Here is a 54252-nt window from a genome sequence, read left to right on the forward strand (position 1 = left end):
GGGCTGGACTCAATGACCTTTGGTCCCTTCCAGGTCTAGGAGATAGGATGTCTCCATTTATTTATTTAAGCCATACAACATATACCTCCCCCGCCAAATGAGGGGAAGAGATCCTTTTCTCTCTAATTAAGGGAATGTTTTTTTCACAAGCACCACCTTTCTACTCCTCAATTTTCAGCCAAAAAAGTTTCAGTTGTGTCCTGTTCATGAGGTGAAGTTCTCCAGCCACAGGCCCCATAGGGCCAAGTTCAAGTTGAATCTATTTTTCTTGTCAACTAAGTTGTTTTAGTGCCATTCTTCCCACTGAAAAGGCATACAGTGGGATACCTAAAAGGCACAACATTCAACCTTTTTTAAAGGTTGAAGGAGACTTAAATAAGGAGCAAGATTGTCTTCAGTGACTCAGATTAGAGATCTACAGCATGAAGACTTTAAAGTATGTTAAGATGATTTGGAGTGAAGTAGGTGGAAGAAGAGACTACTTGAAATTTCACACTTTGCTATGTGTTCACTTAAATTAGAACTATGGCTTCTTTGTTGTTGATTAAGACTTTAGAACAACAATCCCTGACAAATCACTAGTAGCTATATGATGAATATTATAAATCTTGACATCTGATTTATGTCCATTTATTCTTTTGCATAGAGACATTCAAAAACCAGTCGGAGAACACTTTGACCTCCCTAGTCACTCACTTACAGACCTCAAAGTCGCAATACTCCAACCAAAAAAACCTTCAAAAACAGACTCCAAGCAGAAACTGCAGAATTGGAATTAATTTGCAAACTGGACACCATTAAATTAGGCTTGAATAAAGACTGGGAGTGGATGGGTCATTACACAAAGTAAAACCTATTTCCCCATGCTAATTTCTCTCCCATCCCCCCGTTACTCACACCTTCTTGTCAACCGTTGGAAATAGGCCAGCTTGGTCATCACTACAAATTTTTTTTTTTCCTCCTGCTGATAATAGCCCACCTTAACCGATTACTCTCGTTATAGTTAGTATGGCAACACCCATTTTTTCCATGTCCTCGGTATATATATATTTTCCTACGGTATTTTCCACTGCATGCATCCGATGAAGTGGGTTTTAGCCCATGAAAGCTTATGCTCAAATAAATGTGTTAGTCTCTAAAGTGCCACAAGTACTCCTGTTCTTTTTCTGACACAGACTAACACACTACCACTCTGAAATACAGAGAGAAAACTTTAAGTGACCAGAGTAGTTGATTACATCCCACTTAAAGGCCTATGCTAAGCAAATCTATGAAACTAGTTTCATAAAGACCCAGCTAGACAAGAACGGTACATTTTAATGCAACTGGGATTCACTAAGTTTTAACATAAGCATATTATGGTAATTCTACATTTATTATGCTTGGAGGAGTTCCTGTATGTGTACAGTCATCTCTGGCAATTTAACACTGATGTGTCCTTCACTGAGAATATGCCAAATGTATTTTTAGACAGGAAATTAATATGTAGTGCATCATAATAGAAGGTTGAAAAGTAAACTCTATATAGTAAAAAGCGGTAACTTTTAGTGGTTGCGATTCCATGTTCCTTCACTAACCAAACACCTGGCTAGTAGATAAACAACTTCATTTAAACTGGTCTTGTAAAAGAGCTCCATTTATTTTTGTAGTGTCTTGATGATAGTTATTCATTATGGTATAAATAGTGTTTAGAAACTGAATGTCAACACTGTGTACAAGATCCCTACGAAGTATTTTAGAGTTTTTAAACCACAGTAGGAAAATAAATAAGGGGGGGGGGGGAGAGGAGGAAGAGGGCTTTACAAAAAGTTTATCCAATTATAAAAACTGGAGAGTTTTCACATAAGAAGTTACCTTGTGCAGTAATGATGTTTCTTCAAGATGTGTCCCCCTATAAGTGCTCCACTGTTGGTGTGTCTGTGTCCCTGCGCTGCTGATTGGAGAAATTTGGTCAGTCTGTACTGACCATTAATGAACACACTGCTCCCACCTGTCATGAGGCTAGCCAGAACCCACAGGCAATCCCTCCTCAGTTCCTTCTCTACTGCAGAGTCAACTACTAGAATTCCAAAGTAGAGGGGTCCTGGAGCACCCATAGGGACACATCTCGAAGAACCATTGTCACTGCACAAGGTGAGTAACTTCTTTTTCTTCAAATAGTGTCCCTATGGGTGCATCCCTGTAGAGGACTCCTGAGCAGTCCCAACCACTGGAGGCTAGGGCTTCAGAGTCAAGTCTGTTATAGATGATAGCACCAACTCCAAATCTGGCATCTGCAGCCAAGTTCCTGAGGCAGATGACCAGATAGAAATCTGCAGATTTCTGATATAGGGATATCCTTGGAGAAGGCGATGGAAAGGAGACCAATCTCGTAGAGTGCATACATATTGAAGACAGGGGTGCTACATTATGCATCTGGTAACAGAGCTTGATACAGTTTGAGACCCATTTGGAGAACCTTTGAGCTGAAATTGCTATACCTTTTGATCTATCTGCAATGGAGAGAGAGAGAGAGAGAGAGTCTTGTGATTTTCTGAAAGCTCTTATTAGTCCAAATAGAAGGTCAAGGCTCTCCTCACACTGAGTGTATGGAGGATTGCTTCTCTGTTATCCTGATGAGATTTAGGATAAAAGGTTGGAAGTTGAACAAGTGTATTTATATGAAAAGCAGAAGTCACTTTGGGAGTGAACTTCAGACGTGGTCTAAAAAAGTGACATTGTTGGAGAAGAACACAGTGAAGGCAGAGGATGTGCCATGAGAGCTGCTCTCTCCCCTATGTTTCTTGCTGAGGTAATGGCGATCAGGAATGCTGTCTTTATTGAAAGATGAGTTAATGAACAAGTGGCCATAGGTGCAAATGGTGGTCTAGTCAGTCCTTTTAACACCAGGTTGAGATCCCACTGAGGAGTGTGATGTCTGGATTGGGGAAAGAGGTTCGCTAGGTCTTTAAGAAACCTCTTCATGGTCCAGGGCCGGCTCCAGGGTTTTAGCTGCCCCAAGCAGCCAAAAAAAAAAAAAAAAAAAGCCGCGATTGCGCTCTGCGGCGGCAATTCGGCCTGGGGTCCTTCGCTCCGAGGCAGAGTGAGGGACCATCTGCCGAATTACCGCCGAATACCTGGACGTGCTGCCCCTCTCCGGAGCGGCTGCCCCAAGCACCTGCTTGATGAGCTGGTGCCTGGAGCCGGCCCTGTCATGGTCAGATGACAAAAAAACTGAGTATCCTTCTACCTACTGGTGGAAAGTTGCAATTGCTGCTATGTGAACCTTTACTGAGCAACTCGATTTCTTTAGAGTCAACAGATAGTTCAGGAGCATCGGTAGGGTGGCTGCATTCGGGTCGATACCTTTGGGCTAACACCAGATTTGATCTCTTTTCCATTTCTGTAGGTAGGTACGATGAGTAGCTCCTTTCCTACTGTGTAACAACACCTCAGAGCACGATGTCTTTATGTGCTGGAACCATGAAAGAGCCAGATATCGGAGTAGCAGAATTTGCAGGTTGGAATGGAGAGTGCTCCCCTCGTTCTGTGATAGCAGGTACTGAGTGGTTGGGAGAGTTATCGTTGGACACAGTGTTAGCTGTGACAGGTAAGGGTACCATATCTGCCTGGGCCAGGTGGGAGCAAATCAGTATGATGTTTGCTTTCTCTCTTTTCACTTTCAACAGGACTTTCAGAATTAGAGGGAATGGGGGGATGAAGTGTAAAGAAGACCCTTGTCCCACGGGAAGAGGAGTGTGTCCCCCATGGAGTGTTGTCCAATCCCTGGTCTGGAGCAGCAGTACTGAGGACATTACTTGTTCTGATAAGTAGCAAAACAAGTCTACTGTCAGTGTCCCCACATTGCTAGAATATGTCACGTAGTAAAATCAAATTTATATCCCATTCATGGTTGAATGGTAACTTGGGGTTGAGATTGTCCGCTGTCTTGTTGCATACTCCCGGCAGGTAGGCTGCTGATATTAAGATATTGTGGGAAATGCACCAGTTCCATAACTTTAGTGCTTCCATGCACAGGAAATGTGATCTGGTGCCTCCCTGATTTATGTAATACATGCAGGCCAGGCCACATTGTCAGTCATGACTTTTCCGTGTGTGTGTGTGTGTGTGTGTGTGTGTGTGTGTGTGTCTGTCTGATCAGCGGGGGGGGGAAAGAGAGCTCACGCGTTTGACTGTTCTGAGTTTGAGCAGGTTGATATGAAGGCACAACTCAGATAGCAAACATTTATCTTCACTGTGAGACCATTGAGATGCACACTCCATCCTCTGAGAGATGCACTGTTGGCAAGAGTAACAATGGGGGGAGGATGAACAAATGGGATTTCCGTACATATGTTCACTGGATCTTTCCACCACCACTCCAAGGACTGATTGACCTTGGTGGGCATTAATAATAATTTGTTTATGCGGTCTCTGTTCGGCCTGCAAACAGAACAACCAGGCTTGGACACATCTCATGTGTAGTCTGACAAGCTATGACTGATGTGCCAGTGGCCATATGCCCCAAGAATTGGAGGCAGTGTCTGGCCAAAATTTGGGCGCTGATTGTACTATCTCTAACAGTGTGGAGAGGCTGAGGAACCTGTGATGTGGGAAGAGCACCTTTACCTGAATGGAGTCGAGGTTGGCTCCTATGAATTCTAGTCTTTGTACCAGTGTTAATGTCAATTTTTGTGCGTTGATTTGTAGGCCCAGATTCAGTGTAGCCTGGATGACTTGCTGGCTTCTGGTGAAAGAACATGCCCCAAGAAAGCAGTCATCCAGGTAAGGATAAATCATGATGCCCTGAGAGCATAAGTGGGCCGCCACTACTGAAAGGACCTTGGAGAATGCCCTGGTGGCTGATGAGAGGCCAAAAAGGGAGTACTCTGTACTGATAGTGGTCTTGATCTAGCGTGAATCTGAGGTAATGCATGTGACTCGGTATGATGGAAATTCGGAGGTTTTGGAGGTCGAGGGCCAAGAACCAATCTCCTTTCTCGAATGCTGGAATAATTATTGATAGGGTGACCATCTTGAACTTCTGTGCCTTGATATATCTGTTGAGTGCTCCGAGGTCCAGTATGGGTCTCCCTTTTTCTTTGGTATTAGAAAGTAGTGAGAGTAGAAGCATTAGTCTCTAAGATGGGCGGGCACAGGCTCTATGGCTCCTACGCTGAGCCTGTCCATGACTTCTACTATATACCCCAACTAAATCTTGGGGGGGGGGTGGCTCGGGAGTGCCCGGGGAGCGGCCCAGGGGAGCGCAGCCCAGTAGCCCTACTGATGTAGCAGACTCATGAGAAGGGTCCCTGAAAAGGAACAGGGAAGAGTGTTTGGGAGGAGGGAGGGAGGAGAAATGGATGATGTATCCATCCTGGATGATCTCCAGCACCCACTTGTCAGAGGTTATCCGTTCCCAGGTGCTGCAGAATTGGGTAAGACTATCTCCGAAGAGATGGGTGGGGTTTTCCAGCACGAGATGGCAAGGAGAATGTTCTACAGGCACCTCACCAACCCGTCAAAAACTACTGTTTCAAGGTGGAGAGGAAGTTGGCTGAGATCCTGACTGCTTTCATCTGGGGAACCTAGGCTTCTTCTTCTGTAGCTCATAAGATCTCTGTGACAAGTATGGAGATTTGCATTGTGATGTACTTTCTTTTGTAGGCAGGAGTATAGATCTTGAGGGATTGAATAGTTGCCCTACAATCCTTCAACGTGTGAAAGGATGCATCAGTCTTCTCAGCAAATAACTTCATCCCTTCAAAAGGAAGGTCTTCCGCTGTAATTTGGACCTCTTTAGGGAAGCTGGATAAATGAAGCCAAGAAGCCCATCTAATCATTATGGCCGTGGAAATCAAGCATGCCGCTGTGTCATCTGCATCTAATGTGGACTGACGGGACATTTTAGCCTCCAGTTGGCCCTTGTTGACTATGGCCTTGAATTGATCCTTGTGAAAAATCAGGAATTTGCTCAATAAAAGGTGCTGTCAGTACCGATAGACCCGAGGAACATTTTGGCTTGATCAGGGCTCACTACAGGGACTAACAGACCTTTTATTAGTGGCTTGTCTCCCTGGGCTCACCGCCCTTCAAAATAGAGGGTTGTGGTGAGAGTTCCTGCTGGGGCTCCGGCAATTGAAGGGCTGACTCTAGGAGTAGGATTTTGAGTCCTAGCGCTCTCTCTTTCCTGGATCTGGGCTTCAGTTGTTGATGCAAGGCACACTTTTGTGAAATATACTCTCCCAGACAGCGAACACTCTGCAAGTGTCCATCAGTCACTGGGATAGATTCCTTGCAACTGAAGCACTTTTTGAAGCTGAGCATACTCTTGTCCGGGGGGGGGGGGGAAAGGGGGGGGGGGGGAATCACCCCCAACAGGGTGGGTGGAAGACAAACCCTCTTTTTTTTCCCCAAGCACAGCCAAATAAAAATACAAATGAAGTAAAGAAAAAGCTTCAAGAGAAGCTAAAGTTAACTATTCTAAAAAGTTTACTCTATGGACAGCTATAACTCTGTCTCTAGCCAGGGGCGATTCAGAAGGAATTAAGGAGGGATTGTCTGCGTGCGCTGGCTAGTCTCGTGGCAGGTGGGGAGCAGCACATGTGCAGGCAGGACAGACTGCTACCAAACGTCTCTGATCAGCAGCACGGGGATGCAAACACACCTACAGTGGAGCATCCATAGGGACACTACTCAAAGAAGTCATCTTTTTTGGGACAGATGAGGCACTAAAGTGAAACTAATTTTACCCAAATAAAGATGAGAATTTACACAAATTTTAATAAAAGCACCATTTTCTTTAAATGAAGGGTAAAAGTTTCTATTGGAGATGGAGGGAAAAGACTAGAATAATTGAATACACACAAAATAAGATGCTGTTGTAGGGGGAAAATGAACAATTTATTATTATATCTCCAAGACTTGAGACAAAGGGCTCAATTAACAGAAGTGCTGAGCATCAAAAACCAGTTCAAATCAGGAGCTGCAAGTTATCAGCACATCTAAAAACCTGGCCCTAAGTCTGCAGTTCTCTAACCAGTCTTTAGGTGATTCACAAAAAGTAACAGTGTGAATGAGCAATGGGGACAAGAAAGTAGTGGTCCATGACTACTCTTATGAAGTAGTTCTCAGAATGAAGAGGTTGGATATCTTCTTGTGTTATGCTATGCCAAAGGACATATAGAAGGAAGATTTTAGCAACTGTTTAGGCACTAGTTGCATTCAATGGTAAAGATGTAGTAGTGATATGTATTAGCACTGTGTCCAAGTGAGAATCAAACTGGGAGGCAGGGTGGATAAAAATCAATGATAAAATGCTTTGAGGAACAAAACCTATCTAAAGATAAAGATACATTATAGCTAAAGATATCTCATCATGGAATAGGGATTATAAATTATAATTCTGTAGTATGAGACAATATATTCATGTAATATTTAAGAAAAGTTATGTAAATGATAGTTCTGATAGTTCATGGATTAGGGACCCAATCTTATGGGGTTCCAGAGGCTTCTGTATAATTATTTAGGTTAATCTTTGGGACTCAGTGCTCAGTCTAGAAGATACCATCAGAGATGCTTAATTTTGCAATTCTCAAATTGTGGATGTGTGTCTCCAGAGTAACATGCTTGTTAACAGCAAAAATGTTTTTAAATTTATTATATATATATATATATATATAGACATGAGAAATAACAGACCTCAACCGTATTGTCCCTCTGCAAATTTGTGTACTGAGTCAATCCTTTACCTCTCTCTAACAGTGCAAAGTTTCAAAAAGTTCAATGACTAGATTATTGTTTGGGGTGGAATAGAGCTGGACAAGGAGAAGAAGTCTGGAGATAAAGGTGAAAAGGGAGGGACAGGGAAATAGCTGTTTTGCTGCTGACACTGAGATTTGGAAGGAACTGAGTGAGATCTTAACAAGAGAAATATGCAATGACAGAGTTAAATTACAAGCATTAAAAAACGAATGGGACAAGCACTATCTCCGGCTCATTTTCTTGCAAATATTCTCAGTACTAGGTACCAGGTGTGACAGTCGGTGCCCCCCATAAGGCTTTATGGAAATATTCTTATGTGTATGTATATAACGTAACTAGAATGTGTTTTATGCTGCATATGCCACGTAACATCTCTGTAAAGGTTATGATCTACTGAACCTATTAATCCGATTTGTAGGCATGTATCATTTTTGTATTTAAAGTTATAAATATTGGCTGCATACTTGTTTGATTCTAAGTAGGCTGTAGTGAAGCAGTTGGTCGCTTCCTGAGAAAAGACTATTCTCAGTAAGTGCCCACTCAAGAAACACTTAAGCCAACAATGAACTTGGAGACACCAATCCACATCTAGGCTTTCCTAGGGATGTGGCTTGGCTGGTAAGGAACTCAGTCATGCATGGACATATGACTTGCCCAGGTGACTCCAACACTCCATTTTGTAGCTGGACTTTGCATAGGAGAGAGGAGGGGATCTCCACCCACAAGACAAAGTCTATTTAAGGCAGGGGAGACCCCTCCATTTGGTCTTCAGCTGGCTAAAGAGAGCCTCTCCACCCCCAAAGATACCTGAAAGAAACTGGAACAAAGGACAGTGACTGCAAGGGGTGACAGTGATTGCTGGACCCAGACTAACAGATTAGTCTGTAAAAGGAAGCATTCTGGAACTGGTGAAGATCTTATCTGTATTCAGTTTGATTAGACATAGATTTGCACATTTTATTTTATTTTGCTTGCTGACTTACTTTATTTGGTCTGTTACTACTTGAAACCACTTAAATCCTACTTTCTGTATTTAATAAAATTACTTTTTAACTTATTAACCCAGAGTATGTGTTAAATACCTGGGGGGGCAAACAGTTGTGCATATCTATCTATTAGTGTTATAGAGGGCGAACAATTTATGAGTTTACCCTGTACAAGCTTTATACAGGGTAAAACGGATTTATTTGTGTTTAGACCCCATTGGGAGTTCGGCATCTGAGTGTTAAAGTCAAGAACACTTCTGTTAGCTGCTTTCACGTAAGCCTACAGCTGTTAGGGGACGTGATTCAGACCTGGGTCTGGGTTTGCAGCAGGCTAGCAAATCTGGCTCAAACCAGGCAGGGCACTGAAGTCCTAAGCTGACAAAGCAGGAAAACCAGGGCAGAAGCAGTCTTGGCACATCAGGTGATGACTCCCAAGTCGGGGTTCTGTGATCTAACCCGTTACATCAGGGTCAAACCTTAACTGCTAAAGAAGAGGAGTTGGCTATGATATGGACATCCAGCAATCATCCCTCCATGATGCCAACTATAATAAACTTCTGAGATAAGAGTGAACCATTCAAGAAATATATGTTTGATGATGATGTTTTAAAGAAAGTCACACCAGTGAACTGGTGGAAGTCACTTAAGCACTTGGATTCAGAGACTGTTGAAGTGATAATCTCACTTTTAACAGCAGTAGCTTCTTCTGCCCGTGTAGCAAGAATATTTTCTTCCTGTGGACTAATTCATTCCAAATTGAGAAATCCTATGGGACCTGAAAAAGCAGGAAAGCTTGTTTTTCTTTTCCAGATTACAAACAAGCAGGAAAATGAAGGTAACGACGACTGAGTTAGCTGCAGAAGCCAATATTTTAAGTTTCTCTTGTTGACCTGGCTGTCATAGTCTATTTAATTTGTTGTTTTTTTTTTTTTAAATATTTCATTTAACAGTTTTAGTTAAAAAATTTTAAGAAGCAAACCCTGATTTTAAAAAACTTCAATTTAACTAAATGCAAACATTCATATGCGTGTTTTGTTAAAATATTTTGTTTGCCGTTAAGAAAAAAATCCAGAATATATAATGTTGTTTTAGTTAAATAAAACAATTTACATGTCTGTCTGGTGATGTTCTCCTCCTAATACAGTATGACAAGAAAATCCTCCAAATATTAATGATTAACCTGTTGAATTGGAGATATTTATGAAGTCATTGGGAGGTAAACTATCTGCTTCAATTACCTTTGGCCAATTAAATAACCGAACAATCATTCATTTTCTGATATAGCTATAAAACTAATCTGAAAAGTTTCAAAATAAATTACTATAAAAATGTAGTGTACCTTCTAAAAATGAAACCTACATCTCTGAAGAATATGTATTGAGGTTATAACAACCAACAAGAATGCACTTTTACGTACAAATCCATGATTAAATCAAGTCTTCCTGACTAGTGATTGAAATCATGATTTCAATCAATTTGATTTACCGTATATACTCATTCATAGGCTGAATATTTTTGGTAAAAACGTGACACATCAAAGAGCGGGGGTCGGCTTATAAACGGGTCTACACCAAAATTTGATGATTTTTAACTCTGTGGAATCATTGAATTGAATATCAAACCACAGCCACTGGGAGCGGAGGGGTTCCGTGCCGGTGAATGCTCCAGGTAAACAAAACGTCCAGGCCGGCTAGAGGCTTACCCTAACGGGCCAGGAGCCAAAGTTTGCCAACCCCTGAAATATAGGGTCGGCTTATGAAAGGTCGTACAGTTTTTGCTATTTTTACCTAACCATCTTATCTTGGGGGGTTGGCTTATAAACAAACGGGCTAATGAACGAGTATATACGGTAAATCAAATCCACCCTGCTGGGAGGCAGAAAAGTTAGATAAGTGGGTATGTTATGATGCCATTGGCAGACTCTGAATTCAGTAGAGGTTTTAAGTTTGGAGACCAGAAGTAACGACAATGACTTCTGGGGAAGATAGTTTTAAAACTAAGGATACGGATATTATAGAAAAGTGTTAAGACAAGATGTCTTTTGTTTGTTCATTTTCCCATTTTGATGCAACAGATTCAATCCTTTCCCAAATAGTCCCTGTTTAAAATTACAAGTGATACGGGTGACAAAGTTAACTGTATTAATTGCCAAGTTTGGTACTGCTAGTAATGCAATTGTTAGCAATTACTTTTGTCAGACACCTCAATACTCATTCAGCATTTGAATTAGCCTGGGCAGTCCTAGTATTTGCTGGGGGCAGTCAATTGTATGTGCCTCAGAATGCCAAAGTCTATTGGAGAATGAAAGACTTTTTTCCCCTCTCGCATAAGCTTATTTAATCACAAATGTTAGAGATTGACTAGATGGCCCAATACTTTCCACTTCTTCCCCACCCCACTTGTCTCTCTGGTAATGCAGGATTGCACCCCACTTTACATCTACTAGTGTTCGTCTAATCTTGCTTTCAACACATGCTTAACACGGATCTTTAAGATACTCAAGTGTTCCCTCCTAGTAATCACCTTAAAACTTCCCCTTGTTCTGATGCAGAAGGAATTAGTATAGGGATAGAAGTTCTTGAAGAAGCTACTCCCAAAAGAGTCAATTTCAGAAGCAAGCAAGTTATTCAGGAAGTTTATTGAAGTTAAACAAAACCTTAGCATGAGTTATGTTGGACCCTCCCCAACATAATCGTGTGTTAGAATAGAGTGGAAATGCAACTTGCATAAGATTGATTACATGGAGTTACTTCATAGAAGAAGCTGAATATTTTTCATTATGTAATTTTATTTGAGATGCACATTATTGTAAAAAAAGTTCACATGGAATAATAAAACCATTCTTTTTTTAACACAGTATCAGTACACAATTAATGATTAAGTTTACAAGTTAACATGACAAGTTCACTTTATATCTGCAGGATTTTCACATTACGCCTTTGGAGCAGTGATAAAATGTGCTTAAACACACACATGGTAGAACAATTCTATTTGAAAATTAAGCATTTTCTTTAGGGCCGTGCTTTTTAGTCTGAATTTAGTAACTGTATATTGCATTAAAATAATTGTAATACCAAGTAAAAGTGTCATTTGCAAAATATATGTTTATAAGGCCATAGGAATGCACTAACATAATTAAATTCACTGGAAACAAAGAAAAAGTGAGAAGTCCTGCCTTTCCATGGCATTTTGAAATACAAGGTATATTAATAGGAGTAATGTGGCACAAGCAGCTTGGGGGCAGTAGAGGGAAGGAGCCAGTATCTTTAGCTTGTTCTTAAACTCTAACATGGCAAATTTCACTTAATTACATAATCAGATGATAGATGCATTTCCACAAATTAGCAACAAATTTATGCATTTTATATACTATTTATGTATCTTCCAAGTTGTTACCCACCAAGAGTTCTTCTCAGAATTTCCCTTCCCTCCCCCCTCAAAAATACACCCCCTCCACTTTTGGCTTGTGAAAATAATGTGATTTCACTTGACAAACAAAAGACAAAGAGGAAATGCACTTGTGACAGGAAATACCTCATTTATAAAACTGCACTTTTCAAAAACCTCGACTAGTACTGTAGAAACCCCCACATTCAATAAAGGTAAATTGCATTACATTTAATATGTGGTTTCGAAGTTTTAACATTAATTAAACTTCAAGAGATTTAATAACTAACCTCGAATCAAGTATTCTATATGTTTACTCAACAAGAACTAAGCATTGTATGTGCATGGTTTGCTGATCACAGGATTGAAAGCTATAGAAAAAGAAGCATTGAGACCATATATTTTCCAGGTTCTATTTTCTCACCATTTATAATAAAAAACAAAACAAAACAAAAAATAATAAAAACAAACAAACAAAAAAAAAAAACAAAAAAAACACAGAACACACTGCACAAACTGGGAGGGAAGAAGAGAGTTGTGGGGGGAAAAAACCCCAACTTGACAGCAAGTAGCTTCTATTCCTAACAAAGCCCAAAGAAATGCCTGCCTTTCCTTAAAGGCTAATGGAGGTCTTTAGAGCAAGGCAGGCTGCAAATTTTCTGCTTTGTATAATGAATAATTGGATCACCTTCGTTTTAATGGATATTAGAATATTAGTCAGCTGAGGTATAGTTAAAGAGAGTCTTTCAAAATTAAGATTATAGTCTTGAGTAAAGTTACAACAAAAAAGACTGCACAAAACAATCATACTGGTATTCGGAAAACCTGCAGCACCCAGCAACTGATGCTCAGATATAACATAGTTATTATTTGTCTGCTTGCCTAAAGCAAAATATAGCTAGAAAAAGTTCCCAGTGAAACATAATCAGCTGATTTACATGCTAAAATACAGCACATTTTTCAATGTCTGACAACAGACTGTATGAGTAAATAGGTCTATGTTGACCATTATCAAAAGTTAATATACTGATAAAGTGCGGCCCCTCAACCACTTAATACTGCTGCAAAAAAAATGTGTTTTACCTTATCCATAAGACCATAATGTTTTCACATGAAACTGGATTTCTTCAGTTTCAGCAGGGGACTGACAAAATTATCTGTCACTAAGTCCTTCTACAAATAGAGAAAGATGAGCATTATATGAACATTAAGCAAAGTGAAATATTTACTGTATCATTTTATCATGCATAAAGTGAATTTCCTATGGTCTTACCTCAAATTTATGTACAGTTTAGCATAGCTAAATGTAAGAAAATAGCAAGGATTTTTTTCTTTTTAATACAACAGAGCAGATACCCCAATTTGCTGCTGCGTCAAGAAGCACTTTATAGACTCTCACTTACAGGCTCTTTCAAAAGGAAGTTCATGGAGACTAATCTTGTTTATACACAGAACCAAATAGAAAGAAGACAGAGGAAATACAACATAAGCAAAGCATTCTGTAAAAGTTGCTAACCACAGAACATGTCAGTTTTGGTTTGCAGACAACCCCAAGATACAAATCTGTGTGTTACGACACCAAATAAGTCAGAGGTAAATTACTGAAAATTAACATTCATAACTGAAGTCATAACAGTTGCGGTATAGAAAGCACTTTGTTATCATACAGAAAACTTAACTGCATTAGCCTGTCCCAGAAAATGCAAAATGTAGGCCAGAGCAGCTAGGGTTGTTTTTGTTTTGAACATTCTTGCTACCTCAAATATTTTGCTGTGCCTTCTTACTGAGCTAGAATAGGAGATTGTGATTCACAATCTAATTACAAGGATCACTTTAACTGTAATTAAGTAGCGGTGTGCGGAGAATGTGTAGAAAGCCACTGAACTAGTTTCAAAATATTTGAGCTAGACCCCAAGATGACAAAGTCAATATCAGACATCCCAAACTGAAGCAGAGTGAAACATTAACATATTAACCAGTGGATTGGTTGTTACCACAAAGTTAAGTGACTGTAGTGAAACAAGCAGACATGTCAGAAAAGTTAGCAGTTTGTCAACAAGACAATCCATCTGCACCTTATAACCAAAGTGGTGGACTCTGTTAAATTTGTAGTTAAAGCTAACAATGGGTCGAAGTTTGGCACAACAAACTAAAGCACCAATTTTAATCATTCATGGAGAGAGATCTTTGAAAAACAAATAAGTGATAAAATACATAAACTAGGTTGCAGGTGTTCAGAGGAGTGAGAAAGGCAATTAAGTTTCAACTTGGCTTGTAGCAGCCTAAATCACTGCACCAGTTTCTGATGATTAACTTCTATAATTGCCTGTGCAGACTGAACACTTTACACATTCAGTATCAGCTGCATAATATTGCATCATAAGCCTTGGTGTGCCATTTTCTTTACTGATGGGACTTAACTATAGTGACTACACAGGAAGCTAGGGTCAAGGTTTAGAGGTATGAAGCAAACATCCTCAGCATCACTAATTACTCTTCATACACTGGAGAACAGAATCCAGGAGTTTTGAATACCCTCATTCAGCTTAGCTAGCACAAGTCACTTAAGTGATAGCTAGGATGCCCACCTGTGTTATGTTGAAAATTTCAACTCAAGTGTCATCAGAAACAAGAACAAAAACAAAGGAGCAGATGAGTTGGGCTAACAGAAGAAAACTAGGTGAAAAATAAATGACCACTGGGGTTCATTCACATGGTTTAAGGGTGCATTCAACAAATGAGACAAAAGCTACATCTATTTAGAAGACAACTCTGCTCTAAAAAGATTCTCTTAAGTTTGGTAAAAACCAGTAAAAAAGAAACATCCTACATTCAGAATAGAAGACGCAGTAGTTTCTGTATGAACGGATTTGTGCATTTGTGAGAAAAACTGAATAAAAACCTATACAAGTTCTTAAATGCCAATTTGTTTTAATAAGCCCCATTATGTTAAACATATCCATATGGCAGACATGATCACATGTGTAGAGTAAAGACTACTGGAGATGTGATTTAATCTATTCCTTCTGGCTTCTTAAAATAAAATGGTAAAAAGAATGCACAAATCTGTTAAAGAACTTACTTACAGGACAATAAACTGTGCAAACACAAGTGTTAGATTGTGCAGTAACAGGCAATAAAAGGCTAATATGTATGTGCAAAGTTAAAAGAGATGTAGCAGCTTTTGCAACAGACATTAAAACAGAAAGTAAAGAAGAAAATTAAGTCCTGCATTTGTGTGTCTCCACTTCATTGCTTCCACATTTGAGAAAAAGGAGCCTGACAGGTCGATGGACTTAGTGAGCAAAATCCACTTGGTATTTTGTTTAACGCAGTCAACGTTCATTGAAGCTCTCAGCAGCAGCTTGGTGGTATTATTTCTGAGGCTTTGTGACCCTGTGCTTTCAAAGAAGCAGAAAAGGTTCTTCTAAGTGTGTTGCAGTCTATCATTAGGAGTTCATCAAAGTAGCGTGCATCGAAAGAAGCTGCTCTTCTTCGATCGATTTTCAGTTATTTTCACCGGCCCACCAGCCCCTGGTGAACTGTTGTCATTCTGAAAAAACAAAACAACTATGTTATGAATGGAGAAAAGCATTCCCTTCTCCTTCACTCCCCAGCCTCCAAAGCATAAGTGAAATATTTGCAAGCAGAGGGAAAGTTTTACTGGGTAATTGACAATTAATCTCTTGGGAGCTGGATAGTTTGGAAACTCAAATTACCACATTATTAATGCATCCATATGGAAATCCCAGCCTGAAAGAATAGCCAACTGAGTTCTTAAGACACTTTAGTGGGGCAAGGACCACCTTTATGATTTATGAGAAACCTGCAGCACAATTTTAGGACTTTTAAAGTCTAAGTGTTCACTTTGTGTTCTAAGATTTATAAATATAAATTCAACAAGTACTATGCACCTCTTAGCAGGAGATGGTTGTTTAATGATGGTTAAAGAGCAGAGCTCAGCAAGCAGGTGCTTGGGGCGGCGGCACGTCCGGCTCTTTGGCAGCAGGTCCCTCACTCCCTCTCGGAGCGAAGGACCTGCCACCAAAGAATGAAGCGGCGACGGTAGAGCTGCCGCTGAAGTGCCACAAATCGCAACTTTTTTTGGGGGGGGGCTGCTTGGGGCAGCAAAAACCCTGGAGCCAGCCCTGGTAAAGAGATCCCCTATATAATCTGTACATAAGATGTAGACTGCTATGGGATCCACAGAATTTATCACACAAACATTTTTTGTTCTGAAGTTTTATTTAACAAGGGAAGATATCTGAGGAACAAAGTTTGCAAAAAGGGTTTGCATAACATTAATAGGATATAGCTAAATTCTTGTACACTGATTATTTCAATTTTCAGTATTTTGTCACTTAAGTAGTTTACCCATAAGGCTTGTCCAAATGTCCTTTTTTAGAAATAGATAATGATGACTAATCATTGTTCTATGTATCCTGTCCCTCACATATAGAGAGGACCAGTTCTTACTGATCATGTAAATTTAGGGTCAATTCCCAAGCCTCTCATGTTCAAGAATTATTAAAGCAAACTATAGCTGAAACTTTAAGGTTAAACATTTTCCATGTTAAATACCTCATTGTCAAATGCATGTAGCTTTGCAAAAAGTTTTTTTTAAAACAAAGTTTTTCAGGCATGATATCTGCCTGAAGGTGTTCTTTATTTTTTGAAAGTGAGCAAAAGAGGGTCAGCCACTTGTGTATGAGAAGGAAACTGAACACTTCCTGAAGGGGAAAAAATGCTATTTGTAAGAATAGCACCATAGTAGAAACTTGTACAACGTAATATATTTTGCATAGTCCCCTAGTCTTAGCAACAGAAAGAGCAAATGAGTTGTATCTGAGAAATGTGTGATCATACAATAAAGACTGCTATAATGAATGCACACAAGGGGGCAGAATGGAACCTTAACTCTGGCATTTCTCATTTACAGAAAGTTTCTGTGCAACTTTGATGTTCTCTACATAGTTTTGAAGAGAATTTAATCACAAGTGCTGAACAGTAAGAGCAGCATTGCCTGCCTTCACTTGTAATCACAAGTCTATGCAGAGACTGCTTCTTTTGCCAGTCACAAAGCTGCTGGTTAGAGTACTGTAAAAACAGTGGGTTTTCCTAGAAGTATAAAACTGAAGTGTGCATAAAAGTTAATGTATTGCAAAGTAAAAGGTACAAACCATTTTTCTGTTGAGTTTTGTCATTATATCCCGTGCAAGTGTGAAGAATGCCTAAAACCAAGGAGAAGGGAGCATTAGAGACAAACTAGATTGAATGGTCTAACATGATTAGTAACAATGGTCTACAAAATATGCAATATTAAAAATTATATCAAAGGCACTAAGTGTGCAATGGATACTCTCTCATTTGGCAATAGTCATGTTTATAATCTGGTGTTTAGGTCAGCATCCTTCGCCTCATCTTCTGCTGTTGAGCAGCTCTTCTGCTGAGGAAGATCACTGCTGTACATTACACTGCTTTTTAAAGACTCAGGGCCAGAGTCCAAATTCAAACATGCAGCATGTGTCACATAGTATCAAGTTGTGTGCTGGGGTTAGAATCTAGCCTTTCAGGAGCACCATTCAAGGTGGAAAAGCTCAAACGTTAGATTGTAACAGAAAATTCCAAGCTCCATTTCCTTTTGTCCCTGCCAATGCTTTGCGCATGGGTTCCCAGCCAACCCAGCTCCTGAGCCCACAGCCAAAAACCACTTTGGCTTGTTTGTGCCACGCTATGTTTGACAGTTGGGCTAATCAGACATGGATCCAAGTTGAGTGATGGTCAGAGTCTATTTTTTAAGGCAACAGAAATCCTTGATTGAGAGAACTTGAATTCTCAGGGACCGAAAGGAAAGTGGAATTTCAGGGGAGGGCTTAGAATTGGAAACAAGGTTCTCAAGGGAAGGAATGGGAGTGAGTGAAAGCATACATTTATAAAGGAGAAAAAAAGACACCACCACAAACTGAGTTCCATACATGATTCACTTATTAACAGAATTAAGTACTGACTTCTAGAAGTTAAGTGGTTGGAAATAAGATTCAAGATTTACACATTACATTTGAGTCTGACCTGTCTAGGCCAGCTATGTAATAAGGATGAGAGGAAAACATGAAAATTCTAAAAGTTACTCAGGCAGCTAGCTTGGAGCTCTGGCTCTTGGTGCCAACATATTCCCTGCATTTAATTATGCAGGGTAGGAATAATGATAAAATTGCAGGATGCTCCTGACAATTAAGCAGCCCCCACCAAAACAAACAAACAAAAACACAACACACCATAGTGGGTGAACAACTGGAATAAGGGATATGCTTTTATCTAAAGTCCACTTCTTATTATCCACTATTAATATTAATGTTACTTTTATTCTCACAATTCTGCAGACCATTACAAACAGAAAAGCACTGGTATAGTGATAACCTTAAATAGGTCAAACGCTATCCCCGATGCAGGACAATGAAAACAGAAATCCATTCTAGCTATAAACTATATATACACACACTGTATCACAGATTTCTTACTTTAGTGGTCTCGTATATCAGTTGAGCTACTTTTTTAAAATGCACATGTCAATTTCCACAATTGTGAACTCAATGCTTATTGAAGCCTTTTTTTTTTTTTTTTTTTAAATAAAATGTACCCTCCCTTTTCATATACTTTGGAAAGCTTTTAGAACACAGTGGCCTCCAGAAGAGAGCATTTATCAGCTGTCCTGCCTCTTATGCTATTTTTTAACCTTCAACCACTATTAGTTTTAAAAAACACTCTAAAAAGATTGCTATATGTCATGCCTGATGGCTTAAATGTACAGATCTGTTAATGACTAGACATCTTGAATGAACTGATAGCTTAATCCTCCCTAAAGAAAGCACCAGAGTAACTGCTCTTGGAGTCCTTACTAATTTTCCTCTTTTAGGTCATTTTAAGGTAACTTATTTTGTGTGGGTATGTATAAACACTATTGTGTGGGATTCTCCGGCAATTCAGCATTGACAGACTCAAGCTTCATTTCCTTTCCTCAGACCTTTATTGGAAGAGGATATCAGTGCTGGTGTGGTCCACTCAGTGAGTTCAGCTCATAACTCTATTTGCAGCAAAATATATAGTTGTCCTACAGGATGGCAATCATAATTTAAAAGTAGGAAAAAATTATAGCAAGTGAAGCTATATGACAGCCTGACTTACTTTGAGCTACTCTTCACTACTTAGTGAGCAGACCATCTGGTAGCCAAGATATATTTGGTCCTCTTGGCAAATGACAGGGAGAAGTTGCATATGTACGGTGTATATCCAATAGTAATATGAAATCTATCTCTAGGAAAAAGAGAAAATACTAGTGTACTCTGGTAGCACCAAGAGTCCAGGACCCTACTGTACCCTAGTACAGTTTATACACTGTATAAACATAAAAGTCTGTTCCAAAAACAATTTAAGTATCTAGACACCTTTTAGCTACTAGTAAGTGTATGACTATACTATCTGCAACATTAATAAAAAGTCACTATTAACACCCATCTACAAATGTAGAAATATTACCAGAAGACATCTGGTGTTTTGGATGCTACAAAGACATACTCAAATAAAGCAAATTTGACAGCACATGAAGACACAGGAGCGAAGTGGTCAATACCACATTATGCATCAGGTCAGAAAAGCTAATAGTTAGAAATCACATTGCAAGCAACACTATGTAACAGTATTTAAGTTTTAAGACAACAAAAAAATGGAAGTCCAGTCTTACCTCTTCCACATTTATGCTGGATTTTGCACTTGTCTCCAGAAACTTGATTCCATAATCTATTGCTAACTGGAAGACAAGTTTTAAAAAGTTTTGGTGTTTATAAATTAAATTTGCAAAGTGACAAGACATTTTTAGGTCAGCTAATAATGGAGCAGTGTCTCCATTAAGGGTATAACCAAGTTTATATCATGATCCCAAATTTACTTTCTTTGTCCTGGAAAAGTGTTAACATTACCCTTTTACTGAAGAGCTATTATAGCATTTAATGAAGGACTAAATCAACAGTTGCTATAGAAGTTTGAATAGCTCCTACAGAAATTGAGAGAATAGCTTAAGGGTTTTCTGAACATGGTGGACCAGACCCTCTGTGGGTGTAAACTGATGTAGCTGCACTGAATTGTATCCCCACCACAGAATACTCCTAGAGGCAGATCCGGATGTAAATCTCGTTTATTCTGTAGCTTTTTTTAATTATTGTATGGAAATCACTCAAGTTAAATAGGACTTTTCCTATGGATACCAAAAGTTTAATTAAGAGAAAAAAGTCTTAATAGTAGTCCAAGACATTCGTATGCAGGTGTAGAGAATCCTATCAGTGACCCGCTTGCCAGTATCATAATACTTGGATTGTGTAAACTATAATTTCATGTGTGCAGCCTTACTTCAGGATCCTTAGAAAAAGAAAAGTGTCCCAGAACGTCAAAACAACTAACTTTACCCTTAATATGGCTACTTTAACTTATTTCACCATTGCAAAAAAGAGTGATTCAGAGAATAATCAACCACAATGTACTTAAATGACATCCTGATTATCAGCCCTTTCAGGTTCCCTCAAAGGGAAGAATTGTGTTATCATGGGGAAGGCCAACATTTAGAACATCTCACTTGAGACGAGTACTGAAGCTCAATTGGAGTCCATATATTAAGTACCATCTTAAAAAAAGGTTGACATCCTAGGATGTGTAGAAGGTTCTAAAGCATAAAGGAGTTCAAGACCCATTATTTTGTTTGGTGTTGCTAAAAGGAGAGTGTGACGGGTTGGATCACAGAAACCCCCTTGGGAGCTGCCACCTAATGTGCAAAGACTACCCCTGCTTCTGTTTTCCCTGCCAGCTCAGGACTCCAGCACCCTGTCTTGCTGAGCCAGACACTCCCATCTGCTCCAACACATATGCAGGGAAAACTCATAAATTGTTCACCCTCTATAACACTGATAGACAGATATGCACAGTTGTTTGCTCCCCCAGGTATTAATACATACTCTGAGTAAATTACTAAATAAAAAGTGATTTTATTAAATACAGACAGTAGGATTTAAGCAGTTTCAAGTAGTAACAGACCAAATAAAGTAAGTCAGCAAGCAAAATAAAATAAAATGTGCAAATCTATGTCTAATCAAACTGAATACAGATAAGATCCTCACCAGTTCCAGAATGCTTCCTTTTACAGACTAATCTGTTAGTCTGGGTCCAGCAATCACTCTCACCCCTTGCAGTCGCTGTCCTTTGTTCCAGTTTCTTGCAGGTATCTTTGGGGGTGGAGAGGCTCTCTTTAGCCAGCTGAAGACCAAATGGAGGGGTCTCCCCTGCCTTAAATAGACTTTGTCTTGTGGGTGGAGATCCCCTCCTCTCTCCTATGCAAAGTCCAGCTACAAAATGGAGTGTTGGAGTCACCTGGGCAAGTCACATGTCCTTGCTGCTGTCAAGGCTCCCTGTGTAGGGTTTCATGAGCCACGGCATTAATGGGTAAGCAGGATCTCCAAGGATCACAATGGGCATTTCAACTTCCCCTACTGTGATCTTCCACTCTGGGAAAAAAGTCCCGGCCTGCATCTTCCTGAACAGCCAAGTGTTCCAAAAGATGCGTGTGTCATGCACCTTTCCGGGCCAGCCTGTGTTAATGTCAATGAAACGCCCACGGTGATCCACAAGCGCCTGGAGAACCATAGAGAAATACCCCTTCCGATTAATGTACTCTGATCCTGGGGGGGGGGGGGGGGGGTGTCAGAATAGGAATGTGCGTCCCATCTATCGCCCCTCCAGTTAGGGAACCCCATTTGTGCAAAGCCATCCACTATTTCCTGCACGTTACCCAGAGTCACGGTTCTTCTGAGTAGGATGCGATTAATTGCCTTGCAAACTTGCATCAACACGATTCCAACAGTCGACTTTCCCACTCCAAACTGGTTTGCGACCGACCGGTAGCTATCTGGAGTTGCCAGCTTCCAGATTGCAATAGCCACCCGCTTCTCCACTGGCAGGGCAGCTCTCAATCTCGTGTCCTTGCGCCGCAGGGTGGGGGCAAGCTCCTCACACAGTCCCATAAAAGTGGCTTTTCTCATCTGAAAGTTCTGCAGCCTCTGCTCATCATCCCAGACTTCCATGACGATGTGATCCCACCACTCGGTGCTTGTTTCCCGAGCCCAAAAGCAGCGTTCCACGATGCTGAGCATGTCCGTGAATGCCACAAGCAATTTCGTGTCGTACGCGTTACGAGGCTCGACAGCATCGTCGGATTCCTCGCCCTCACTCTCACTGTCACTTTGGATCTTAAGGAATAGTTCAACAGCCAAACGTGACGTGCTGGCGAGACTCGTCAGCATACGCCTCAGCAGTTCGGACTCCATTTCCCACAGACAGATCGCGCTGCACAGAAACCGTTGAAAGATAGCGCCAAAGGTGGATGGAAACAAAGGGATTTCTGGGATGTGAAGCGATGCATCACGGGGCATTGGGACAGGACCCAGAATCCCCCGCACCCACGCCCCCTTCCCACAACCCACGACGCCAGAATGGGAAAAGGTGCTTTGTGGGATAGCTGCCCATAATGTACCGCTCCCAATAGCACTGCAATTGCTGCAAATGTGGCCACGACAGTGCGCTAGGCAGCTGTCAGTGTGGGCAGACTGCAGCGCTTTCCCTACTCAGCTGCACGAAGTCAGGTTTAACTCACAGCGCTGTACATCTGCAAGTGTAGCCAAGGCCTTTGTCCCTCTGGGTTTCCACCCCCCCCTAACTGGAAAAGCACCAGGTTAAAGATGGATTCCAGTTCAGGTGACATGATCACGTCACTGCAAGACTTCATTACCCACTTGCCAGCACACACATATACAGGAAGACTAACAGGTAAACACAGCCATCTGCAGACAATGGGAGTCATCAAGATTTCAAACCACCATTAATGGCCCACACTTTGCATAATTACAATAGGCCCTCAGAGTTATATTTCATATTTCTAGTTTTAGATACAAGAGTGGTACATTTATACAAATAGGATGATAACTCAGTAGACTATAAGCTTTGTAATGATACCTTACAAGAGACCTTTTGCATGAAGCATATTCCAGTTACATTATATTCACTTATGTTTTTATAAAACCATATAGACTGCACAACGTCACAGAGTAACAAGCATCATTAGGAACAGTAGATCAGAGAAATTATTATACCTTTAGTAAAGAATTTAGTAGTCCAAAAATTTACCTTCTCTCCTTTTTCTTTTGAGACCTGTCTCTTTTCATTCATATCACATTTATTACCCAAAATCATTCTTTCCACATCTGAAGAGGCATGCTGAAGGGAAAAATAAGCTCTTGTAAAAGCAGCATAGAGTTAAAGATAAATCTTTACCTATCAGAAACAGATCTATACATTAGACAATAAGAGCTCGCTCTAATAAAACCCTAATAAGGGCATCAGTGGGGAAAGAGAAGCAAACTTTTTGAAAGGCTTAATAAAGTATTTTTCTTAATTTTGAATGTCTAGGGTATCAGCACCTAGATGCCTTGCTTGACTTCAAAATGAAGTTATTAAAACAAGACTGATGTTTACTGGCTTGCAAAGTGGTCACAAATTGCCTGATTAAATCAATGTGCTTCCATTCTTGACTAGAGTGGAAGGCTTTTCTAACCCTTGTCACCAGTGACCAGTCTGATGTGATGGTATAAGAAGTCTCCTTGGGATAGTCCCTTCTTTGCAAAGTCCAATAGTCAAATGTAACCAGAGAATGGTGGCAGGTTTCTTTTTTTGAGATCAAGTAGAATAAATTTCTGTCACCACCAGATTAAGCCTTATTTTGCTTGGATCTAATGCTTAAGGCTTCCTATTCCCAATTTGTCTAGCACTGCCTTCAGATTCAAGTATGGTCAATGTATTTGCTATTCAAATAACTTACAAGGTGAGGGGAAACAAACACACAACTGAAGTTTAACATAAGACCAAAGGCAAAATTTGGACAACCAGGTATTTAATGTACACAGGCAGGTAAATCTACACTTAACACTACTCTGGTAGCATTAAGCATTTCTCAACTTCACAAAGATACTGAAAATAGTTTTCCTTCTTGTCCCTTCAAAGCAAAGGTTAAGCTAAAGGCACTCACTGGAAGCAAGCGGTTTTGAAATCCTTGCTCTGCATGATCATTTTTGCATGAAAGTCTTTAACTTTCCTCTTTCCAGCCCATGGTAAACCAGAAAGCCACCCTGTGCTCTGGTTTACATCCATTTTAACTTGGCTACGTATATACACCCCTCTGTTGAAAGAAAATAAAATTGCTTGGATGTTGGTCATTGTTTTGGAGAAGTTTGAGAATATCAACAGATGCAGCTTATTTTCCTAATCACCTACCTCTTCTATGTTCCTTATCCAGTTTTTAATGTTGTCAAAAGACTTCTCATTTGTGATGTCATATACCAGCATAATTCCCTGTGGGTGAAAACAAAAACAAAAACAAAAAAAGCTAATCTTAATATTAGTTTAGATTTGATGTACACATTGCTTGTTTGTGGTTAAAACTCCTAAAATGTAAGTTAGCCACATGTACCTTTATAATTAACAGACCTTTCTGAAGACTTTATATGATCTCACTTAGAATACATTTTGAATGGTCTTGACCCAATATATATCCATTAATTGTCACTTATTTTTTTTTAAGCATAGCATAATTATACTCTTAATATTAAGTTAAAACTAGCTAAACTATGATCAACAAGAAGTTGTAAATTCTATAACTAAAAGGCAGCCAGCAGTCAGTCTTACTAGAAAGAAAAATTGTGATCACCATAAAGTAATCATGACCTGATATACTGTTTGTCTTAAGTAAGCCATGTTTACAACAAGTATTTCAGTGTTCATTATGCATCACCCCACCTCTCAAAGGGCCTAGGAACAGCTTTTGTAAGATTCTGCTTGTCTGGGGCAAGTAGCTCTACTTAACAAATGAATAGAGTTTTACAGCAAGGCTGATGCTGAATGCTGTCACAGCAAGTCTGCTCTTCCATAGCTGTGTGTATGCACATGCATCTCCCTAGAATATGGTGGCAGTAAAGTAAGTAAAACCAGACAACTGCATTAATGCCTGACCTAGGATGTCTCAGTCATAGTATGTTGTGAATAGCTGTCAGTCACATATGGTGTGTCAAAATGTAAGGAACTATTCAGAAGTCAAATAGTTGACTAACTAGAATCAGTAGCAGTTGCATTAGAGACAGTTTATATACTTGATCATATCTGAATCTAGCTGCTGCATTCTAGAGCTGCTGAAGGGGACACAGCAGGAAAACCAACTCAGTCAAATTCATTTTTAATATTAGCAGACATATCACCTATCCTACTATCACTTGAAACAAGGAAAGTGTTCTGACTGTATAAAAACAAGTTTCTTAAACAAAACTTGGTGAATTAAGCCTCTTATGTCCACAGAGAGATTGTGACTATATATACACACACAAGATGGAGGGGCAGAAAACTGGAGAACAAGACTTCACAAAAACAGCAACGGCCCTGAAATAATCTGTTATCCCCTACCTTTGAGTTATAATTTCTCTCTAGCAAGAGAGCTTGAACCCTTTAAACTTAAGGAAGCAAACTAATTATGATTTTAGTCACACCTGAACACTCACTCACCATGGCTCCTCTGTAGTATGCTGTTGTGATTGTGCGGAATCTCTCCTGACCTGCTGTATCCCTAGAATTTGGTGAAAACAGACACTTGTTTGTTTATTGTTTTTAAACCTTGTTTTCCACTACTTTCAGAGTTCATAAAAAACAAAAAGGTAATGAATGTGTTGATACTCCTGGATATGAAGAAAATACCCTTTAAAAGTTAAACAAGTATATCTTCCTCCTTTGCGCTCAAAAAGGTACCAACAAACCACTATACTAAGATTGATATTTATGAGGGGAAACAGAGTGGATAAAAAAAAAGAAGATTTTTTTTATTTAAACTGGATTTTTTTTTGATAAAATGCTTTTTGAGGAAAAAAACTTCTCTAAAGATAGTTTTAATTAAGATACATTATAGCTCAAAGATATCTCATCATGGAATAGGGATTATAAATTCTAATTCTGTAATATGAGACAATATAGTCATGTCATGTTTAAGAAAAGTTGTGTAAACGAGTTCCAATAATTCATGGATTAGGGACCCAAATTTACGGGATTCCAGGGGGTTCAGTATAGATTAATCTTTCTATTTACCCAATGGGACTCAGTGCTCAGTCTAGAAGATACCATCAGAGATGCTTAGTTTTGCAGTTCTCAAACTGTGGATTTGTGTCTCCCGAGATAACATGCTTGTTAACAGCAAAAAATATATTTTAACTAACTAACTATATAGAGGTGAGAAATAACAGACCTCAACCCTATTGTCCCTCTGCAAATTTGTATACACAGAGTCAATCCTTTACCTCTCTAAAGGTAGAAAGTTTCTTCTACTCATTGAACTTTTTGATTGTTGGGGGCCGAATAGATCTGGACAAGAAGTCGTCGAGATAAATGTGAGAAAGGAGGGACAGGCAGTAGAAACAAAAGTGAAACTGTTTGAGCAGCATATTCCAGAAGTCTTGAGGTCTTTCTGAGCGTAGCCTTCATTGATTTGAGATCTACCATACCATTCTCTCACTAGAAGGGAAGACTGATAATGGCAGCAATCCATAAGAGACACCCAGTTTGGGAGTATTTTAATGAAGTTCCTCTATCTGTGGGTAAGACAGGCATGCGTGCAAAATGCAAACAGTGCAACAAAGAAAAGCAAGGCCAGTTGCTCGAATGAAACAACATCATGAGAAGTGTTCCTTCTCAGGAGGAAGCTGTGTTGAAGATGATGAAAGGAACATGTCTGAACATGCAGGATCTTCAGGTTGACAATTTTTTTTATTTCATACTTCTTTCTTAAGGACTGCCTGTCTTCCTTCTGAACTATTCTTGAATTCTCATGTTTGAGCAAAAAACATAGTTGTTACTCTATGGTACTATTTTAGATGCAGTTATGATAAAAAAATAAATAGTTAAAATAGGCAGATCTTCCTTTTACAATTTCACCTTTAAAATAGTACTAAGTAATACTAAATGAGCAGTATGGTAATAATAATTAAATAACTGCATTGACGTATTTTGTTTAGGAGAATCCATCCTCAACATACAGGATTCTGAAGACTATCCACATTCAAGATCACCATCATTTTCTATAGTTTCAGAGTTATCTGCCAATGATAGTATTTCAGTAACATTATGTACGTCACATAGCCACAGTATATCACCTGTGGCAAAAAGAAAAAAAATCTCCATCATCCAGAAACAGCCATAGATAAGTTTGTGATAAGAACCAGCAGATTACAAAAAGGGGTAATTGATGAAAAAATTGCCCGGTTTGGTTATGCAACAAACTCTCCTTTCCATATGATTGAGAACCCACACTTCATTAACATGATTCAGTCATTAAGATCAGGATACAGTCCACCCAACAGAGCAGATGTCACAAGCAAATTGCTGGATAAAGTATATGAAAGAGAAATTGAGCAGTGTGCAAAAGGTCTAGAGGGTGAAATTGTTAACCTGAATCTTGATGGGTGGAGCAATGTCCACAATGATCCTGTTGTATGTGCTTGTGTAATAACAGAAGAAGGGAATGTCTTCCTTACAGAATCAATTGATATATCAGGAAATGCACACACAGCAGAATACTTACAAGAAGTAGCAGTAAAAGCTATAATAAACAGGGGGGAAAAAAAAATCAAATGTCTAGTAAGCAGCTTGGTCACAGACAATGCTGCAAACGTATCCAAGATAAGAAATTATTTAGAGGAGAGTGAAGAGTCCCAAGCTAATAACATACGGTTGCAGTGCTCATTTGATGCACCTCCTAGCCAAAGACTTCAGTGTTCCAGAAATAAAGGCTAATGTTGTGGAAATTGCAAAATACTTCTGTAACAACCACTTTGCAGCAGCTGCTCTGAAAAAAGTGGAAGAAACCAAGCTAACTCTCCCACAAGATGTACGATGGAACTCAGTAGTGGACTGTTTTGAGCACTATATCCAGAACTGGCCTAATCTGATGATAGTTTGTCAACAAAATCGTGAAAAAATAGATGGCACTGTCACAGCCAAAGTTCTTAACATTGGGCTTAAGAGAAATATTGAACACATCCCGAGGAGCCTGAAGCCTATTTCTGTAGCCTTGACCAAAATGCAGGGAAATAGCTGTTTTATTGCTGACGCTGTTGAAATTGGGAAGAAACAGAGATCTTAAAAGAGAAATATGCAATGACAGAGTTAAATTACAAGCATTAAAAAAAACAAATGGGACAAGCACTAACTCCAGCTTTCAGAGTAGCATCTGTGTTAGTCTGTATCCGCAAAAACAGGAGTACTTGTGGCACCTTAGAGACTAACAAATTTATTTGAGGATAAGCTTTCGTGGGCTACAGCCCACTTCATCGGATGCATAGAATGGAACATATTGTGAGGAGATATATATACACATACAGAGAACATGAAAAGATGTGAGTTGTCCTACCAACTCTAAGAGGCTACTTAATTAAGAGAAAAAAAAACTTTTGTAGTGAAGCTCATTTTCTTGCAAATATTCTCAATACTCGGTACCAGGGTCAAACCTTAACTGCTGAAGAAGAGGAGTTGGCTATGACATGGACATCCAGCAATCATCCCTCCATAACACCAACTATAATAAAGCTTCAGAGCTAAGGGTGAACCATTCAAGAAATCTATGTTTGCTGATGATGTTTTAAAGAAAGTCACACCAGTAAACTGGTAGTAAAGTGCAAGTCACTTAAGCACTTGGATTCAGAGACTGTTGAAGTGATAATCTCACTTTTAAACGGCAGAAGAAGCTACTGGCAGCGTAGCAAGAATATTTTCTTCCTTTGGACTAATTCATTCCAAATTGAGAAATCCTATGGGACCTGAAAAAGCAGGAAAGCTTGTTTTTCTTTTCCAGATTATGAACAAACAGGAAAATGAAGGTGAAGACGACTGAGTTAGATGCAAAAGCCAATATTTTAAGTTTCTCGTGTTGACCTGGCTGTCATAGTTCATTTAATTTTTTTTTTTAATTCATTTAACTATTTTAGTTAAAAACAAATTAACAAAAAAACCCACCTCATTTAAAAAACTTTAATGTTTAAATTCAAAAATTCATATGCCTGTTTTGTTAAAAATATAGTTTGCTGTTGAAGAAAAGAATACATGATGTTGTTGTTTTAGTTAAATAAAACAATTTACATGTCTGTCTGGTGATGTTCTCCTCTTACGACAGCATGGCAAGAAAAGCCTACAAATATTGATTAGCCTGTTGAATTAGAGATAGTTCACCTCCCAATGACTTCATAAATATCTGCTTCAATTACATTTAGCAAATTAAATAACCAATCATTCATTTTCTGATATAACTATAAAACTAATCTGAAAAGTTTTCAAAATAAATCACTTAAAAAAAGTATCATGTGTACCTTCTGAAAATGAAACCTACATCTATCTCCGAGTTGTGAAGAATATGTATTAAGGTTATAACAACCAACAAGAATGCACTTTTATGTAGAAAGCCATGATTAAATCGAGTCTTCCTGACTAGTGATTTAAATCAATTTGATTTAAAATCAAATACACCCTGGGAAATAGTAAAAGGATAAATCAAATTTTCAGTTAAGAAACTGACACAGCATCAGTCAACTGAGACTCGGTACTGCATGGCCCTGTTTACAGTAACAAGTGTAAGCAATTCTTCTGAGGCAGTTTCTATACATTTTAGCCTTGTATTAAACAAAAAAGTGTGCCTCAAGAAGTCATTAAAAACAAATACAGGATAGGACAATTTCATGCATAATTAAGTATTAGGACCAACCACCATAGGATAGCAGTCAGTAAAGTATCTTGGATGCTACTTCAAAGAACCTAGCCATCTGAGGATAAGACCAATTCTGACTAGTGAGATCAGAAAGTGTATGAATGTCAATTGCATCCAGAGACAGCTAAATCCCAGATGTCTGTGAAAGTCTGCTGGCTGATTTCTCAACACTGTATGGATATGGATAACAGTTGGATACCAACAGATAAAAGAAGGTTTAGCTATTTAGTGATGATGATTTTTGATTACATGCAAATGTTAAACCGGTGATACTCAGAAATCAGTGTTTCAGGAGCTAAAGCCATCAACATTACCCAAGAGACACACAGTAGTGTGAATTCACTGTTTCATTTTCTATACTACTATATATTTATATTATTCTCACAGAAAATAAGTTAACTAATTACATTATCAACTTGCATTAAGTTAACAACATAGTGAAAGCATCCTGATTGGTTATAAAAATCACACAGCGTTTTAATATCGTGTGCTGCAAAGAGCCACAGGCAACACATTAAAAAGCCACTTGCGGCTCACAAGCCTCAGTCTGAGTATCACGGTGTTAAACCAAGTGTCAGAAAGGGCTCCTTCCAGCCTTGCCCCCCTTAAAATATATCAGCAAGCACCTGATATTTTAAGTGGGAAAAACTGTTGTACTATTTCAGGGATCATCTGTTAGATGGGTGCAGGCAGACTTCTGACAATTCCCTGTGATGGCATGAGACCAACACTGGTGGACACCAGTCCTTCCTTCCCCCCAACCCAAGAACGTTTGACAATCTTCATTTCCCATTATGCAGTCCGACTCTAGGCACCAATACATTCAACATCCAACCAAAACAAATTAGATTAAAAAAAATAGCAGCTCTCACTGCTTAGTCTATGATGATGCAGTTAGGATCTCTCTTGCCTCTGGAGTAGCAAAACCCTTTAAATGCAGTTTTTAACAACTTCCCTTTTTATCAGGAGCTGTCATAGTCATAACTAAAGACAACTGACTCAATGTACTTGCACACGTACAAATGCTATGAGAACCTTTGCTCCAAGAACATGGTGGCAGATCGCTATCGTGCTAGAGCTTACCACAAGTTTTACAGCTTCTCCATCATTATCATACTGTACTGCCCATGAGTAATTTAGCCTGACTGAAAACTTTTTATTTAATTGTATTTTTTTAAGTGTATTAATTGTATTGTAATACTTACCATATTTGTAACTTAATTTTCTTTCCATCTAGTTCTATTGTTCTGATTTTAAAATCAATTCCTGGCAGAGAGAGAAACATATATTAAGTTTAATGACAAAAGGAAATAAATATTCAATTTGCTATTTATTGCTCTGAAATAAAGTACAGGTCATGATAGGCAAGCAGTAAAGATTCTGAAGCTGTTCCTCTCACAATTACTCTGCTGAATTTGTACAGAAAACCAGACACTGAAGTTAATGGCGCTATGCTAGTTTATACCAGTTCAAGATCTTTCTACTTATTTATACTGTAGGACCAAAGCTTTCAGAAGTAGCCACTAATTTTGGGTGCCCAATTAGAAAGGCCCAACTGTCAGAAGTTCTGACTACCCTGAAGTTTAACCAAAGACCATGAGAGTCCTGGGTGCTCAAGGCCTCTGAAAAATTAGGCCTTACAGTACCTCAAACTGGCTTTCTAATATTAGTGGCTACTTTAGAATGAAATAAGCCCAAACTTTAAAATCAGAAGCTGCAATAGAGGGGAAGGGCACTTCATAGCCAAACAAAAGGAAAGTGTTACTCTTATCTGCAGACCAGATATATAGGCTGGTCCATAAATGAGGCCTACTGCAATAGATCATGGATCTCACACACACACACACACACACACACACACTCTATATAAAAGCACTCATAGCTCACTTTTCAAAGTTTTACCGCAAGTCTTGTTTTCTAACGTAAGTCATAATCTCACAAATGTAGTAAGGAAATGCTACATGTTAGTTCTGTAGTTACAAAAATAAGTAAGTTGCATACACTATGAATAAAACTGGCAGTAACTCATATATAACTTAAGGGTAGAATTTTCAAAATCACCTATTAGAGTCTGAGAATGTAATCATGAAAACAACGGATCTAGGCGTTAAGACCATATTTCCAAACTGATTTGGGCATCTTGGTTTTTGGATGTCCAACCTGATAACTTAAGATAGAAGTGACAGGATTTTTTATATTGCAATTGAATTTGAAGATGACACATCAGTATGCAAATACATCAAATCACTTGAATTTTGACTTACATACTCAGGAGGTGGAAACATTTTGATTTAGTGAAGATGCCACCAAATTTCAGCTGTTCAATATCAGATGTAATGAAATGAGGATATGAAATTTAAAGCAACACTAGTTTGTAAGAATGTATGTTGTCACTACAAACACCACATTAATATTTTGATATTGCATGAACATAATGTAATGACTCCAGCTATAGTCAACTCCAGGTATTTTTTATTATTCATGATTCATTAACAAGTTTCAAAGTTATTGAGAAAATTAGATTAGTTCATGAACTTCATTTTTATGTCAATTTAGTGGGGCATTCCTGTTACTGATTTTCGTGTCCTTACAAGTTACGCCCAAGATTACGATAACTGAAATTAGAAAAGATAGATATTTTCACTTAACATTTGATAGCACTGTGCATCCTGCACCCTGTTAGTTTCTATAATCAGAGTCTCTTGTTTATTGGAGAGGTGTGTGTTTAGAGCAACAGGAGAGAGAGAGAGAGAAAAAAAAAAAATGTTAAAAATATGAATGGATTTTTAAAAAATTCAAAGTTTCTACATTTGGAAACATTCTGAATGCCATTGCAAAGCCCTTCACAGATGCTGGAATTTAAATTTAATGTTTTTACTAAAAGTCAAGACAAATGCAATATCCACTTCTCTTCTAAAAAATTGCTATTGTCCATAATATTATTTTAAGTCAGAGGGTTTTAAGAGATCCTTATTCATCATCTCTAGGCCTGAAGTTTTAATGCTAATTATAATACCTGTTATGCAAAGAAAAAAAGGTTCTGAAACTAGTGTGGTTTAAAATCATTAGTTCATAATGCACAAGAAACAAAGACCACACCAACAAGAGCTGAGTTTGACATTTCAAATAAAGCCCCAGAAGGGGCAGGTTTCCTGAGGAATGGGCATATGTTACATGCTCAAACCAAGCACACTCTGTGCCCAGATCCACTCTGGTGAACGCTGGCTATTCTCTTATGGTTAGTATTTTCCCATGTACTACGAAAAGATTTATACAACCATAATCTGACCTACTCTAAAACTCAGGATTTCTTGGCACAAAACAGCTCTACAGAATTTAAAAAAGGACCATGTTAAATGTATCTGCACTGAAAGTGAAAAATGTTAATAATCTAAAAACAAGGAACAGGTGGTGAGAAAAACCATGAGCCTCACAGTTACAATGAGAAGTACATAAAGAAAATCAAATAAGTGACTACAGCATTCTGAGAAGCTTAAGTGAACTAGACACTGACATTTCCTTTGTTCTTCACTACAGTAACAGGAAGTGGTGAGCTGCACCCATTTAGCGCCGATCTAATGACATGTGCTACCACTTCCTGCTGTATACACTGCATGGCTAAGCATGTGCAGCACTTCGGTTACTGAAGTCAGGTTATGGCATAACATCTCGCTGAGGCTCCAACAACATTTCATAGGTTGACATACCAACTTGTAAAAAGCCATTTTCATTTCAGTAACATAGCAGCTTTTTACACACACACACAGGTTTCCATCCACTGGAAATAAAAAACCTCTTTGGAAGATTCCCTACACTTTTTTAAACTGTAACCAGAGATTAAAAAAAGCAATGCTGCAACTGAAAGGGGACGCATAACTGCTTCAGCTCTAAAATACAATATGTAACGTTACACAGCCTTGAAGGAAAAACATGTTTGGATATAAACATGCCACTGCTCTGCTGGGTGATCTTTGGCAAGTCTTCACCTCCAGGCCTTTTTTTTCTCCTTCTATCAAATAGGGTTAATGATCTTTGGAAAGTGCTTTGAGATTGGCAGATGAAGAACTCCATCAGAACTAGGCATATCAACTTTTCCTGTAGAACAGGGTATTAATTGCAGGAATAATAAGCTCCCTACCACACAGACCAGCCAAAACTTAACTAGAAGAAAATCCAACACATCTGGACAAGCAGAAGCCTTTCAGATTTGGAGCAGAGAAGAGTGAGGATTGATATTACTTTGGGATTCCATGCCATCATATTTACCCCAAGTAGGGGATTAGAAAAGTAGATATCTTGATCCACTGGGCCCAAGTTCAGCTAGAGGTTTTAGGCAATGTGGTAACATCCATTTCCTTCCTTTGGGGAATTATACAAGATTTGGGGGCCTGGTTGACTTTGATAGCATCATGCTGAATCAGATATATTTCCACTCAGCATCTTTCAAACACAATGATGTGGATGAAATTGAGCTAGGCACATTGGAGAGACCATGACTATGAGAGCCTTGCTGACACGGTGGACGTGGGGCTTAGGGAGCCCTGTAGAAGGTCTTGCCCTCTAGTAGTTAGAACCTGTGGATCTTGTGGTCTTTCGGTTTTGGCACATGAATAAGTTGGGATGGTCACATGACCTGTCTGGCAAGCCATATTAGGAGGATGTAGATACAAGTCTAAAACTATCAAAACCTCAGACATCTTAGCCAAAAAAAGAGTAATCAAATCAGTTACTCTAGGGCACTTTAACCAATTAAGTAATTTCCCAGTACAATTGATTGCGTATCAGAAATCAGTATACAACTTCTTCTCACCAATGCTGGTATAATACTTGAGCACCTATTTAGCTATAATACCCAACAAACAGTTAGCAGAAAAGTTTGTTAAAAACCAAAAAAACTCCACTGCTTCAATTATTAATTGAGAAAGCTTCCCTCTAGTTGAGGTCTTTCAAGGAAGATCTATCAAAAACACAGGGAAAGTTAAAACCCCCAACTGCCATACTGAAGAAGCCTTTCAGGCCTTCTTACTCCATCAAAGTGAAACAAGGGGGTACAGTTATTTTTCCTTTGCAGTTTATCTTTAAAGCCGTTGTGTAACGCTTTCAATGGGGGTTAGGTAGTGAAACAAAAACAGCCAGCCTCAATCCAACTCTTTCTATTCAATAAGTTAATCAGAGTGGAGAAGGCTTTGTATTAATTTGTCATTACTATTACATGAAAGATAACTTTTAAGTGCTAGTCAAATTCCATCATTGGGAGAATGTAACCCCATAAATGACAAAGGCTGAACTCTTGTTTCACTTGATACTGCAGACACACTCCAAGTACAATAGACCAGGTCTACACTATAAACTTACTAGTATAGTAATGTCATTTGGGGTATGATTTTTATGACTTATAGCAACAAAAGCCCTAATGAAGGTGTAGTTATTACCCTGCATAAAAGGGCTTGTGCCAGTATAGCTTATTTCACTCAGGGAATGAGTTTAAGCTGCAGGGACAGCCGGCAAACCTTTTCTAGGGTAGCACCTGCCTTAGATCTGCACGCAGCAAGAGGAACTGCAGGAGCCCAGTCCTCAAGTAATCAAAAAGAAAAATCAGATGAAGTTCACACACCCCCTCCAGCAAAGTCACAGGGGTAGCAACATACAATATTTGGGGTTTTACATTTGTGTGGATCAAAGCTAACTAGCTAGTAGCTCATGCTAATATTTCCTATAGTTCACCATTAGCATCACAGCAGCCGGAGCATATCCTGTGAAAACGCCACATCAGTTTTCAGTCTGCTCTTTACTCAAGCTGATTTAATCCTTAGTTTCCTATTTCAACAAATCTACAGAGTATTCACATTTAGTAATCACACATTTACTATTTGGTGCAGTCTTTATAGGAAGTCAGTACTGTCAGGAAATTAAACCTTCAATGATGCAGGGAAACTGCACCCATCTATCATGGTGTATGCTGACCTACACGCTACACAGCGTAAACAGTCACAATGCTTCCCATTACTAGCAGTGGGATACATGCCCAGTAAACTCCTAGCACCTAATGTGTTAGAGATTTAAAGAGCCAATACTTACTTCTTGGCAAGTTGATGTAGCAGAAACAAGTGTCCATGTAACTGCCAACCATCTGCGTGGAAGTAGTGAGGAACCAGTTTTTGATCTACTGATTAAATACTCAAGGCTCAACTACTGCACAGTGCTTGCTCAGAATTCTAGAATACAGCAAAATTGTAAATGGCGGAATATGACAGCTATTTACAGAGTGGTAACTATTTCCAAGCTGCCTGGTCAGAAAGGACTATGAAAGCATCCTTCGTTTAAGAGAAATAAAAGCCTTGGACAGTGACAACCAATAGCATATTGGAACTACAGCATATGTGAAGATGGCATTTTATTTGTTTTTGGATGAGGACCTCAACTGCATAAACACACAGCCACTGTTGTGGAAAGGAAAGGGAAGTTAGGTTAAATATCTACCAAGTCCTGTTATCAGCGGTTTGCCATGAACTGCTAGTGCCTCTGGGTACAGCTTTTATGGGATGCTCCTGTGAACTCCAGCTGCAGCAACAGCAGTTCCAGTCAAGTAGCTAGTGTAACTCAATATATTGCTGTTACATAATAGGTGTATCATGCAACATTTAGGATGGTCATCATGGCTAGGCTAGAAACTCAGTTAAGAACTTCCCTTTGGGATTTCCACAGATTTACAATGTGTAGGTTTAGTGCTGAATTAAATATAGTTTCTACATCCCTTGCACAGCTAACATTAGAAGTTGGTTATGGACTTCATATCATTGCTTCTCCAAGTAAAATCCATTAGATCTTTGTGTATGGTATGTACATATAAATGCAACCATGGCCTTTTAAATAGGTAGTTTGACAATTCTATTGGGATTCTTGTTATACATTCTCACCAGATCATTCTCTCCTTATTTTTCTGAAAATGTCAATGGAAAGAGACTATAGACCAGAAAAACCAAGAGGATTTTTCAGTGGGAGTTTCCCCAGTATGAAGGGCAGCAATGCTCTACTGCCTATTACCAGAGAATATGTGGGCTGCAATAAAATGGGAAATTACAAGAGGGGAACGGAGTCTCAAAATAGAAAGCTGCCTTCCCCTTTAAGGGATGTGACAGCACTAGGATCTAAGTCCACACAGCAGCCTCCAAGTTAACATTGTTTCACCTCTAAGGTGTCTCTGGTCTTTGTATAGTCTTGCCCTCAAGTGTGTGTTTTGTTTTTTAGGACAGGGTTGGGAGGGCAGAGGAAGACAAGGCTTGCTGTTTCCTGTTAATAAACAGGACAAGCAGTCACTTTTGGGCCAGAGGAACACAACAGGAGGAGAAACTGAAGCAACAAGGGATACCTACACCAGCAAGTTTACTGAAACAGGAAATCAGAACCATTAACAAGAGGAGAAATATCCACTGTTTGACTGGAAGGCAGCAAGCCTTTAGTGATTTTTTTAAAAAGCTGTACAATTTCCTGAACATACAAAATTTCCTTACCACTTAGATCAGGAGTCTCAAACTCAATTTACCTTAGGGCCAGTGCCAGTCCTCAAATCCTCCCAGAGGGCCAATGTCACTCATGCCGCCCAGAACCCACCCCCCCAAAAAAACTCCACCCCCCCACCTGCCTAAGGCTTTGGGACGGAGTTTGGGTGGGGGAGGAGGTTTGGGATAGGGGATTGGGGTGCAGGCTCTGGGAGGGAATTTGGGGGCAGGATGGGGTATGTGGGGAGGGAGTGCAGGTCTGAGAGGGGGTCGAGGGTGCGATGCTTACCTGGGGCTCCAAGGCGGGGCAGACTGGGCGGCCTCCGCGCACTTCTGCCCCCAGGCACTGCCCCAGCAGCGTCCCATTGGCTACAGGGGTGCTCAGGGCGGGGGCAGCACGTGGAGGTACAGCCCTGCCCTGCCCCGCCTCTGGGCTGCAGGGAGGGGCTAGCATCCACTGGAGCGAGCAAGCACACGCTGCTGGGGCCTCCTGAGAGAGGAGCGCCCGGGGGCGGCAGGTGGGACCCAAGGGAGAGACCCGGCCCCAAAACTGCTGGAGCCCCACAGGCCACTTTGGGGAGGCTCGTGGGCCACCGGGAGTTTTGAGACTTAGATCCTGACTTAGATCCTTGCCAAAGAGTCCCATCTTATTTGTATAGGGTACAAATGAAGGCTTCAGACAGAATTTGGGCTCTAGTGAGTTGCACTTCCATTCAACATTGGAAGTTTTCACTTAATTTTAAGTTTCAAGTATTTGCACTTTAAGTCAGCATATTTTTACTGGGGGGGGGGGAGAAGAGAACATGCTGCAACTAGCATAGCTGTCTTGTGTTCCTTTGGCTCTTGTAAGCGGAGCGAAATTTACAAAAAAATTGTTAGAGCTCTTCAGGAGAGCAAGATTGTTAGCTTGTTGTATGGGCCTGCTCAGAACCAGAGCATAGTATGAGAAAAGGTACATGCACACTCAAACACTGCACTCTGAAGGATTCTACCCCCAGCTTTTGTATGGCATCAAGTTACAGCTGAAGAACTCTACCACTTGTAGTACCATATTGGCAATGTAAAAATTAAACAACTTTTAAGATAGACCTCTAAGGAAATTAGCTGGGAAGAGGGCTACTGAGGATATATCAACCTACTACAGTGGCAGTGATAGACAAAATCCACAAACTGGTTTCTAAGTCAGCTGTTCAAAGATAATTAATTATGTTCTCTTCCCACCCCTCACTTTTAAGCTCCCAATAGATTGGAGACAGAATATTGATGTAGAATTCCTGATGAAAAAATACTTTGAGGATATATGCTCATTACAGGTTTTGCCTTTTGGTGACAGCAAGCAATTGTTAGATGTGCACATAAATCAGTGCTATTCAGCAGTAATACTAGTGATAGTTTAGATTCTTCTGAAAGTCAAAGTATGTTCACAATAGTTAATATGTTTTTGCTGATTCTTAAGTGGGCAGGTTTGAATTCTGAAAGACTATTGCACACTCCAAGATATTACTAAGCATGAATCTCAGAACAAACTGCTGCCAGTGACATTTGCTTTTAATTATACTTTGAAGAGTTGCAAGTAAGCAATGCTAAACCCTAAGCAGATTCTAATTTACATGCCTTGCTCAGTGCATGAGTACTAATCACGTGCAGATGTATTTACAGGATTATATGCACATACAAGTCTTTTGGGAGACAGTTGAAAAGTTCTAATACCTTCCAATCAGATTCCAAGCACCAGAGAGCCAGTTGTGTTGCTCTCTGGACAACAAGATATTCAAGAACTCATTACTTGCTACATGTACTCCTCACACCATTTGTAAAGAGTTGAGGATGTTTGCTTCATTCCCTTAATGGGAAATCTGTAGGTAAAGAGTACATGCCTGCTCCAATTTAGACTCTCTGAAGCAGATATATATTATCCCTAGTTTTGATACATTCCTAGAAGCATCAACTAAGTTGCATTAAAAGGAAAGTTTTAGGGAACATCTTACTCTGCCTCATTATCGGACACAAGATATACTGGGCCTATAAAATAAAATAAAAAGGTGGCACCTCACAAAAATTACATTTATATTAGATCCTCTTAACAGGGCTTTGAGCAATGAAGTGGTATGTAAGAAAGTTACAGCATGGGAGGCATGGTCAGAGTATAACCGTGAGGGTGGAGTGCACTTGCAACATCTTAGCATCATACAGTGCTGAATGCAAAAGAGCGAAGTCTAATCATTTTGAACTTTAACATTTGGGTTTATTCCCAAACATCTGCAAGACATTTGAGACACAAATGCAACCAGTTATTCAGCCTTTTGAAAGTTAGGGACCCATGTTTTTGGTGGGTTTTTTTCTTGTGTTTTGTTTTAAAAGAACAGTTGTTACTTCCATACTCTGGAGGACTCAGTAAAATGCTCTTCAAATGACTATCAGCACTAGTCAGCCAAGAGCAACTCTAGGCACTCCCTCCCCTTCATCTCACTTCGAGCTTGGGCAGCAAAAAAGTCAGGACAAAAACTCTGGTTTCCCACATGATGGTACATGGAGCAGCTACCACCTAGCCAACACAAGAGAGGCCCAACGAAGCTGATATTTCAAGAGCCCTGATCATGGCCCTGGTTCAATGCCTTGAACCCCTCAATGGAATAGTTTTTCATGAGGGCAGCCTACCTCCCATTCAGCCATATTTATCTCACCTTGCAAGATACTATAAAACCCTCCACTTCATGGAGAAAAAGGTTAAAGGTGGAGTAGGGGGGAGACACAAAAAATAGATATAGTTGAGGCCAACTTAGATAAGATGACAAAGAATGCAAGAATGTGTACGTATAATATGAAATATTTCCTACTCTGAAACACTTGAGACTCATTAACCACATCAGACCAATGCTTACAATGGAGTAAAGCTAGCTGTAGCTTCCTCTAGCACCTGTCTCCTTGGCTAAGAGAAGCTATCCTACTATGGTTTGAAAAAGGAAATAACCTATCTTCAGTGAAGGGAAGTGACATACTTTCTGTGTTAAGTCTATAACCATCAGCACAGAACTAGGATTTTCCCCTACGGTATACTTGGAAACTGTTAGTCTTTTACATGTCAGTGACCTACAGCATAAACAGGTCAGAATACCATGATCTCAAATCTAGTGTTCAGTGGACTGTCTCATGGTTCAGCTTCTTATTTACATCAGTGATCCTGTCAGGACCACTGCCAAAAAGAATGCATGTACCAAGTGTTCTACTATGAAGAACAGGAGAAGCCCACCCAGAACCAAATTCAGTTTCCAAGCAAGGAGCACAGCCAGGGAAACCTCCCCAAAACCTCCTCTGCAAAACCTTTTGCAGAAAGCAGAGCTCACACTCCATACCTCGGAGTGACCTTTGCACTAAATAATTTGCGACACTGAAAGCAAGCGGAGTCCAGCTTTTGAATTGCAAGCCACAATGGCAGCAGGAACTTTCATTTGGTTGTAACTTTGTTCGACATGAGTCAAAGTTCACTGTCCTCCTTCAGCAACACTTTTTAAAACATGTTTTAGGGTAAAAGTGGTTTAACAAACATGTACAGAATACAGGTTTCAGAGTAGCAGCCGTGTTAGTCTGTATCCACAAAAAGAACAGGAGTACTTGTGGCACCTTAGAGACTAACAAATTTATTAGAGCATAAGCTTTCGTGGGCTACAGCCCACTTCTACAGAATAGAAGTTTCATATGAAAAAAAAAAAAACAGGATTTCTGGCCTCTGAACAACTCCCCATAGTATCTGCAACCAAGACACTGCAACATTATGCTAGTGCATTATAAAAGGAAAAGCAGCCAGTCTGTTTTCGCTGTCTATTTTCATGAGCAAAACAGAGTAAGCAAACAGCAACTGGAGAAGTCATCTCAGCTTGAAATTTTTATGTTGTAATAATTTAAGAAAGCATTAGCAACAAGTAAGTGTTTGCTTGTTTTGGGTGTATTGTTTTTAGCTCAATACCCTTTAAGATGGCATCACTAACTTAATCATTTAGAGAAGTAGTCCCTACTCGTAACGTAACATGCAATTTTCATAAGACATTCCAAAGTCAACCAGCTTGCTTCAAACAGTTAATGTATTGTTCAAATAGAATCATGCATGCAAGTGACCTCTCATTAAAATGTATGAAGATTCCACTCTGAGAAAAGCCCATTGCGTAAGCAGGATGGCATGCAGCACATGAAATTTTAGGTCTTGAACATAGGACACTTGAAGTTTAGTTCTGTAGAAAGTAACTTTCGCTTCAGAGAAACTTTAAAGCTTTCTGAATCAAGGATTTAACCACACCCTTTAGTGGGCATGACAACAAGAACTGGCCTCTTGCATCAGAATGGCATATATTGGACCCCAAGTCACCAGTTAATTTGAGACTCCTCCCTCTAAGCCAGCTGAAGTCAGGATCACTGCAGAGATAGCAGCCTGAGTTTTATTTTTTTAGGCAAGTACTCAAGTAGAATTGCTCTGAAGCACCTTTTGGTAACAGAACTGCTTGGAAGTCCAGTCCACTCTTCCTATTCCCTTTTCTGCTTCCTCCCTCAGCAGTAAAGTGAGGCATTTAAAAAGCACAGGCTAAAAGTCATTTTGAAAAGCTGTTTTCTTTGCCTATGGTTTCAGTGGTAGCTGTGTTAGTCTGTATCAGCAAAAAAAAACCCAAAAAATGAGGAGTCCTTGTTAATTGATTTATCTTGTTAGACTAACTTAACACTTGGTAAAGCAACCCACATCCTTTCATGTATTTATACCTGCTCCTGGATCTTTTACTTCATACATCTGATAAAGTGGGTTCTAGCCCACAAAAGCTTATGCCCAAATAAATTTGTTAGTCTCTAAGGTGCCACAAGGACTCCTTGTTTGCTTTGCCTATGTTACGCACATGGTTTCTGACTATTACAATCTACAATTAATTCTTCAACATTTATATTTTTTACTCAGTTGGGAGGATGAAGACAGCATAATGTTTCAGCTTTATCTAGTTAATTTCACTTCTGGATCTCATTCTCCTACCAAGTTGCAGAGTTTGCAAACGCTGCAGGGGAATGTTTAGAGACTATTTCCATGGGAACTTTAGTTTCACAGTAACAATCCTGCCTATGTCTGGTTCTGAGTTGTTAGGTTTTTAGTTTTAAATAACTCACTGAAGCAGGTAAATGAGGGCAATATAAAGAGAAGAACCATCCAAACCATCTATAGACTTAGCTGAGGTTATAAAGTATGTCAAATTGAGGGTATGAAAATCTTATTATTCTATATCCCACATTTGTAAAGGTCAAGCTCTTGTCTAAGAAATATACGAAAACATATACAGTCATATAAGAAAACATATTGATAGATTCCTGACAAGAGGAATTTAAAGGCTATGCACTGAAGACTGCAAGCCATGATTAGTACATACCAATGAAAAGTTTTATGAGGGCTTTTAATAAGGCTCAAATAAAATTAGGACCTCAGAAGACAAAATGCTACCCAAAAAGAGGCCAAAGGATCATCACATATTATAATAAGACTTGTGATATTAAAGTGATCCTGGAACACCACAGGTGGCACAACAAAATCATTAATCTGGTTACAGACAGCCCCCCAACCTGAAGCAAATACTCACCAGCAACTACACACCACACAACAAAAACACTAAACCAAGAACCAATCTCTGCAACAAACCCCGTTGCCAACTCTGTCTGCATATCTATTCAAGGGACACCATCATAGGACCTAACTGCATCAGCCATCATGTGCCAGCAATGCCCCTCTGCCATGTACATTGGCCAAACCAGATAGTCTCTATGCAAAAAACTAAATGGACACAAATCAGACATCAGGACTTATAACATTCAAAAACCAGTAGGAGAACACTTCAATCTCTCTGAACACTCAATAACAGACTTAAAAGTGGCAATTCTTCAACAAAAGAACTTCAAAACCAGATTCCAACAAGAAACTGCAGAACTGGAATTAATTTGCAAACTGGACACCATCAAATTAGGCCTGAATAAAGACTGGGAGTGGATGGGTCACTACAAAAACTAATTTCCCTCTGCTGATACTCACACCTTCTTGTCAACTGTTTGAAATGGGACACCTTGATTACATTGGCCTCATTAGCACTACAAAAGTGATTTTTCCTCCCTTGGTATTCACCCCTTCTTGTCAACTGTTGAGAATAAGTCACTTCCACATTAATTGAATTGTCTCATTAGCACTGATCCCCCACTTGGTAAGGCAACTCCCATCTTTTCATGTGCTGTGTATTTATACCTGCCTTCTGTATTTTCCACTTCACGCACCTGATGAAGTGGGTTTTAGCCTACAAAAGCTTATTCCCAAAGGATAAAAGAGACATCCACAATTTGGAGCCAGCTAATGTGAAGATGTTCAGAGGAAACATCATCCCTTTTATGTTTCAGTATCACATTGAACAAGCTATTGCTCTGGTTTATCTTCAGATAATGTGAATGATCATCAGTAGGACTTTAAAAGTTTACCTGACAACTGTAACCCAAAGACAAAGCCTGCAAGTCGGGGTGAAAGATACCCATGTCACCAAATCTCTTGAAGTTTAAAAGGAATAAGCCTGTTTGAAAATGTATTACAATTAAATACACTACTTAATTAGCTCTAACAGCCTTTTAAAGGAGTAGCTCCATTTTTCACTGCATCTCCAAGAACATTTCACTGGAAACTTTAATTTAGCCCTATGCTCATCAGTGTCCTACTAGGGTGTACAGATAAACCATTCATGTAAAAAAGCAAAGCCATACAACCCAGCTGTTGGGAATCACATCAGGATTGACCTTGGAGACTACAAGTGAAATCCTGCTTTATTGAAGTCAATGGAAGTTAAGTTATGGAGCCAGGGTTTCACAACTTTTCTTTTGGAGCCTTCAGCTAATCAGTGAGAGAATTTTACAGCCTTCCAACCCCTTTTGGCAGGAAGATGACATTTTCTAATCCCTACCACCAATGGAAACACTTAGTTCTTGCGAGAGGTTTGTGCAAGGCACGTCTGCTACTTTACCACTCCCCCGTGGCCTCCATTTTTGGGTACTAACCCCAATGAATATCAAATCCTGCATTTTTACCTTGCTCAGATCTTGCCAAAGCCACAACAGACTGAAACTGATAAGAGTGAAGTCAACAGCAATGGATTCCCAATAACAGTTAAGAACATAAGAATGGTCATACTGAGTCAGAGCCATGGTCCATCTAGCCTATTTTCCTGTCTTTTGAAAACAGTGGCTAGTGCCAGATGCTTCAGAGGGAAAGAGATCCATCCATCCCCTGTCATTCAGTCCCAGCTTTTAGCAGTCAGAGATTTAGGAACACCCAAAGCATGGGATTGGCTATTAGCCAAGAGGGTCAGGGATGCAATCTAATTTTTTCTTAACCCAGTAATACTTTTTAACCTTCACAACATCCTCTGGCAACGAGTTCCACACGTTGACTCTGCATTGTGAGAAGGAGTACTTTCTAATGTTTGTTTTAAGCTTGCTGCCTACTAATTTCATTGGGTGACCCCTGGTTGCTGTGTTATATGGATGGGTAAATTCCTTATTCACTTTCTCCACAACATTCATGTTTTATAGACATCTCTTTTCTAAGCTAAATAGTCCCAGTCTTTTTAATCTCTTCTCATATGGCAGCTATTCCATACCCCTAATCATTTCTGATGCCATTCTCTGTACTTTTTCCAATTCTAATATACCTTTTTTTTTGAGATGGGATGACCAGAGCTGCATGTATAATGCATGTATTATGATATTTTCTGTGTTATCTATCCCTTTCCTAATGGGTTCCTAATTTTGTTAGCATTTTGCCTGCTGATACACATTGAGCAACTAATACCAGTCATTTTATATTCTGCTATTTCAACCTGGGAGAAACAAAGGAGCGAACTTTACAACTATGGGAGGTTTTTTGTTTTAAATTGAGATCTGATTGTATAGAATTTGACAGCTGTTCATGAAAGCTTCCTACAGGCAGGGCTGGCTCTAGGATTTTTGCTGCCCCAAGCTAAAACAGTTTCCCCCCCCCCCCATTTTTTTCTTACCCCGGCCCCGCCTCAACTCCGCCCCTTCCCCAAATCCCCAGCCCTGCCTCCTCCCCTCAGGCTCTCAAGCCTGGGAGGGAGGAAGGGAGAGGGAGAAGCAGCGCGTGCGCCGCGGCCACTCGGGGTCTCCCCCTCCCTCCCAGGCTCTCAAACCCGGGAGGGAGGGGGAGATCCCGAGTGGCCGTGGCGCGCGAATCAGCTGTTTCGTGCGCCGCGGCTGCTTGGGATCTCCCCCTCCCTCCCTCCCGGGTTTGAGAGCCTGGGAGGGAGGGCGAGCAGGGCGCGCAAGCCGCAGCAGCGGAGGTGAGTCAGGGTGGCTGGGGCACATTTTTAGGGGCGGCATGGCCCGCGCCAGAATGCCGCCCCTAAAAATGTGCCACCCCAAGCACCAGCTTGTTTTGCTGGTGCCTAGGGCCAGCCCTGCCTACAGGCCATTATGCAACAGGGTTATCTGTTGTTAGAAAGCTCTAGGGAAAAAAACAAGTACATACACACACCCCAGGACCACAAAGTCCCTTACTACATCCTCCAAGGACAAGAAAGAACACCTTCCAATGTGAGGATTTTGGTTTTTTGATTTTGAGTTCAAAGTCAAGAAGCCAAAATGAATGAGGCTTAACTCTATATTCACACACAAGCTTTACACTCATGTAACTTCTTAGAAAGAAGAAATAAATAGAAACACTCCCAATTTACCCCAAGAGAGAACTCATCTTTACAAACAGGATAATTTAATCTAACACTGAAAAGTTTTGAAGATAAAAGTTAAAAGTGACAGTTTGTCCTTGGATGCTTCAATGGGAAATTTTAGATGTTTACATAAACAAAGTTAATTTGTACTGCAATCTCAAAGATTAAAATCAAGCAATACCTCACTTTAAACACAGAATGTGTTCTTCACCATGTGAATCATAGTATGAACTTCAGCCAACTTTTAAAAAAGAAAGCCAGGTCAAGACAAATACCACCACTAAAAAGACAGCTTAAAGTGACAAACTGCAGAACTGTTATTTTCAACTCTTATTAAAACAGGAACAAGACTGTTAAGGAGCCTAGATAATAGTAATCACTTTTTTAAATGCTTTACAATACTTTCCTGATAGCATATACTAACAAACTACAAGTTTCACATTTGTTCCTAAATTCATTAAGTGTTAATCTATTCTTAAACAAAAATTGTTTATTCAGAGCAGGCTACCAACACTGCTTCAATCTGCCCCTCTGTTGGTCAAATAATCAGGCAATACATAACCAAGACAGCTCCATCTGCCAGTTAAAAGTGGGGATGAAACAGTTAGACATCTGTCATGTTATTTCAGGGTAACATGCAAAGACAAAGCGACAATATCATTTTTAATACAAACCAAGCAATTTCACTCACATTGATTTGCTCTTATTGTAGACTATAGAAAGTCTAAGTAGTGTCATTTTAATAATAAAAAGGGTTGCAACATAAGATGTCCCCTGTACTGATTAATGTACAATGTGGAACATTCAAAGCTGAAGTGAAAATACTCTATGTACCTCAATTTGTTTATTCACCTATAACGTACACAGAAGATTGGTCAAGAGAAACAAGAGAAGTCTCCTAACACAGTGCCATCTTTCCTGCGGACTCAGGCCTCACATTTGTCTCTGAAGCTTCCTCTTGCCACATATTTGCCTATTACCACCCCAGTAATGTTGTTTGCTTCTCCCAAGCAAGCCTTCACCTCCTCACACTTTGACCCGTCTTCAAGTCCCACTCCTCAGGACTCCGGCACACATAGCCCACTAATGCAAAGCAGCACCACCTTGTCACCCCCTCCAGACAGTTTCAATGTCTCCTTCATTTCAAAAACCCTAATTTTAAAGAGAAGTTACAAGTTCTTGTCACCAAGCCACCCCTGAATATTCTTTCCCTGTTCTTCCATCACTGTCTCTTTGCACCATCTCACCAGCAATGAACTTTCCATCTATAGCTCCTGCCATCAAGAATAGCCCAACTGAAATTTTCCTCTTCATCAAAGCTTCAGCACTCCCTCTTTTTGGCCTATGACAATTCACTCTCTCTTTACATAACTCTGCCTCACTAATTTGTACCAGAATATTCAGTCTGGTACTTGTACCAGTCTGGTATAATTTAACAATAAAATGTGTTGAAATAGTTTCTATTAAAGACTATTACAGAGGCTGAAGTTTCATTCTAGGGAGAAGTGGATCATTTTGTATACTTTGGATTAAACTAATTTGACAAGTCAGCATACATATGCTTATTTTTTTCTGGGTGGCCCTGTTTTTCAAGAATGAAGCCCAAGAAAAAAGTGAGGCAATTTGTTCTAACCATCAGATACAGTACACTCTGGATGACTTTTTGCCACATGTTGATATCATCTTGGATAAGGAACCCAGAGAAATCTAAAGAATAAGCTTTCTAACTCTAAATAAAACGGATCCCATTCTGCTAGCTAGCACTACTCAAAAAGCAAGCTAGAGAATTGCAGACTATTAGACTGTCATTCAATACTGTGCACAAGTAAAAAATTTAGTAGGACTGTATGCACTTTAGGGCCGACTTTAGAACCAGTAATTGATAGGACCAGCAAAGTACAGATTCTATATTTTGGATACATTATATTTTATCAGCTTTAACAGGAATTTAAGTTCTTTTATATTGACTTGTTGGACTGAGCAAACTGGCTCAATTTATTTGAGTTTTACTTCCCTTTTAGTTCTGTATGAAAGCAAGAGTTTCCAATCAAGGAAGCAGTAGTGACAAGTCCATGTTAGCAATAAGTTTCTCCTGCAGGAAAAAGTTTTAAGTTGTGAAGAGTGGAGCCCTACTAACGATTAGAGTAATTGAGGAAAAGGGACCTCTTTCTAAGAGGGAGAATGACAAAAACGTAGTTAAGTAAAGAGACAGCATGAACACAATTGTAGTCAGGGGGAGAAAAAGAGGGGGGGGCAAGAAATCAGGGGGACTAGTTGCAAGCATCCAGGCAAACACCTGTATTCAGCATGAAGTATATTCCCCTCCTCCCACCCTATCACCAATGTGGACAGGGGAAAGAGAGAGAGGAATCCATAAAACCAAGGGTTGAGCACATCAACAGAACACCGTGAGTCTTGAAAGGCCCACACAAGGACAGCAAGGACACAAGCATATAACTTCAATGGTTATTTAATTATACAATTGGTAGAAATGAAATTGATGGATTACCACATTCCCCACCTTCTTCTCAGCTACTAAAAAAAAAAAAAAAAAAAGATTGGACTGGATAACTTCCAATGCTGTGGTGACTGAAATTACTAAGTGACAATGCAAGTCGTGATTGGGAAACAGTAGGAGCAACCAGAGAAATGTCTTGCAACAGCACAAGGCAGGCCTAAGCTGCTGTGACACAGAGAAGGCAGAATTCCATAGCTAGGAATGAGGCTGAAAAGGAAAATTTAAAGAGTAACACAATGCAGTCAAAACCAAAAACCCACACAAACACCTCACCAACCCCTCTTCCACTCACCCCCACACAAATGGGGCCTAGCATAAGGTTAATTCGTATAGTAAAAAGACAAGATATGTCAGATCTCAAAAATTAAGCCAGTTCCAGCTCAGTACTTGAATAGAAACTAAGTAAGGGTATGTCTACACTCAAAGCAGGAGGTGTGTTTGTGTGAAATTCACAGCTTGCAGGCATGCACTCAGAGCAGATAGCCCCTCCCACTAATTAGGCTATAGCAGCTACATTCTGATGAGAATTAGCGCAAGTATGTCTCCTTGAGCTGGGACTCACACCCCCACCTCAAAGTGTAGACATATCCCATTTCTCCTAAGGGTGCCACCAAGTAGTATTAGATGGTGCTCCATGCACAACATGATGCTAGGGGACACCATGTTGTTGGAGACACCATCTTCTGGAGGTCACGTGAAGCCAGTATTCTGACACCTTCAATTCCTGTAGCTAGATTTTACCCGATTTACTCCCATTTAGATACAGCATTGTATTGTTCCACCCTTGAAATAGCTGCATTTTAATCATGGGAGAAATAATTCTATTATACACTGCACTCAAGAGCCTTCAGGATGGACAGCACTACATGTATGATGTGTTAATCAGTTTTACAATGCTAACTAAGTTAGATCAGACAGCAAGCTTTGAGGAAGATACCATCCATTTAAGTAGAAGTCTGGACATTGTTCTCAACCAGTGGTGGGCAACCTACGACCCATCATGGTAAGGTGCTGGCGGGCTGCCAGACCATTTGTTTACATTTGCATAGTCGCCCACAGCTCCCAATGGCCATGGCTCGCCATTCCCAGCCAATGAGAACTGCGGGAAGCGGTGGCCAGGCCCACACTGCTTCCCCGCAGCTCCCATTGGCTGAGAATGGTGAACTGCAGCCATTGGGAGCTGTGGGCGGCTGTACAAACACACACACAGTCTGGCAGCCCGCCAGCAGATTACCCTGACGGGCTGCATGTGGCCTGCAGGTTGCCCACCGTTCTAAACAAACAAACAAGCAAAAACCACACGGCATACACCCACGTGTTAGAACACTGACCTACAACTGAGAATAGAGAATACTCCATTTTATGCAGTCTCTCTGTTTGGGCATTTGTCAGCACTTTGCATACAGTCAGTTTCCCCTAGAGTAACTCAGTTTCCCTCTGTGAGGTCTTCCATAAACCAACAGGGAAGGAAACACAATTACAAAATATTGGAAAATGTGATTGTAAAAGCCCAATTAATTGGGGAGTTGGGGCAGATCTTAAAACTACCATTAACTTTGTCAAATTGATGAGACTTAAAGTTAGTATCCTTTTAAAACACAAAATAAAAGACAGGGAGGGAAAGAATAGTGAAACCAAAAAAGTAACACATTAAGCTGAGGTAGGCAAGATAGAGAAAAGTAGCGTCATATATACAAAGTATCTTTAAAATCCAAAGCAGACCAATGAAATTGCACTTAAGTTTTAAGGAACTAAGCAGAAGGTCATGAAGTGTAACCAGGAAAGGGGTGGGTGGGTGTGTGTGCGTGTGAGAGAGAGAATCTGAATGCCGCTCAATTTACTTTATCCAGTTCTTTCTGTAACTATAAACACAGAAATATGTTCAGTGTCTAACCTGTACATGGGTTTTTTGGAGGTGGGTATGCTACTTGTTAATAACATTTCTATGACCAAAACTTCTTATTCAGCTGAATACACAATGAAAAAAACCTTCAGAAAAGCCACTAATCAAACTGTTATTGGTAAACAGAATTGTTGAGATTACATTCTGAAGATGGCTGCAGAAGAAACAAGGAATTTTTCCCCTTCCTCAAATAATTTAAAAAAATATCTAACCTTTGTGCTTTATTTTAACCTCCCTCCCCCTTTATTTAAAAAAAAAAAAAAAAGCCTAGACATGTCATAGCGTCAAGTCTAGTCTTCCATGGAGAATTCTTGGGACTCTGATGTGGACTATCTGCTCTCAGTCCTTAACTGAAAGGGTAGAGTTTTAATCTTTAAAAGAGACATCTTTTCTCCCAAATGGTAGTTAATTAGTCCTAACTCAAAAATATCATTCAGGCTACTTCCTATCTTAGTCAGAATACACTTCCTCCATAGCCAGCATCTCATAACGCCAGCAGTACATCAAGTCTCCAGGATAACAAAACATGAATCATTAGAGTAGAAAACATTTCAGGTCTTCTTTACTCACAAAACACAAGGAGTACAAACCTTGTTTCTCCACTCCAGATCACCTTTACTTATGTCTCCATAAAAAGTTTTAATCTTTCAGATGAGCATGGATTTCATCGTGCCAAGCCCTAGCAATGTGCATAAAGATTTAGTCTTCAGTTGTAAAGATATTATGCACATCTTTGCTTTCATCATGCAAGTAGCATCAACAGACTACTTAATACAGTTAAGCATGAATGTAAGTGTTTGGAGGATTGGGACAAAAGCCTAATTTTTCAGTAACAACACAATTACATCTAATACAGTAAAGGTCTTATAAAAATTCTCTTTGCTCAATTTAAAACTGACAGTCAATGTGGAAATGTTTAACATAATAGTCTGTTGTATTAGATAATTAAGTCATGCATAGCTCAGTAGTTTTTAGGACACTACTGTTGCAAAAGTATCTGTGCTTTAAAAAAAAAAAGAAGAAGATAATGCCTTGAGAAGTCTTATTACATAAAAAACAGTAACTTTAATCACAAGAAAAGCCACTCCAAATCTCAGGAACTCAATATACACATTCATATGTACTCCACTTTTATGGAACTAAAGTCTAAGACAATTATTAATATTACACATAACTAATAAAATCAACTCATCTTCAACTATGACTACTAATTGCTAACATTGTTTACTCCCTGTAATCAAGTAGTTTTTTTTTTTTTTTTTAATACAACTTCAGCAATACACAGTTTAAGCAGTTTGAGTCTTCTTCCATTTCCTGATAACTTGCATATGCACATCACAAAGAATTCAGCAAGCAACAGGGAAACAGTTATGAGGACAGCTCCTGAACAGCCTAGAAAAGGCCTCCCCCAAATCCATTAGTGTCATGTTCTGGATTTTGTTTTCAGTTCAGTCTTGGGTCAATAGTTTAAAGAGCATTTTTAAAACATCCTAACCCATTAAAGTGATTTCCATTACTGGGAGAGCAAAATGGTCCGGGGAGTTTGTACAACTGTCAACAGTTGGCCATTTCTCAAGTCACATGAAAACATTTTACATTCAAAACTGAATGATCTTATTGAAGAAAGAGTTAGGACTGTAAGTGTCAGAGAAACTGCTTTGAGGAAAAAAAGGTGTAGCTATTTAGAATCATAGAATATCAGGGTTGGAAGGGACCTCGGGAGGTCATCTAGTCCAACCCCCTGCTCAAAGCAGGACCAATCCCTAGACAGATTTTTACCCCAGTTCCCTAAATTGCCCCCTCAAGGATTGAACTCACAACCCTGGGCTTAGCAGGCCAATGCTCAAACCACTTGTTTTCCTGCAAGACTGAACTATGATAGTTTATATTTATCCGTCATGGTCTCCACTGTACACTCCATTTAGAGAGCCCAAAATTTGTCCTGAGAATTTAGCTCCTTTGGGGTAAAGGGTCTTTTTGTTCTGTATTTGTGCAGCACCTAGCACAATGGAGTCCTGATCAATGACTGGGGCTCCTAGGTCTTATTTTCCTGACTTAACAACGAAGCAAGCAAAGTTCAATGTTTTGAGCAGACTGCCAGTCACTGCTACAAGGTTTGGGCTGAGAGCTCAGCAAAGGGCACCTCCCTAATGACTTGTCAAGTTGCTAAACAAGGGGGAAATGCACATAGCGATCTCGAAGCCGCAGCCGGAGATGAGCAAGGCAGCCCGCGATAATGCACTTCGCCAGAGATAATGCGAACCGCAGCCTACAGCCAGCTCCGAGGAGGCGGCCGAGAAGGTGCTGAGCAGTTGGGAGCCAAGAAAAGGGGACTAGGGAGGGGGAGAAGTTTCACTCCCTCTTGCCTCTCTCCGACAGGCAGAGCGCCCCGCGGCCACAGCCAGGCGGGCTTGCACGATGCCGTGGAGAGGGGACGGCCCGACCAGAAGGCTCCACGGGGCAGAGGAAGTGCCCCGGGCTGGCATATCTGCCCCAACCCCCTGAGGGGGGAAGGACCCGGCTTCCCCCGCACTTGACTGGCTCCGAGCGAGGCGGAGACACACCTCACGGGCACTCGCTCGCTCCAGGACAGCTGTAGCCCGACGGTCGGGCCAGCACGAACCCGCCCGTCCCCGCGCGGAACCAGCGCCAAGTGGGAAACCCCAGGCCGCTTCCCCTCCCACTCGACTCTCTCTGCCCAGCCCCCACAACGGTAACGGGGGCAGGCGGCATTCGGGCAGCCAATCGCGCTCCCCCGTCTCTCCGGTCCCCCGCCACCCTGCGGAGCCCCTCACCAGAAGGAAGAGGACAACGGTGAGGGGTGAAGGGTGGCAGCCCCGTCCCAGCTCTCCTCTCCCCAGCCCAGCCCCTCACGATAGGTGATCGGGGGAGGGGGTGCCTAGGCAGCCTGTGCCCCTTTCCCCTCTCGGCTCCCCCGGCCCGGCTCCTCGGGAAGGGATCGGGGGGGTTCCGGGGCAGCCCGTGGCTCCATTTCCCGCCCAGCCCCTCACCGATGGTGGAGATGAAGGTGGTGTTGAAGGCGTCCTCGCTGAAGCGGAACAGCAGGCAGGTCTTGCCCACGCCCGAGTCGCCGATCAACAGCAGCTTGAAAAGATAGTCGTAGGTCTTCGCCATCTTCGCTCAGCCAAGGCTCTGGTTTACCGGGAGCTAGGGAGGGGGAAACTCCACCGCCACTCCCCGCCCACAACACTGACGCGCCGAAGCCGGCATCCAATCACGCCCGGCAACGCCCCGAGAGTCATCAATACGCGCCGGAAGTGCGCACGGGGCTGATGGGCTATGTAGTCTCCCGAGTAAAGGCCACCCCAGACTCATTTCCGGAACGCGGGACAGTGGCTCTTATGCTGGAGCAAGAGGCCTGGGGCTGCTCGGGTAGCGGCTCTGGGGTGGACAGGGCCGTGTAGTGCGAAAACTCGCTCAATTTACGGGGAGGAGGGTAGGCACTGCTGCAGTGAGGCGCCTTGCGGCCAGGGGTGTTGGGGCAAGGCCCCGGTGATGTATGGAGCCTGGGTGTGCTGAGCTGAGTGGCTCTGGGGTGGGGAAAGCCCCCTGCAATTTAATATCGCCTAACTCATTAAC

General features: G+C 40.3%; 1 protein-coding gene across 1 annotated transcript; it reads right to left on the reverse strand.

Annotated features, from left to right (window-relative positions):
- Nucleotides 1-11349: 11349 nt before the first annotated feature.
- Nucleotides 11350-53787, reverse strand: RAB8B (RAB8B, member RAS oncogene family). Its single transcript, XM_034783673.1, has 8 exons — nucleotides 53664-53787; nucleotides 31200-31260; nucleotides 25758-25818; nucleotides 24480-24557; nucleotides 23337-23426; nucleotides 19855-19920; nucleotides 17297-17347; nucleotides 11350-15669 (listed from the first exon to the last, which is right to left on the reverse strand). Exons 1-8 carry the CDS (start codon nucleotides 53785-53787, stop codon nucleotides 15577-15579), a joined length of 624 nt encoding a protein of 207 aa, XP_034639564.1. The 3' UTR covers nucleotides 11350-15576.
- Nucleotides 53788-54252: the final 465 nt, after the last annotated feature.

This window comes from Trachemys scripta, chromosome 10, assembly GCF_013100865.1.
Source record: "Trachemys scripta elegans isolate TJP31775 chromosome 10, CAS_Tse_1.0, whole genome shotgun sequence".
Lineage (NCBI taxonomy): Eukaryota > Metazoa > Chordata > Testudines > Emydidae > Trachemys > Trachemys scripta.

Bases quoted from the DNA above. Each gene is read 5' to 3' on its own strand.
- RAB8B (XM_034783673.1), bottom strand. From the start codon at position 53,787: ATGGCGAAGACCTACGACTATCTTTTCAAGCTGCTGTTGATCGGCGAC. The intron at 31,261-53,663 runs GTGAGGGGCTGG...TCTCTCTGCCAG, and splicing joins CACCTTCATCTCCACCATCG to GAATTGATTTTAAAATCAGA. The intron at 25,819-31,199 runs GTAAGTATTACA...ACCAAATTCTAG, and splicing joins AAAATTAAGTTACAAATATG to GGATACAGCAGGTCAGGAGA.